General features: G+C 46.5%; 4 protein-coding genes and 1 long non-coding RNA gene across 7 annotated transcripts in view; 3 read left to right on the top strand and 2 right to left on the bottom strand.

The window, feature by feature from the left end:
- The first annotated feature begins 2536 nt into the window (after positions 1-2536).
- On the top strand, positions 2537-4798 carry LOC309794383. Its single transcript, XR_014292038.1, has 2 exons — positions 2537-2893; positions 4059-4798. It is a non-coding gene; the product is annotated as an uncharacterized lncRNA (long non-coding RNA).
- A 321-nt stretch (positions 4799-5119) lies between these two features.
- LOC309794741 (haptoglobin-like) lies at positions 5120-9759 on the top strand. The gene is made up of 5 exons (XM_082606636.1): positions 5120-5656; positions 6371-6538; positions 6843-6941; positions 7810-7884; positions 8841-9759. Exons 1-5 carry the CDS (start codon positions 5593-5595, stop codon positions 9617-9619), a joined length of 1185 nt encoding a protein of 394 aa, XP_082462762.1. The 5' UTR covers positions 5120-5592; the 3' UTR covers positions 9620-9759.
- A 1764-nt stretch (positions 9760-11523) lies between these two features.
- On the bottom strand, positions 11524-20184 carry TXNL4B (thioredoxin like 4B). 3 transcript variants are annotated; one of them, XM_082605803.1, is made up of 4 exons: positions 19970-20184; positions 16728-16896; positions 15177-15328; positions 11524-13139 (listed from the first exon to the last, which is right to left on the bottom strand). In XM_082605803.1, the coding sequence occupies exons 2-4, from the start codon at positions 16857-16859 to the stop codon at positions 12974-12976; spliced, it is 450 nt and encodes a 149-aa protein (XP_082461929.1). In that variant the 5' UTR covers positions 16860-16896; positions 19970-20184; the 3' UTR covers positions 11524-12973. The 3 variants fall into 3 exon arrangements, with proteins under 3 accessions (XP_082461929.1, XP_082461930.1, XP_082461931.1); XM_082605804.1 differs by lacking the exon at positions 19970-20184 and adding an exon at positions 19570-19814; XM_082605805.1 differs by lacking the exon at positions 19970-20184 and adding an exon at positions 17192-18594.
- A 225-nt stretch (positions 20185-20409) lies between these two features.
- DHX38 (DEAH-box helicase 38) lies at positions 20410-38286 on the top strand. The gene is made up of 27 exons (XM_082606779.1): positions 20410-20644; positions 22679-23020; positions 23381-23568; positions 24240-24344; positions 24891-25038; positions 25182-25300; positions 25459-25535; positions 25982-26137; positions 26673-26834; positions 27044-27151; positions 27530-27642; positions 29108-29245; positions 29613-29799; positions 29942-30127; positions 30507-30647; positions 30982-31092; positions 31187-31303; positions 31469-31576; positions 31963-32075; positions 32794-33002; positions 33111-33265; positions 33671-33826; positions 33922-34056; positions 34247-34372; positions 34901-34996; positions 36420-36541; positions 37810-38286. Exons 2-27 carry the CDS (start codon positions 22698-22700, stop codon positions 37892-37894), a joined length of 3684 nt encoding a protein of 1227 aa, XP_082462905.1. The 5' UTR covers positions 20410-20644; positions 22679-22697; the 3' UTR covers positions 37895-38286.
- Positions 38287-41349: 3063 nt separating this feature from the next.
- The window catches only part of PMFBP1 (polyamine modulated factor 1 binding protein 1), a gene marked incomplete at its 3' end in the record, with an annotated part of 30029 nt that continues 2541 nt past the window's right edge, over positions 41350-68837 (bottom strand). The window contains 20 exon segments of the mRNA XM_082606637.1: positions 41350-41467; positions 41469-41500; positions 41504-41553; positions 41556-41585; positions 42003-42241; positions 44424-44498; positions 44997-45100; positions 45921-46088; positions 46390-46557; positions 47116-47280; positions 49337-49474; positions 49739-49906; positions 50615-50768; positions 50933-51122; positions 53512-53749; positions 55373-55530; positions 55627-55964; positions 58680-58732; positions 59246-59464; positions 61851-62093. Of these exon segments, the coding sequence (XP_082462763.1) occupies positions 41350-41467; positions 41469-41500; positions 41504-41553; positions 41556-41585; positions 42003-42241; positions 44424-44498; positions 44997-45100; positions 45921-46088; positions 46390-46557; positions 47116-47280; positions 49337-49474; positions 49739-49906; positions 50615-50768; positions 50933-51122; positions 53512-53749; positions 55373-55530; positions 55627-55964; positions 58680-58732; positions 59246-59464; positions 61851-62093 (3048 nt within the window).

Genomic DNA, 68837 nt, shown 5'->3' on the forward strand with positions numbered 1-68837 from the left:
TGGAATACTTCTCAGCAATGAAAGAAAAAAAAGAAGTAAACTAATATGACAACATGGATGATTCTCACAGACATAATGATGGGCAAAAGAAGCCAGAAACAAAGAATGACTACTATTTGATTTTATTTATATGAAGTTCAAGAACAGGCAAACTTATTCTATCAAGATAGAGAACTCAGAACAATGGTTACTTTTTGGGGGTTGGGTGTTGACTGGAAGAAACCCAAAGTAGGCTTCTTGGGGGCTGGAAATATTCTAAATCTTGATCTGAGTATTGATTACACAGGAGTTATATAAAGATTCATCAAGCTGAACACTTAAGATTTTTAGTAAATGATGCCAGAATCAATTGTATGTCCATATGGAATAAAGTGAGCCTGGCCTCCTACCTCACTTCCCTGTGTTTATATAAGATATTCATAAAAGACAAATTAGAATCACCTTAAATTTGCAACAATGAGGGGATATTTAAGTTGGAAATATAATATGGCATTAAAAATGGTTCAAAGAGATTTGCTGCAAGATGGGAAATGCCTGTTACATTGGGTGAAAGAGGCAGACCACGCAAAAATTCTGTATAAAGAATTATCAAAACTATGTAAAAATGTGTACAGAGAAAAGCCTGGAAGGAAGTGACACTAAAGTGTTAATAGTGGTTAGTTACTGGCTGTCTTGGGTCTTGGGGTGGTGAAATAATGGGAGGACTTTTTCTTATTTTTATTTTTCTGTAGCTTACAAAATTTTAAGACTTCCATATTGGCAGAACAAACTTTTAAAAATATTTTTTTCTTCCAAAGTCAAAACTTTGCCCTTTGAGCTCCTCCACTAACTGCTGTCCTGACTTATTGATCTTTTAAACTTTTCTGCTTTCTGTTCTCCCTATAAAATGTATTCACTACTTCCTGTGGCCGGCTACACGGAGGCTTCTCACTTTCCATCTCCTCATCTTGACCCATCGTGATTCCCAATTAAGAGCGAAGGCCTTTGGGCTGGACACTCTTTATTGTCAAGCTAATAAACAATGCCCAGGGCAGGGAGGCTGTAAATTTCCCTTGTTGCCCAAGAGCAGGGGTTGGTGTAATAGAGTTCAGGTTATGCTGGAAAGAGAAATGCGAATTTTTGTGCACCTGAATTTTTATTCTATAGTGGTGGTCAGAAATGCTTCATTTTATTTTATTAAGTTTTTATTTATTTAGTTGCGCTGGGTCTTAGTTGCGGCTTGCGGGCTCCTTAGTTGTGGCATGCGAACTCTTAGTTGCAGCATGCATGTGGGATCTAGTTCCCTGATCAGGGATTGAACCCTGGCCCCCTGAATTGGGAATGAGGAGTCTTAACCACCGCGCCACCAGAGATGTCCCCAGAAATGTTTCATTTCAGATCCCTTAGGAGGGGTAGCTGCAGCCCAAAAAGAAAGCCTCCCCCTTCATTTCATAGGACCATGGAGCTGCACTGTCGCACAGTACGGGGCTGGGAGAAGTTACGGTCATTTAAAACGCAGATTTGTAGACCCTGACAGACCTATCGAATCAAAATCTCTGGAAGGAGGGGCCTGGGCTTTGCTTCTTAATAAGTCTATCACGTGATTTCCCCCTCCTTCATATTTTTAAATGTTATTTGATACCTATAAATATTATATTTGATATATATATGTATATGTGTGATGTCTTTTTAAAAATAAAGCACAATAAAGTGTACTTTCATGAACCTATTACCCAGCCCAAAAGTTGGATCATTAACAATAATTTATTTATATTTACCTATGTGCTTCTCTCTTATGCCTGCCTTCTGCCTCCCTGAGAGGTAACATTTTACATTTTGTGTTTTCCGTTCTATTAAAATTTTTTTAAATAAAGGTTTTGTCTTCTTGGCATCTATGCCTATACATTATATTGTTCAGTCCTGCTTGTTTTTTTTTTTTTTTTTTTTGCTGTACGCGGGCCTCTCACTGTTGTGGCCTCTCCCGTTGCGGAGCACAGGCTCCGGACGCACAGGCTCAGCGGCCATGGCTCATGGGCCCAGCCGCTCCGCGGCATATGGGATCCTCCCAGACCAGGGCACGAACCCGTATCCCCTGCATTGGCAGGCGGACTCTCAACCACTGCGCCACCAGGGAGGCCCAGTCCTGCTTGTTTTTAAGAAGTTTTCTTTGGCTAAGAAAAAGAAGTTTATTTTTTTGAATTATTTTATTGTGATAAAATATATATAACATGAAATTTCTGATTTTAACAATTTTAAAGTATACAACTCAGTGGCATTAATTATATTTGCAATATTGTGCAACCATCACCACTGTTTGCAAAACTTTTTCATCATTCCAAGCAGAAACTCTGTACCCATTAAGCAATAACTCCCCTTTCCTCCCTTCCCCCGGCCCCAGGGAGCCTCTATTCTACTTTCTGTCTAAACATTTCATACAAGTGGAACCACATAATATTGTCTCTTTGTTTCTGGTTTCTTTCACTTAGCATAATGTTTTCAAAGTTTCATGTTGCAGCATGTATCAGAACTTCTTATAAGTGAATAATATTCCACTGTATGTATTTTTATGCACTCATCTGTTGAAGGACATTTGGGTTGTTTCTACCTTTGGATATTGTGAATAATACTGCAATGAACATTGGTGTACAAGAATCTGTTTGAGGACTTCCCTGGTGGCACAGTGGTTAAGAATCCACCTGCCAATGCAGGGAACACGGGTTTGAGCCCTGGTCCAGGAAGATCCCACATGCTGTGGAGCAACTAAGCCTGTGCACCACAACTACTGAGCCCATGCTCTGCAACAAGAGAAGCCACTGCAATGAGAAGCCCATGCACCACAACGAAGAGTAGCCCCCGCTCGCCACAACTAGAGAACGGCCGCACGCGCAGCAACGAAGACCCAACACAGCCAAAAGTAAATAAATAAATTTATTAAAAAGTAAAAGAATCTGTTTGAGTCCCTTTTCAATTATTATGGGTTAAATACCTAGAAGCGGAATTGCTGGGTCATATGGCAATTCTAGTTTAGCTTTATGAGGAACCATCATACTGTTTTGCAGACACTACTCCATTTTACATTCCCACCAGCAATGTATGGGAGTTCCAATTTCTCCACATCCTTGCCAAGACTTATTATATATATATTTTCTTGTAATTGTAGTCATACTTGTAGGTGTAAGGTGATGTCTTGCGGTTTTGACTTGCATTTCCCTAATGACATTTTCCAGCAATGCTGATCATCTTTTCATGTACTTGTTGACCATTTTTGTATATCTTCTTTGGAAAAATGTTTATTCACGTCATTTGCCCAAGTTTAATTGGTTGTTTGTTTTTTATTTTGTTGCTGTAAGAGTTCTTTATATATTCTGGATATTAAATCCTTATCAGATATATGATTTGTAAATATTTTCTCCTATTCATAGATTATCTTTTCACTTTCTTGATATTATCCTTTGATGCACAGAAGTTTTTAATTTTGATGAAGCTCAATTTATCCATTTTTCCTTTCGTTGCTTGTGATTTTGGTATCATATCTTAGAATCCATTACTGAGTTTGCCTGATTTTGAGCTCTATAGAAGTGGTATCATTCTTAATATAATCTCCTGAAACTTGAAGTTCTCTTTAAAAATTATGTTTACAACGCTATCCATGTTCTTTCATAGTTCATTCATTCTCATGGCTGTATAATGTCCTGTTATACAAATATACCACCATTATTTAGCCATTCCCCTAGTGATAGACATTTGTGCTGTTTCCAGTTATTTTGCTATTACATCAGTGCCACCTTAAGCATCCCAAAGGGATTCTTCTGCACACTCTAATTTAAGAACCACTGACTTTTTATAAATGAGTTGATATTAAATTTCAGTTGAACAGTACTTGGGGTGCACAGCTGCAGGCATCTGACTAAAGCACATCTATTTTTCTCGCCTATTTGGATTGATTACTGGACTATAAAACCACGATAACCATTGCCATTGAGTATAGTTTGCGTCTACACTACGCTTTAACAATTTTGTGTGATTTCTTGGAAAAAGAGATCAGAGAAGACACAATAAATACATTTTACTGATTTCAGGTTGGAGAGCTTTGCAGCAATAAGGAGATGGCAACACAGAGTGCAGAAAATGATTCTGAAAAGGACATGCTTACTTTAGAGCCCTATCTCAGCCAGGTTGCAGGAGTGTCTCTAAGGGATCTGGAATAACCCCAAGAAAGGCTCTGTTCAGTGCTGAAAATCATCCAAAACAAAGAGACACAGATTGACGGTTCCTCCCCCAGTCCTGCACAGTGGCTGATCTTGGGAAACACTTTGGCAGCTACATGGGGTCATGATGTGGCCAGGTTTCTCTGGCTCAAGCATGAAGAACACCTGGGAAACTCAAGCGTGAAGCAAGAGCTCGACTCTTAACAGAGATGTTGTTTGTGGCTTTGTTACTGGAAAATGCGAGTGACCTTAGCAAGGCCAAAGTGTGTAGACACAGGGATTATGAAATCAAGAAGGGGGTGGAGTGAGATACCGGAGGCATAAAAGCATCAGAAGGTGCCCCACAGCACTGTTCTTTCAGAGGCAGACACACCAAAGATGAGGTGAGTCCACAGTTCAGCCTTGTCCCCCCTTTCCTCTGGATTATTTCATCCTTCTTTGTATATATCTTTTATCTACATGACAGCCCAGGTACAGGAGAGGCCTACAGGAGAGATGCAAAAATATAACAAAGGAATAAGGCAAATGGGCTAAATTATAGTGAATAAAGTGTTTTCTGTGTTAAATCCTCTGCTTTTCCGTGTCCATAAAGGGTAATGCTTTCAGATGGTGCTGTCTTTCCCATGAGACGTGACTTTCTCTAAGGAATAGCTTTTTTTTTTTAACAAATTTTTTTATAAGCAGATATTCATTTTTAATTAATTAATTAATTAATTATTTTTGGCTGTGTTGGGTCTTCGTTTCTCTGCGAGGGCTTTCTCCACTTGCGGCAAGCGGGGGCCCCTCTTCATCATGGTGCGCGGGCCTCTCACTATAGTGGCCTCTCTTGTTGCGGAGCACAGGCTCCAGACGCGCAGGCTCAGTAGTTGTGGCTCACGGGCCTAGTTGCTCCGCGGCATGTGGGATCTTCCCAGACCAGGGCTTGAACTCGTGTCCCCTGCATTGACAGGCAGATTCTCAACCACTGCGCCACCAGGGAAGCCCCTAAGGGATAGCTTTTTTCCTCGAGGTTATGAAGTTTTCACGGGGGATGCCAGCAGCTCCTGTGGTAGGCCTCCTGGCATTTTCTCTTTTGGGCCATGCTACACGGCTTGTGGGATCTTAGTTCCCCAACCAGGGATTGAACCTGGGCCCTTGGTAATGAGAGTGCTGAGTCTTAACCACTGGACCGCCAGGGAATTCCCCCTGGCATTTTGAATATGCCTATTAGCAGATTTTTTTTTCTTTTTAAAAATGTATAATAAGAAAGATCAATAGTGACACATTTGAGTGACACAATTCAGGCACTCAGATTTTAAAAAAATAAAAAAAAAATTTTTGAAATGTTGAAATAACGAGACTAGAAACTTAATCAAGCAATATTTGAGTAGCTGACATCTTTCAGGGAGACGGTTAACTGGTGAGTATGGCCTGTGCATTGATGCCCATGTGCACAGTCGACCTTTCAGGGAGCCAGTTATCTTCCAGGTAAGCTGGAATCCTGGGGTTTGCTATACCATTTCCTGAAGTCAAATTATAAAATAATAGAAAAAACTGTATCGGTGTTTTAAATTATATATTTAAAAAAACCTCTTATTGGGCCTCCCTGGTGGCGCAGTGTTTGAGAGTCCGCCTGCCGATGCAGGGGATACGGGTTCGTGCCCCGGTCTGGGAGGATCCCATATGCCGCGGAGCGGCTGGGCCCGTGAGCCATGGCCGCTGAGCCTGTGCGTCCGGAGCCTGTGCTCCGCAACGGGAGAGGCCACAACAGTGAGAGGCCCGCGTACAGCAAAAAAAAAAAAAAAAAAAAAAAAAAAACCAAAAACCTCTTATTATGGAAAATTTCACAAAGTAGAGAGAAGAGCATAATAAATCCCCACTTCTCCATCTTCCAGTTATCCACATTTCATTAGTAGTATCCTTGTAGCCCAGCACCTTAGGGTGCCCAAGTGAGATTTCTCTTTGCTGGAGAGCTCATATATTAACAATTTAATGTTTCCTGAATGCTGCCAGAAACTGAGGCCCAATCCCCATGTGCCTTCCTATCTTGGTTGTTCTTCTCTGAAGCTTCTGTAGAATTCCCAGCAGCACAGAACATACTGGAACCTGGGTGACTGGGAAGCTGCTAAACTATGCATGTGGGTGGGTGAAGGGCTTCTAGGTCCTAGCACTTCCGTATCTATTTTTTCTGGCTGCCTAATGGGGGGTGGGGTGGCGCGCGCGCGTGTGTGTGTGTGTGTGTGTGTGTGTGGTGACGCGGGCAGACGAGCTGCGCACTCCTTTCCATCTTCTCTGCAGTGCCCTGCAAGCTGTTGTCGCCCTCCTGCTCTGCGGGCAGCTTTTCGCGGTGGAAGTCGGCATAACTGCCACAGGTAGGTCTCTGTGTTTGGACGAGAGCTGTACCTCCCAGCACTGCTGCATCCACTTTCGCCCCATCAGACCTGCACCCTCTCCTGGGGAAGATCCAATTGCTCCTTCTCACCCTAATCTCTGGTCTTTCAGTATCATGAAGAAAATTGGGGAGCCAGCCAGAAATAAGGGGAGATTGCCCTCCCCAGGGCTTCCATTTGGGGTGGACGGAGGTTGATGTGCAAAGCGGCTTCGTCTCCTCTGACTTTTTGGGTCTCTAGGGGCAGCTTCTGACTACGAACCTTCTCTCCCTGGTTTTCTTTGCAGATGACAGCTGCTTGAAGCCCCCCGAGATTGCCAATGGCTACCTGGAACACTTGGTTCGCTATCGGTGTAAAACCCACTACAAACTACGCGCTGGAGATGGTAAGGCCGGGACGAATGTCTCCGGGCCCTCCTCTGTCCCACCATTTCCACAAGGGGTGGAGCCAGGGTGACTGTCCAGAAAGTGCACGTGTTCTCTGGAGCCAGGAGATTTAGATTCTAACAAGGGTTTTGTCACCAGTAGCTGTGGCCTTTTGGGCAAATTAACTTTTCTCAGCCTCAAGTTTTCTCCTTTGTTAAGGGGAGGGAGGTGACGCCATGTAGCCTACCTACCCTCTCAAGAGTGACATCTACGTGGACAAAATGACGGTGACGGTGATGACGGCAGGGAGCCCTTACCTAGTGAGCACTGCACTCCTGGAACTGTTTTAAGTACTTCACACGGACTTGCTCACTAGGTCCTCACAACACCCCTCCGCAGAGATACTATTATTTATTTTGGCCACCCTGCACTGCTTGTGGGACCTGAGTTCCCCGACCAGCGATCGAACCCGTGCTCCCTGCGTTGGACGTGCGGAGTCCTAACCACTGGACCACCAGGGGATTCCCAAGAGATACTGTTATTACTCTCACTTTGCTGCTGCTGAAACTGAGGCACAGAAAGGTTGAGTAATTTGCCCAAGTTCAGGTAGCCTGTAAGAGGGAGAGTCAGGATTTGAACCCCGATTCCGACCCCGTACCGCCTTGCCACGATCACTGTGATCGCCACGGTCACCATGACCACCGTTCTGCCCTGCTGGGCTGCACTGTGGCCCCCAGCACTTCGCTTCTAGCACAGCGCTCCTCCCTTCCTCCTCTCCCCCGCCCTCCCCCTTCCTGCTTCTCTGATTCTGCTCTTTAAATACCTTCTCTCCCCACGCTAGGTCCAGATACAATTTCCCTTTTGGCTCATGTTTTTTCTTTGTTTCAGGAGTGTACACCTTAAACGGGGAGAAGCAGTGGATAAATAAGGACCTTGGAGAGAACCTCCCTGAGTGCGAAGCAGGTAGGAAATCACGGGCCCTGGGAAGCAGACGGAAAAGTGGGTATTGAGGGGTTGGTGCACCAGCAGGGATTGAAATGTCCTAGAGGCATATCCTCCCTGTGTGGTTTCCTCTGGGCACACAAGAGCCGAGGGGAGGGACCAGGGAGAACCACAGGTGGCTGGGCAGAGAAGTGCACAGGCAGGTAATACTCCCCCATGAAGTTCACCAAGGATTTGTTCGTTTGGCCTGTGGGGCATTGACTGAATCCACTGTCTGCACTGCCCACAGAGGATCAGGAAACTCTGTGTGTACATATAGCCCAGCTAGAGAGCCCTGGGCCAAGGGTAAAGCAAGCTCCAGGAAGAACGGGTCAAGGGAGGGCACAACAAAACCTTAATCCGCAGGAACATGATACAAGAGGCTGGAGATGGGTTAGGGCTCTGCTGTTACTAGGAAGAGCTGACGCTCTCTCCTTTTCCCTCTTGGAACAAGAGACTCTTGCCTACCGTCTTCTGCTACTAGGGATGCGGAACTGCTAACCTGCCTGTTATTAAATGCAATATCACATCCTTCTTTATTCAGAGAGAATGAATCATGGTAGCTCCTTGTCCTTACAATGAATTCAAGGGAACGGTGGACATCTTGCTGTGATAGACTGTTTAAATATACATAGAGTTCAGCAGCCAGAGTTTGAAAACTTCAGGGCTACTTGTTTCTTTGTGAGTTAGAAAAGCAGGAAATAGAACTCTGCTTTAGTGACGTAAACATTAAAAAGAAAAAAAAGAATCATTTTAAACTGTAAACACTGGGAACAAGAGGAGCAGAAGTTAAGGGCAAAGCATGCAAACACTTCCAGCTCTGAAGAAATGAACAGTGACCGTTCAGACAGCAGTAAGGGTCGATCCTTTTATCCTTCCCTGGGAAAGACTGGCAGATGGTCACATTCTGCTCATAATTTTCTTACTCTCCTCAACAGCATGCGGAAAGCCCAAGCATCCAGTGGTTCAGGTGCAAAGGATCATTGGTGGCTCACTGGATGCCAAAGGCAGCTTTCCCTGGCAGGCTAAGATGGTCTCCCACAATAATCTCACCTCGGGGGCCACGCTGATCAATGAACAATGGCTGCTGACCACAGCTAAAAATCTCTTCTTGGGTCATGACAATCAAACAAAAGCAAAAGACATTGCTCCTACTTTAAGACTCTATGTGGGGAGAACGCAGCTTGTGGAGATTGAGAAGGTGCTTCTCCACCCTGACTACTCCGAGGTAGACATTGCGCTCATCAAACTCAGAGAGAAGGTGCCCACTGATGAGACAGTAATGCCCATCTGCCTACCTTCAAAAGATTATGTGGAAGTGGGGCGTGTGGGTTATGTGTCTGGCTGGGGGCGAAATGCCAACTTCATTTTTACTGAGCATCTGAAGTACGTCATGCTGCCAGTGGCGGACCAAGACAAGTGTGTACAGCACTACGAAGGCAGCACAGTACCCGAAAAGAAGACACCAAAGAGCCCTGTAGGGGTGCAGCCGATACTGAATGAGCACACGTTCTGTGCTGGCTTGTCCAAGTATCAGGAAGACACCTGCTATGGCGATGCCGGCAGCGCCTTTGCCATTCACGATGAGGCTGATGACACCTGGTATGCAGCTGGGATCCTGAGCTTTGACAAGAGCTGTGCTACTGCCGAGTATGGTGTGTATGTGAAGATGTCCTCCATTCTGGACTGGGTTCAGAAAACCATAGCTGACAACTAATGCAAGGCTGGCTGGAAGCCTTTGCCTGAAAGGCCGAGGGAAAACTGGACAGTAGCAGAGGGGACAAAAACATGGTATGAAGCTGATGGGTTCCAGCCTTGCATTGCTGAATTGACCAATAAAGAGCTTCCTTTGACTCATTTCTGTGTTTTTAGCCTTGGGCCTTTTAAAATTCTCTCATTTATAGTAGGCAGCAGCCAAGTGCTCTAGAGTTTACTGGGAGTGTGGCAGAAAAACCCCCAGGGCAACTGGAAATCCCTAAAGTGATACAAACTGCCCCACTGCGGGGCTCATGATCACTGAATGAGCGCCTATCCAACGGCAGGCCTCAGAGAGGTCACTGTTATCCTTGTTTTACAGACAAGGAAATAGAGACTCAGAGAAGTTAAGTGATTTGCTTAAGGTTACATAGCTACAAATAGTGAAGCTGAACCTTTAACCTAGGTCTGTCTAAATACAAAGCCCGAGCTCTTTTCACCGCATCCTTTTGCTTCTTCAGAGCAAAGGAGGAGAAAGAGTGGAGGCCGGTGAGGAAGACACTAGCTCAAAGTGGCATGAAAACAAGTGCTTTAACACAGACAGTACTTCGTTGTTTGTGCTCCAACACACCAGTGCTTCAGGTGGCCAAGTAAGATGGTATAAAGGCAGCATTTCTGGACTTGCTGGGTCCAAATCACAGCTCGACGACAAATTTGCCAAGTTCCTTAAGCTCCCTGCCCATGAGTCCCCAGGTCTCTCCTATGAGGGGCTTAACCCAGACGATCTCGGAAGTGTCCATCAGTAATAACATTCTGGGGCCGGGCAAAGTTACAAGTCTCTTCCTTAGGAGGGGCTGCTTTTCCCACTTGGAAGAAACCTACCCTTTACCAGGAGTCAAACGCAAGCCATCTGAGTCTTTCATTTCACAAAGATAAGGGTCTCGTTATTAAGGGTTTCCCAGAAAAAGGGTTCTAGAACCCAGCACGTGAAGCTCTTCTAACTGAAGAAGAAAAGTTCTAAGTGAGCGATAAGCCTTTATGCAATATGCTGGCCCTTCACCAATATACCGTCCTGTCATCCCCAAATAGGGCCTCTCCTGCTCATGGCTTAAAATGTCACTGTTCCTCACTAGGGTTCTGCCCTTCCCTGTGACGTCCTCCTCACATGCACTCTCCAGATCCGTCAATAATTTTCGACAGGTTACAGCTCATAGGCCAATGAAGGACTTAGACCTGTATTCTAGAGCGTGTGGAAGAGATGATCGCTAGAAACTGAAAAGTAATACAAACACATGAAATGATGCCTTTCAGGAGGCACCTATTTCTTCTAATCGTACCTTCAGCACTAAGTTTTCTTGAAGAGCAATCTGATTGATTAAGTGGCTCCTGCTCACCCCTCAGGAGGAACATAAAATGCCTTTGGCATTTTCCCAATTCCCTTACCTCCTCTGCCTTCTTCCCAGCGGCACCTCTCACCTGCCTGGCCTCCCCCTCGGGTTCCAGTGACAATGGACTCCACGGAGCCTTCTCAACACGCGTGCTGTCTGCAGCCCCCGGGCCTTCCTCCCCTGGTGCCCTCTCCTGAAAAGCCCTCCCCTTTCTCCATGAGTACCTCCTACTCTCCTTTAAGGCTCAGGCACTGTCTCTTCCAAGCAGCCTTTCTTCCATCCAGGAGTCATTCGTTTTTATGTAGCATCTGGCACAGTACGTACTTAATAAATACTTGCGGAATGGACAGCAACCAAGATGGGAACAAAAATAAAAACCAGGACTTCAGAGAAGCATTCCCTAAAGCCCTCAGGAGGAAAGATATGAGAATCTTATGCATGAAAGTTCCGAGGTTTTGCTGTTATCTGAGCACCTCCCACACCTCAAATGCTGTGTGACTTAGGCTATGAGGGACAGAAAATCCAACTAACACTGACAGGCAGTGAAGACATTTTATTCTTTCATAGAAGTAGTCTTAAGGGAGGCACGTCTAGAGTCCACTCAGTAGCTCAGTATCGTTATCAGGGACCCAGGCTCTCTTCACCGGTCTTCTCAGCATGTTCATTTTTCATCCCAGTGCTGGTTGCCTCGTGGTCCTAAGACAGCTGTTGTAGTTCCATGCATCACGATCACCATGAAAGCAGGAAGTGGGGGCCAGGAGAAGACGGAGGTGGTGTTGAAAGGGTTTTGTTGCCTCCTTCCTGGAGTGGCTCTCTCATTTATCAATGAAGGTCACAAAGGTGCCCAGCAGCCTTCCTTCTATGCCACATTTGTCAGAAAAGGCTTGGACAGGAAGCACCTGGCAAAGGGGGACAGACTTGCAGTCACAGTGCTGCCCTGCACAGAACTGGGTTTCTGTCATCAAGGTGGCAAAAAGCTGCCAAGCAGGTCACGTGCTGCCTGGCACACTGCCCTCTGGCTCTGCATCTATTCTCTTATTCTAGAAAGTCAGTACCCTTAGCCCCACGAGGTTCTGAGAGGACCACAGGAACTTGCCCAAGTGGTGGCAGGCTGTGCCAGAGGACCCTGGGGGAATTCTTCATAAAGTTGTTAACACAGGCAAGTCCTATAAACATGATACTTCTTTCTAGCAATTCTGAGATCTCTTTCCAGTCTTGAGTCCTTGAAGTACAGTTTTCTCCTCAGAAAGAGATGGAGCTCTGGGAGAGATCAGCTCCTACTTACTAAGGGTAGTTAATTCTTTGTTTAGCTCAAACTGGGTGCTGGATGGTAAAGGTTCAAGTTCTCACTTCTTGGGCAATTTAATAATAGAAAAGCTGATAAAATGAGCAAGCCAGGATACCTTTAAAAGTCTGAGCCAGAAAGGCTCGAAGATAAAACAAACTTGCCTGCTCTCAGTAAAGAATGATTTATTCCAAAAGAACTGGGATAATAGCTGAGCATGAGATAAATACACGAGTGGAGGAGTGGAGAGGCTGAGGAAGATGGAAGGGGTGGGTGTGTACACATAGGGTAGAAAAGAAGTATTTTTGCTCTTATGGGAATTGACTTTCTATTTTACTTGTGTATCAAATAAACATAGTTAAATCAAATTGTACTAGCCAAGGTTTAGAAGGATTCTGTATTATCTTAAAGAATAAAGAAAACTATAATATAAAGAGAAATTAAAATAACCACACTGGGGAAATTGACCACGGCTGACTTGACTGCTCTGAGGTCTGCAGGGAGTAGACACTTGGGCATTCCCAATTGTCACAGCACCAGTGTGGTCTTCTACTTGGGGGCCGGTATTTTCTATACACGTCAAACCTCTTCTCCGCCGGGATGCTGACCACATTTCCAAAAGACCCCAGGAAAACAGCCCAGCTGGAGTCAGGCACTGTTTCACGACGGGCCTGTCTCTTCAACTTTGACAGTAGTGAAAGTGCTAAATGTCTTGATAGAGGAGGTCATATTTGGGAATATTCTTGGGATCAATAGGACTTTGAACAATAAGTTTTCCCCTCATTGCGCCTCGATAAATTACTTCAATCAAATCTATGAAGTCTTGTTTGGTTTTGAAACTTCCCACGAACTTAGTGTGATCTGGAGACCTAAATAGCATAGGAGAGAAACAACCTCGCTCAAAACTTTTCATAATTACTTGTCAGGTCTTCAGGATAAACAAAATAGATAGCAGCTCTGTTATTTTCTTCTGATCAGGGAGCCTTTAGACACAAAGCCTGACACTGATTTTCCCTTTGCGATTACAGGCCCCATTTGATATACGACTAAAACCAGTGCTGTGGGCCACTGGGAGAGCATGTAAGCCCTACCAGGTGCAAAGCTTCTGCTTCAAAACCTATTTAATCACTTCTCAACTCATCATCAAGTAGTATTCCCTGGGTGTTAGCATGGGCTTAGTTTGTTGTTGCTGTTGTTGACTAGACACTGTGCAAAGTCCATTAACTTGTCGTTGTCTCTGAGTTTTACTCACTTATACTTCTGAGTGGTAGGTGCAATATTACCTTTTTTTTTTTTTTTTTTTTTTTTTTTACTTTTCAAGTATCAAGTATGTTTACTGTAGAAACAGTTTAGGAAAAAAAAAAAAGAGGTCAGACGGCACATTTTGGTATATACCCTTTCAAGCTTGTGTGTGTGTGTGTGTATGCATTTCTTTTTTTCACAGTCACGGGAATCATGTCATGTAAACTATCTTGTAAGGTACTTTTTTCAACGAACATATAACATAGTTCTTTCAAAGTCATTAAACATGCATCTCCCATACCATATTAAATTAATTTCTAGTATCCTTCTGTGGACATCTAGCTTCTTTCTAAGTATTTTGTCTTCTAAATAATGGTGGGATGAATGAACATCTATGTAGCCAGTTCTGGCCACTTTCATGACTATTTTCCTTCAGATAAATTCCTCGAAATGCAATTGCTGGGTTAAAAATTGTATACATTTTAAGGTGGTAAGTAGTATCATAAATCACCCTCTGAAAATATTCACCAAACTAATACATATATCAACTGTATTCTAGAAGAATAAATAGCTATAAAACACTTAAAACAGATTATATTTAATACACTTTCAAATAAATGATGACAAAGCAGGCACACAGATCTAGACAAGTGGACTCCTTGACCACAGTAAGAAATGATAGGAATATTACGGATACATTCAAAATTAATAAGTATTGGGATGCCAACTGGATGGAGGGGAAGGCATTAAAGATTTCATGTTAGTTATTCTTTTTTTTTTAAGTTTTTTTTTTTTGATATGGACCATTTTTAAAGTCTTTACTGAATTTGTTACAATATCGCTTCTGTTTTATGTTTTGGTTTTTTGGCCTTGAGGCATGTGGGATCTTAGCTCCCTGACCAGGGATCGAACCTGCACCCCCTGCGCTGGACCACCAGGGAAGTCCCTCATGTTACTTATTCTTGACAGACTTTGTTGAAGAATGACTTCAAAATTCTCTGAGTGCAAGAAGACAGGAAACTTGGCAAGAGAAAAGCATGTCTTAATTTGCTGAAGGATTACTTCTTTTATAGATGCAGCCTATGAGTTTCAAAAGGTTAAGAACAAATGACCTACTTTGTTCTAAATAAAATTCCTGGGAATCTTTTAAAAAACCTGTTCTGGGGGCTTCCCTGGTGGCGCAGTGGTTGAGAGTCCGCCTGCCGATGCAGGGGACATGGGTTCGTGTCCCGGTCCGGGAAGATCCCACATGCTGCGGAGCGGCTGGGCCCGTGAGCCATGGCCGCTGAGCCTGCGCGTCTGGAGCCTGTGCTCTGCAACGGGAGAGGCCACAGCAGTGAGAGGCCTGCGTACCGCAAAAAAAAGAAAAAAAAAAAAAAAAAAAAAAAACCTGTTCTGTATTTCTACACTGAAAGATGGCGAGCGCTTCACAAACTGTACTATTCTCTCACACTTAGTAAGTTAAAATTCACCACTCATACTGGAAACACTCTCATTTTGCACCAAAGTTCCACATAAAAAAATTAGAGAGTGCATCAACTCAGGAAACAGTACCAGCATAAGACTCACAAAGCCCCCATCACATGCAAATAGGTGAGCTACTGAAACTGCCTAGATAAAAGAAACTTTTAAGACTATAATAACTTCATGTCAATATAACTTACCCATAATCCACTTTCATATGCTGCCCATTGAAGAAAAACACAGTAGATGGAATATAACTGATGTCAAAATAGTGTGTATAAACTGGGGTTTGGTCCACGTCTACCAGATATATAGCAGCCATTTTACTTAAGTCAGAAGAGGTCTTAGAAAGCTGCAAATGAAGAGAGAGATGTGGGTTACAACTTGAGGGCAGCAATGTTTCTCCTGTGAACCTTTTTACTGGAAGAGAATTTTCTGTTTGAAAAAAATTCCTGGGCCAAGAATCTAGCCTGTTTGAGTTCCACATTAGACACAGTGTAACCTTATCATTCAGCGTCTGAATCACTGTTGGCAGGGTAATGAAAGGGCCCTAGGCAAACTGTGTGAATATATTTCTGTTTCTTTTTTTTTTTCTTCTATTTTTGATTGTAAAAAGTTTTTATAAACTTTTTATGGATTTATAAAATCCATACTCACTTAAATAAAAAACAAAACAACTCAGAAATATGTACTACAGACAATGGAATTCCCCCACATCTCTTCCTTCCAATTTCCCCATAGATGATAATTATGATAAAAATAGCAAACACTTACATGGCACTTGTTATGTGCTACGTGTTCTAAGTGCTTTACACTTGTTGGCTCCTTTAATCTTTACAACATTCCTATGAGGTATGCACTGCTACAGTCACCGTTTCACAGACGAGGAAACCGAGGTACGGGCAGGTAATGTGCCCCTGGTCACATGGCTGTACGCAGTAAGGTTAGGATTTGAACTCGGACAGCTCGGCTTCAGAGTCTATACTCTTGACCTCTGTGACATTCCACACCCTCTGTAGTTGAGGGTAAAATGCTGTGGCCCCTTCCCCCCAGATTAACACATCACACCCTCATTTTTAACCACAGAAGTGACGTTTCCTACACTGTATCCACACTGAGGGTGGCAGCAGGAGAAATGGTGGGTGAGGTCTCAGGCCTGGGTAAGTCTCTCTCCACAATAGACAGAGACAAGGATAAACTTACTGTGTCCCATACTCCCCCCACTTCCTATTCATCAGGCTGTGAAGATTTGTTGTGAAACCAGAGATTATCAACAGGCACACACTGGAGGCAGCACACTCGAAAAGCATATTTGCAGGCAGAGAAAACAAAGTTCAAATCCCAGCTCTGCAATTTAGTGGTGCTGTGCCTGTGGGAAGCCACCTGACCTTCCTGGCATTCATCTCCCCCCTTGGGAACAGTAATAGCAATTATCCCCATGTTGTGAGCACTGAGTAAGACAATGTTCACACACTCTTGTTAATAATGTTCCTGGTCTTCCACTGAATTGTTGGTGAAACTGAGCTTCGGCAGCTGCTACTGGGGAAGGGCATCCAGGGCAGATTCAGCACAATCACAGATTTGGGGGTTCAGCTCAGGGCAGGCACACGATGGCTCTTAGTGAAAGTGTGCTAACAAATGAACAGCTATATCCCCGGGCCCTGCCTGCTCCCTTTCATTCATTTTGCAGATGTGGAAGTGAGAATGTATAGCTTTTTAATAAAAACCATTGACTTAAAAAATTCACTTACAATATCATCTAGTTGCAGACAGACAGGATCCTCGTCTCTCCCGAACCTGAGAACCAGCACCTTCTCTGCAGTACTTTTTATCGCCTGGTCCACTTCTTTTTTGCTACTCAGCTTGGGTAACAGGAAGCTCATGTTGAAATAATCCAAATATCAATCCTCACTGTCAGTCCTGAAAGTTGAAATGTTTAAAGACATTAAGTGCATGAGTCCTAATTTTAAAACATTTTAAATTTTTGTAGTAGGTAATGTGTATATGTATTTTTTTCCCAGAGGAAAAAAGGTTTCACACAACACAGTAACAACAAAGTAAAAGGAACACACTAAATGCACAAACTGGCGGCAAGTAAGTCCACCAGTTAAAAAGGAACAACATAGAAAGGTATATTGTCTCCCCTCAACTGGCTTAGTTCCCAGTGTCCTGTAAGTAGTTACAAGGTAACAACTTTCATTAGTTTCTCACATACCTTCCAGAGTTTTGTTATGCATTCACAAGAAAATACGTGTTCCAAAGTTTTCTCCCTTTTTTACTCAAAAGAGAGTGTATTCTTTCAGTCAGTGTTCCAGCAGGAAAGAGATGACATCCTCAGATTTGGTAATCTGAAGACTTTCATTAAGGAAACGTATAGGAAAACAGCAGGGTGTAGTGCAGGACCCTGGGCTAGTAGCAGCGGGACAGGGCGCTGTTCTCACCCGCAGGCCTGAAGGAGCCATGGGAGGGAGTAGCTACCAGAACTGTGTGGCTGAGATTGCTGGAGTAAATGCCAGACGTCCAGCACACATACTTTACCCACTCTTCTGCACTTTGCACTTTACCTCACATGTGAAGACCATCACGTATCTTTGTGTAGAAAACTCACCCATTTTTTGCCACAATGCCATACTATTTCATGCCCGTTCCATCCTTTTTTAAACAGTCTTTTATTGACGGACATTTTTATTATCATGAGTCCTGGTTTAAAGATCCTTGGTGTATGTCTTACTGAGTATATCTCATCACATGGCAAACAGATCAATTAAGAGTGTGTAACCCCCCCCACACACACAAAACAAATAGTAAAATACTGAGATAGAAGGGGCCTCTCATTTTCAGACTAGTTTGCTCATAGTTACACTTCTAGCTACAAAAAAAAAGGACTAGAATCCACGCCATCAAATTTCTAGTCCAGTGTTCCTTCTACTACAACAAGTCCTATTTTTATGATTGAGAAACTCTATGATCAAGGAGCTTTACTTTTGATCCATCCATGAGAGACTCCATTGAGATACTTAATATTTTGAATTCAGTCCCAAATGTGTCTTATGCTACGAAAAGGGAGGATTTCCTTCTCTCTCTCTCTTTTTTTGGTGATAAGTCACATTTTAAGATATGAATTACTAAAAATTCACATAGGAGATGAAACTGTTCCAGTAATAGGTCACACTTAATTTATTTTTTAAATTAATTAATTAATTTTTGGCTGTGTTGGGTCACTTGCTGCACGCGGGCTTTCTCTAGTTGAGGCGAGCAGGGGCTACTCTTCGTTGTGGTGTGCGGGCTTCTCATTGCAGTGGCTTCTCTTGTTGCGGAGCATGTGTTCTAGGTGTGCAGGCTTCAGCAGTTGTGGCTTGCGGGCTCTACAGCACAGGCTCAGTAGTTGTGGCGCACAGGCTTAGTTGCTCTGTGGCACGTGGAATCCTCCCAGACCAGGGCTCAAACCCGTGTCCCCTGCACTGGCAGGTGGATTCGTTACCACTGCACCACCAGGGAAGTCCCAAGAGGTCATACTTTAGAGAAGATGATTGCCAGAAGGGACTTCTTCAAGTCAGAGTGGCAGAACAAATTACTGATGAAAAGTAAAGTCAGCGAGAAGATGGATCTGTCCCACCACTAGAATTCAAACAAACAGCAACTTCTGTAAGTTATTGATAAAGAGGAGGAAGTGGTGGGAGAGCAAAGCTGTCAACGGGGAGTGGGGAGATAAGCCTGTAAGAGGGTGGGCCTGGAAAAATGTTGGAAAGAGGAGAGGGAAGTTGAGACCACACCTAAGAAAATGTCCACAGCAAAGGATACCAACAGAAAATTCACAAAAGAAGAGGTAAAAATGGACAAATATACTGGGAAAGTTAAGCTTTACCAGTAAGCAAAGGAAAGCAAGTTAAACGATGTATTTTCAAATCCATTAATTTGGCAAAGATTAAATGATAACGGCATAAGTGTGAGTGGAAGGGGCAGGCACTCAGAGTCCCTGCTGGAATGCAGAGAAGCAAAACTTTTCTGGAAAGAAACCTGAATACTCTTTGACCAACAATTCCACTTCTGAGAATTTATTCCTAGTAAATAAATAGACATATGCACAAAGATCAACGTACATTTATAACAGTGAAAAACTGCAAACAACCTAAATAACCATCAGTAGGGGACTGAGGAAATAAATGATAGTATAGCCACTGCAACGTACTAGCACACTGTCATTATATACCGTGTTAGAGATGAATAACTGAAAAATCCTAATGATAAGGAAAAAAAAGTTATAAAAAAAGCTATAAAACAACAGTATATAAAGTGTGATTCCGGGCTTCCCTGGTGGCGCAGTGGTTGAGAGTCCGCCTGCCGATGCAGGGGACACGGGTTCGTGCCCTGGTCCCGGAGGATCATGCCACGGAGCGGCTGGGCCCGTGAGCCATGGCCGCTGAGCCTGAGCGTACCGCAAAAAAAAAAAAAAAAAAGTGTGGTCCTACTTTTGTACAAAACCTAACTATAATACACATGTACATATTCACATAGAAAAATAACTAGAAATGAATATCCCCAAAGACCATCAGAGGTTATCTCCGCGTGTGAACAGACGAGTGACTTACTTACACTGGGGTGCGCGTCTTTATTTTCCCCAAATATCCGACATACATACTTTTAAAAAAAATTTATTCTTGGCTGCGTTGGGTTTTCGTTGCTGCCAGCGGGCTTTCTCTAACTGTGGCGCGCAGGGGCTATTCTTCGTTGCGGTGTGTGGGCTTCTCTTTGGGGTGGTGGCTTCTTTTGTTGTGGAGCACGGGCTCTAGAGCGCAGGCTCAGTAGCTGTGGCGCACGGGCTTAGTTGCTCCGCGCATGTGGGATGTTCCCGGACCAGGGCTTGAACCCTTGTCCCCTGCATTGGCTGGCGGATTCTTAACCACTGCGCCACCAGGGAAGTCCAACATATTTTTAATGATGCCAGTGGTTGGGCTACTCCTGGCCCACAACTGCTAGAGAAAACGATACTTACTTATTTGTACACGTCAGCTCCCTCTCTTCCACTTCAGGGTTGTCGGCAACCCCCACCCTTTCTCCAAAAAGCCGACTGGGGAGGCTCTTTCCTCCTTCCCCAACCGCGGCTGCGACCCCAAACCAAAGTAACCCACGAGCTAGAGTTGCCCAGCAACTGTGGCGGACCACTGTAAGGGGACGGAAACGGAAAAACACGCACAGGCGCAGTGATGAACTCGCATTAGGCCCCGCTCAAATAAGCGGAAGAGGCTATTCTAGTCACCGCCCACCTTCCCGGGCTCTGACCGGAAGCCCTAGGGTCACTTCCGCCCTTATTAAATATGGCCGATCTCCTTAACTTCTCCTTCCCACATCCCAACTAGAGGCGGGGCGTCGTCTCTTAGGCTAAGCGTGATTGGTCGTCAGGAGACTCGGAAGTGTCTCTGATCAGAGCCGCAGATAAAGACAGTCTAGCCTTGTAAGCATTCTATCCCGCACTAGGAACGGGCGTTTTTCGGGCTGCTCTCGATGGTATCTTTGGATGGATAGAGGGGGGCCGCGCAAAGTCTTATGGGACAATAATGGCCGCTTTCAAGGTGCGGGTTTTGGCTCTCTGAGGCGGTCTGAGCGAGGAGTGGCGGCGCCAGCGCCCCAGAATCCGGGACAGAAGGTCCCGAGAGTCGGGCTTGGTGAGGTGAGTGTCCCTTCTTCCTTTCCGACCTTTTCTTCGCCAATCGTGGCGGCTCCAAGCGGCAGATCTCGGCCCCTCGCTCAGGTTCGGGCCCAGGTTTGGAAAGTCTTGTCCCTGTCACCCAACTTGCGTTACTCACCTTAGGGATGCTGCCAAGTCCTGCAAGACCGGCCTTTCTCCTTGCTCAGGTCAGATCCAGCTTCCTGGCGTGGCCTCGCAGAAGTCCAGGGATGCTGCCCGGGGGATCACCCTGCTCACTTCCTTAGATCTTCCTATTAGCCCACTCCCAGACGGACACCGACCCCAGCAGGGCTCCTTTTGTCTTCCTCTTCTCTCTCACAGTGGTATCTCTACCAGGTGATATCTTTTACTAGAATATCAACTCCAAAAAGTTCGGGATTTTTGTCTGATTTGTTCTCTTCTTTATCTCTAATGCCCAGAACAGCGATTGGCTCACAGAAAGCACTCAGTAATTGTTGAATGAATGTATCAAGTTTTTTCTTCATTATTTTTCTTGTACCTCTTGTGGCTTCTTTGCCACTAATTATTCTTCACAAGCCAACACTTAGCTTCTTATTTACTTTTCTCAGCTGTTAGTTGTCCTGTTTGTCAGACTCCTTTTCCTGTGCTGCTGGCATCTTTCTTTGTTGTCCCTAGAAATTTCTGGCTCCCTGTTTCCTTTAATCAGTTTAAACTCATTCATTCATTTATTCCTCAAACGTTTATTTTGCTAGGCACTGGGCAAAGCAGTCAACAAGACAGACAAGGTTCTCTCTTCTGCATAAAATGACATTCTAGAAGTATATTTTCTAGTTCAGACTACTGAGCAGAGCATGTAAATCCTACCTTCCTGTTTAGATTTCCTCACATGAATATAGATGTCACCAATAGGTAGCTTTCCCTTTTCTCTTCTGCCTGATGAAATTTTTAAAAATGCAACTGTTGTTCATACTATATGTTCAGTCTGTTTAGCAATATTCTTCTATAGAGCTGTATATGTTAATTAGAGCTGGGTGAAACATTCTGGATTCTGGTGGTACCCTATCCCTTGACAGTTCTTTGCTTTACTGGCTTGTTGGAATGAGGGAAATTATTCAAGCACTCAGAATGGGATATGTTTATAAGTAGATTGTGTATAGTGGGAGGTAAAGAGGTATTTGTTATAAGTTGAGTGCCAGAAAATCCTACAGTTAACTACTTTTCAGAAATATCATTTCCTATCCTGGTGATTCTCATTAATTGTTTTTTTTTTTTTTTTGGTGAACTTGAATTGTTACTAAATAGATTTCGACTGCTGTGAGAGAAGTGTTTTCTACAAAACACAATCCATTAAAGTATGGATCACATGGATGGTAGTCTTATACATCAACAACTCTGCCATATCTGTAGTTTAAAGGTAGGGAGAGGAGGAAGAACTTGTGTAAAAAAATGGTGAGGGACCCAAATCAGTACCTTGGAGCACAGCAAGTGAAATAATGTAACGATGACATTTATGTAACTCTTCATGGTTACAGAGTGCTTTCACATACACTTTCTTGTTTGATGCTCACAGTAACTCCATGGATTAGATAGAGCAAAAAGTACTTCCATTTTGCAGGTGTAGAAATTATGCCTAACCAAAGATTAAGTTATTTGCTTACAATCATACAAGTAGAAAATGTCAACAGCCTGGGTTCTAACAGGTTTCTGATTTAAAATCTAGTGGTGTTTTCCCTAAACTCCCTTTATAGATGCCATAATGCTCTAGTAAGTGTCCCTTAGTGAGGTCTGTTCTTGCCTGGATGATACCCTCTTGGATCCTGGTGTGTGTGTGTGTATCTGTTTCTGACGTGTGTTGGGGTGGAAGTAGGAAGATCTTTTGAGATTGTCGATGACTTGATGGACAGGTCTTGGTAAGAGGTAACTAAAGGAATTCTGATCTTGAGGGGGAGGTCAACCCCCACCGAGATCCATATACCTACAGTTATTCTGGGATGTAGCAGAGCCAAGCCTTTTCCCTTCTTATGTCTGATATCAAATGGTTTGTTTTCCTTCCAGAGAAATCCCAGAGCCTGTCATGGAGGACACCAGCGAGGATGCCTCGATCCATCGATTGGAAGGCACTGATGTGGACTCCCAGGTTGGCGGTCTTATTTTCAGGACCAAAAGTGCATCTAGTGAGCAGCATGTCTTCAAGGCCCCTGCTCCCCGCCCTTCATTGCTGGGACTAGACTTGTTGGCTTCCCTGAAAAGGAGGGAGAAAGAGGAGAAGGATGATGGGGAGGACAAGAAGAAGTCCAGAATCTCTTCCTATAAGGACTGGGAAGAGAGTAAGGATGACCAGAGGGATGCTGAGGAGGAGGGCAGTGACCAGGCTGGCCACAGTAGCCGAAAAGACAGGTAAGAGCCTTTGGGTGGACTGCCCCAGAGGGAATGAAAACGGAGGCCAGAAAATAGCGTCTCATGTTCATCTCTCAGTTTTCTTGTTGAACATTTAGGACTTTATGATTTTACTATGATTCTATAACATTGAGGCTAGATAGGAATTGGTATTTTCTTCAGATCTGGGGGAAGACTCAAAGGCACCTAAAGAGTAGATGATGGAGATTAGAAGCGCTTATGGTTGTTGCCATATGCAAACCTGCCGTACCAGGGAGATAAAGTGGAAAAGGCCAGGTCGCATGTTTGACCTGGCCAAAGGTTTGGGGCAGGTTTTTCTTCCATGGATAAGCCCTTTACCAGCCGCCCTCCCTGTTTCAGACATTATCGATCTGCTCGGGTAGAGACTCCATCCCATCCTGGTGGTGTGAGTGAAGAGTTTTGGGAACGCAGTCGGCAGAGAGAGCGGGAGTGGCGGGAACATGGTGTCTACGCCTCGTCCAAAGAAGAAAAGGATCGGAAGAAGGAGAGGTCGAGGGATCGAGACTGTGACCGCAGGAGAGACAGAGGTGAACTGCCCAGCAGAGTTCCTGGTGCCTGCTAAGCACCTGAATTAACACGTCGGCCTTTTTCCTGTTGTGGGAGTTTTTATAACACCCGTTAATAAGGGAACTCCATTTTCATGTCAGCCTGGTTGGTTTTGACCCTGTTGGTATTGGGATTAGCAGGCAGTTTAAGAAAAGAGCTGTTACTTGCAACATAGCTGCTTTGCTTGAGTGTGTGGTCCCCATTTTATCCTGAAAATTGGTGATAAAGGTGAAAATGGGTAATATGTTTGAGAAATCAGTTGACACTAGTGTTGGCGAGAGAAAAAGGACGGTGCTGTGGAGCAAAGCTAGACATAAAATCCAGTACTGGCTTTCCTCAGCGTTGTTTGAGTTCTGTAGCTGGTAGGCTTGTAACTATTAAATAACTATTCATTATAGACTTGTAACTATTCTTTTTTGAATTCTTGCAGGAAAATAACTGTTACTGTGAGTTTGAAACTTTCTAGCCAGTAACTAATTTTTGTCCTTGAAAGAATGGGGATTTGTGAGTTTCAGGAGCCCATGGATCGCATTAGAGCAGTGAGGTTGCACCTGTGAGTGAGTGGGGAGGCCTGTCCTTTCTCTAGGGTGAAGATGGGTGGAAGTCAGGATGGGACACCTGTTTTCTAAACTCTGCCGGTGACTCCTCACAGATGAGCGGGATAGAAACAGGCACGGCAGCAGGTCGGAGCGAGATGGAGGGTCAGAGCGCGGCGGCAGAAGAAACGAACCCGAGAGCCCCCGACACCGGCCTAAAGGTAGTCTGAGCTGTTGCTTGTGGTCGTTTGTGAGAGCCCAGTGTATGAGAGGCAGGGTGAGTGACTCTCATCCTCAGTGGAACTGTGTTGGAATTCCTGATTCCACCATGAATTTCTGGAAATACTTGGTTCTGAGTCAGTTGATTCAGTTGGGAAGGCCGTGGACTTCTCTGGGGAGACAGATATGCTCCCTTAACATGATTTGCCCGTTTGCTGAGTGGCCAGTTTTCCAAATGGTAGGAAAGACTAGGGAGCTGGGGGTCGGTGGGGTAGGGGCAGAAGAAGGTTTTAATACAAAGAAATATGTACATTCAAGAGGGATGTGCTGCAGAGATAAACGGGACATTCCTTAAACTGTTACGAGCACAGATGAAAACTGGACCGTTAAAATTCAGATATCTTTAAAAGCTGTCAAAACCATCTTATCCATTGCAAATAGGTGCAAAGTTTATAAATAGTAAAAGAAATTTGGTGAATTGACTTTCACCTAATGGCTCTATAGCCATGTCTTAGACGTTTCCTGTGGATATGTCTTTTGTGGCCCAGACGCAGCCACCCCTTCAAGGTCTACCTGGGATGAAGAGGACAGTGGCTATGGCTCCTCCAAGCGCTCACAGTGGGAATCGCCCTCCCCAACGCCTTCCTATCGGGATTCTGAGCGGAGTCATCGGCTGTCCAGTCGAGATAGGGACAGGTGATGTTCTGGGTGGAGCAGTCCAGGTTCTCTGGGTGGGCGGCACAGGGTGGGCGTGATTGGGGCTGGAAGGGCAGATGGTGGCTGGAGAACACATCTCAGCTTAGTGACTATTTAGTGAGGCTGGTTATACTGTTTCCCAGGTCTGTAAGGAGCAGGTACTCAGACGACACACCTCTGCCAACCCCATCCTACAAATACAATGAGTGGGCCGATGACAGAAGACACCTGGGGTCCACCCCACGTCTGTCCAGGGGCCGAGGTAAGGCAGGGTGGAAGTGGGAAGCAGGAAGCAGGGTCGCTCTTCCTGGTGGGGCTGGACAAAGCCGGGCTGGGGCTGTGCTGCTTGGCAGGTCTGTGTGAGGCCACTGGGGATGGGCTGGGACCGTGCAGACTGACCTGCTACGTGTTCTCCCGCAGGGAGACGTGAGGATGGCGAAGAAGGAATTGCATTTGACACAGAAGAGGAGCGGCAGCAATGGGAGGATGACCAGAGGGTAAAAACTACATCTTCGAGGGACTGAATGAGGGGTGGTGGCCATCTGTCGGTGAGTGGGTGACCGGGGGTGTCTGAGCACAAGCGTCATGGGTTACACTGTAGTGGAACCGGACGTTGAGCCACGTTCAGTCTCGAAACCCTGGAATATCTTTCCAGGCAAAGGCTCTGTGGTGAAACTTCTCACCAAATGCAGGTCAGACTTAACTTTTTCGGCTGTGTGCTGGTGCCACCGTGTGGTAAATGTAAGAAGTGCTGTCATGGTGGGCTGCGCTGTAAACTGTGCTTCTCTAGGTGGCTCGTCTTACAGCCTCTCTTGCGCCTCTCCCAAGGATTGCTATGCTGCACCAGTGACTTCTTACCAAACACCTCCTCCCCTTCTGGCCACGTCTTCCGCAGAAACTCGATCTGTGCCTTGTTCTTATTGCTTTGTCTCTTGTGCCGCAGCAAGCTGACCGGGACTGGTACATGATGGATGAGGGATATGATGAGTTCCACAACCCCTTGGCCTACTCCTCCGAGGACTACGTGAGGAGGCGGGAGCAGCATCTGCACAAACAGAAGCAGAAGCGCATTTCAGCTCAGCGGAGGCAGATCAATGAGGTGAGGCTGCCCACAGCACATGGAGCAGATTCAGCTGGAGAAGCGGCAGGTCACATGCACCTGCTGACGGCACGGCTTGTCTCCCCGCTGCTGAAGTCACAGACTTAGCGATTCCTCTGGAGGCAGAGGGGCGGGCAGGGAACTTATCAGTAACTTAAGAAAAACCCAACCCAAATCACGACTTCCGTCTTCTGCAGTGGTTCCTGGAGGGGTGCTGTTGATGGGAACTGGGAGGTCAGGACCCGGCTCTGCGGTGCGTCCTTTGTGTCTCTGAGCGGGGCCAGAGACAGTTGCCATTTGTGTATCCATATAGAGTTTCTGCCTTAGATATAACGGGTTGCTTCTGGGAAGAGTACTGCAGGTGATTTGGGATCAGCGATTCTTCTGTCTAAGGAGCTGCAGGGTAGAGAGGCCCGTGACATCTCCGCAGCCCCTGTGGCCCTTCCGTCAGGACCCTCTGCGTGGCCTCGCCTGGGACCTTTCAGGATGGCCTTGCAGTTGCAGTCTTAACGTGGCCTCCCCTGTGTCCTCACAGGATAACGAACGCTGGGAGACCAACCGCATGCTCACCAGCGGGGTGGTGCATCGGCTGGAGGTGGACGACGACTTTGAAGAGGACAGTGCAGCCAAGGTCCATCTGATGGTGCATAACCTGGTGCCTCCCTTTCTGGATGGGCGCATCGTCTTCACCAAGCAGGTGAGGGTCCTCTGTTGTCAGAGAGAAGAACGCTCAGAGAAGCCTGAAATGGGAAAAGAAAGAAAGGGAAAGGAAAGGAGAGGAAAAAAGCCCCATCATGATAGGAGTAGGGTAGCAACCCTTCATTTACTAGGGCCAGTACGAAGTGGACCTTTGTGTTGAGTTTAATGGTCAGCACAGAATTTCTCTTTTTCCTCAACCTCCTGCAGCCAGAGCCTGTGATTCCAGTCAAGGACGCCACTTCTGACCTGGCCATTATCGCTAGAAAAGGCAGTCAAACAGTGCGGAAGCACAGGGAGCAAAAGGAACGCAAAAAGGTTGGTTTCTCGTCTTCTAGGACCAGAGAGTATCTGCCTATTTTTCTGTTTTTTTGTTTTTGTTTTTCTTCTTTTTAAAGATCACGTTCCACCTCACAGGTAGGGTTCCTATTGGCAGTTAGAGGAAACTCATAGAGCAAGAAACAGCCCTTGTGGGAGGGTATTGCATTCCTCCTCCAGGGCCTCAGTTAAGATAATCCGGGGCCTGGTGTCTCAGGAGCTTCAGGCATAAGATTGGGAGGCACGGCTTGGTGCCTCTGCTGCCTTGTGGGAATTTACTGCCTGCTAGATGAAGCCTGTTGTCAGATGGGATTGATTTTCTGTGGACCACAGTTGTGCCACGGGATGGAGCAGGTTGACTTTTTGTGTCTTTTTCAGGCTCAACACAAACACTGGGAACTGGCTGGAACCAAACTGGGAGATATAATGGGTGTCAAAAAAGAGGAAGAGCCGGATAAAGCTCTGACAGAGGACGGTAAAGTGGACTACAGGTAGGAGTCTCGCCAGCAGCGGGTGTCTCTGAAGATGGGGCCTCAAGGGGTCCGATAGGATTCGTCACTCACGAATAGGAAAATGATGTCATTTTGAGTCTCTGGTCCCTTCCTCCTGGTCTTTTCAACTTTTCTGAGATAACATTCCTACTGTCGCCCCTGATACTGCAGGAGCTTCTTCTGTGCCAGGCAGCACCACAGAATTCAACAGATATTGTCATTGGATTCTCATGACAGTCCCATGGGACAGGTGTAATCTTTCCCATTTTTCATGTGCGTAGGATGAGGTCCAGGGAGGTTAAGTAACTTGTTTGAGGTCACCCAGCTAGTAACTGGTGGAGTGAGGATCGCACCCAGACAGTCTCGTTTCAGAGCCCACACTCTTAGCCACTCTGCTAGAGTGCCTTTCAGATGCTCAGTGTGGGAGAGTGTGCCTTGCACCCTTAGATTTTAGTTCAATCTAAGGAAGAACTATTTTTAACAGAGATTTGAAAGTAGAAAGGGTTGTCTTCTCAGGTAGTGACTTCCCCACTCATAGAGGTATTTAAGCAGATGTTGGATAACTGCTTATTGGGCTTTCCTCATTGTGTAGGTGGCTGAACTCAAATGTCCCTTCTGAATCTCAGTGAACACTCTGAAATCCTACAAAACTGTCATCTGAGTTAATAATTCTCTATAACCCTGTGAGAAGTGAGAAGTTGGTGCTATTGATCAGCACTTGTTAGTTTCTAGTTAATTTAATCCCATAGGTGTTCATTGTTAGCTGACCGGGAGTGACTGGGATGTTAGAAACAGGAAGCTTGACAGAGCGTGGGCTCAATCTGTTGGAGGAAAAGTCTCTTGGGGAAGGGATGAGTGGAGACTGTAGACTAATGTAGGTAAGGTAGGACTGGTTCCTTTTGCGCTCTGCAGCCTGGGGATGTACGTGTGTTGGATACTTGAGCGCTTTCAGTGGAAGCTGTAGGTAAACATCAAGTGGGATTGTTCTCACAGTTCTTTAAAAATAAAGCCTTATGGACTCTGCTGTCCCACCAAGAGGTGGGAGGGAGTCTGACCTTGGTCATGACTGTAACCACAACTCCTCCTTTCAGCCTGTTAAGTGTGGTGCTGACATTGCCCAGGGTTGTTCCATATAAGGTAATGACCTGTGGATTTCAGCTCCTCTTCTGGCTGAAGTCTTTCAGGGCAGAGGATTTGCCACTGGCTAATCTGTAGCTCCTCTGAGCCCTCTGCAGCTGTCTGTCCTGGGGGCGTTGAGCAGGTTTTGGATGATGGATTCTCAGACAGCAGTCTGGTCTCTTAGGCCAGAGGAGATGAGCAGCACCTGGCAGCTCTAGCGTCTCACAGATACACTGCATATTTGAAGCAGTGCTCACTTCTGGGTGTAGGAAGCAGGGCAGTCACCCAGTCAGGAGAGAAGATGTGGGAAACGGTGCAGGGCGCTTAGGCTGCTGTGTGTCCTCAGGACAGAGCAGAAGTTTGCAGACCACATGAAGAAAAAGAGCGAAGCCAGCAGTGAATTCGCAAAGAAGAAGTCTATTCTGGAGCAGAGGCAGTACCTGCCCATCTTTGCTGTGCAGCAGGAACTGCTCACGATTATCAGGTAACTGCGTCCACCCCGGGTCGGGATTCCACTGTTGAATCAGGTGTCCCATTTTCTCCTGTGTGTACTCTGTAGCTCTTTTTCTCTTGGGTATGACATCTGATGGAGAAGGGAAAGGATTTTTTCCCTTCACCTGGGTGCCCTGGGCTACCCTGCTTGAAGTAAGCAAGATGGCATCGTTTTGTTTCAGTTCATTTGTTTAAACCATACTGTCTTCCAGACTTTTTAGAGGGTGTTTCAGTATGAGACCGTTTTCCCAGGGAAATCCTCCTCCCTGCGCAGGCACACTCCTTGGATAGCCGCAGGTGGGGGTAGGAGGTGGCCTTCCACTCGGGCTGATTCACCCTTTATCTTCTCTTCCTTGCAGAGATAATAGTATCGTGATCGTGGTTGGGGAGACAGGCAGTGGTAAGACCACTCAGCTGACCCAGTACCTGCACGAAGATGGTTACACGGACTATGGGATGATCGGGTGCACCCAGCCCCGCCGTGTGGCTGCCATGTCGGTGGCCAAGAGAGTCAGTGAAGAGATGGGGGGCAACCTTGGTGAGGAGGTGAGTGGGCGCAAGGGCTGAACTGAGTTCTTGCCCAGTAGCTTCTGTCATTTGGGCTGATCTGCTGAGGCCTGGACCCAGCTCGGGGTGTGCAGTGGCGACTGGGCGCCCAGAGCTTCTGAGCGGTCTCTCTGGCCTCCAGGTGGGTTATGCCATCCGTTTCGAAGACTGCACTTCAGAAAGCACCTTGATCAAGTACATGACTGATGGGATCCTGCTGCGAGAGTCCCTCCGGGAAGCAGACCTGGATCACTACAGCGCGATCATCATGGATGAGGCCCACGAGCGCTCCCTCAACACCGACGTGCTCTTTGGGCTGCTCCGGGAGGTGAGGGCTGCGGGTCCAGCCTCTGTGCCTGTGGGGCTTGGACCACCGCCCTGCCAGGAGTTAGTGGCGAGGCACTCCAGGCGGGCTGGGGTCTAGCCTGGGGAAGCTGAGGGGGTCTTTGACAGGCTGAGTTGCCCCTGAGGCCCTTGGCTGCGGGTTCAGACCTGGTGGTGGTTTACTCTGTTCTTGCTCAGCTGAGTGACTCATGGTTCTCCTGGCTGTGGCTCCACGGCTTCAGTTCAGGATTGTTATGAATCTAATGAGCCATCCGTCAGCTTTGACTTATGTTTCATTTGGTAGTGATGCCGATGAGACTAGAGGGCAGAAGCCAAGGGTCCCAAAACTGTGGGGAAAGCCTCTGACTGACTTCTTCTATTAGGTGGTGGCTCGGCGCTCAGACCTGAAGCTCATTGTCACATCGGCCACCATGGATGCAGAGAAATTTGCTTCCTTTTTTGGGAATGTCCCCATCTTCCACATCCCTGGTCGTACCTTCCCTGTTGACATCCTCTTCAGCAAGGTACTGAGGCCCTGTTTTGGAACTGACCTGAACTTTGTTGAGGAGCTGGTTGGGGGATGTGGAGTGGCACACTGAGTCGGAAGAGGTTTTGTGGGGACCCTGGGAGCCTGCAGCTATAGGGCTTGAAGGCGAAGGACTGTGCTCTGGGGAGGTTTCGCTTGATTGTTTCTTTGGAGTGGACGCGCAGGGCTCAGGGAGGGCCGTCAGGCCCGTCTGCAGGTGCGGCAGCCCTGAGAGTTCATCGGCTCTAGCCCCTGACCAGGAACTGGGTCGCCAGTTCCCAGTGGGGGCTTGGCCTGCATTCCCTCTGACGGTGTCCCTCACTGGTTTGCAGACCCCCCAGGAGGATTATGTGGAGGCAGCAGTGAAGCAGTCTCTGCAGGTGCATCTGTCGGGGGCCCCTGGGGACATCCTTATCTTCATGCCTGGCCAAGAGGACATTGAGGTGCGTGCCTCAGTCATGACTGGGATGAACGGGTGTGTCCTTCGTGTGAGAACTGGGGGATCTGGTATCTCACAGCTCCTCTCTGTGCCCTCAGGTGACCTCAGACCAGATTGTGGAGCATCTGGAAGAACTGGAGAACGCGCCCGCCTTGGCTGTGCTGCCCATCTATTCCCAGCTGCCTTCTGACCTCCAGGCCAAAATCTTCCAGAAGGTGAGATTGGTCCCCACCTTGGGATTCCCCCAGACTCCCCCAAAGGAGGGCAAGAGGGAGGGTGTTACTTTTCTGGCACGGGTGGGGTGTACTTTTCTCCTTGTGGGGTTTTTCCTACCTGAAGGCCTACAGCCTTCCCACCATGAGTGTCCTGTCCGGCTCCAGGCTCCGGATGGCGTTCGGAAGTGTATCGTCGCCACCAACATTGCTGAGACCTCTCTGACTGTCGATGGCATCATGTTTGTTATCGATTCTGGTTATTGTAAATTAAAGGTAAGAGGAGACACAGGCACCGGGGTCCTGGGCCCTCACCCAAAGCTAACTCAGCCAAGGGGGTGGGAAGGCAGGCCCTGGGTCCTTGGCCCTCAAACGACGATTGCTCATGGAAGTGGTGGTGGTGTTTATTGAGTGCTGGTTTTGCCATGTGCTTGATTCATTCCATCCTTGTGATAACTCAAGGTAGACAGTTTACATAGCTCGATAGAGATTGCGGAGCTGGTGTTTAGGGAAAATTTCTTGAGGTTCCTGGTTCTGAAAGATGGCTGCTTACATCGCTTCATTCTGTGATGTGTAGCAACCAGGGTTTGTGTTTGTCTCAAGCCTGCCTTCCTTTCCCCCCTCACTCTGTCCTTAGTCAGGTCTTTGCTGTCCCCTCCTAGGTCTTCAACCCCAGGATTGGCATGGATGCTCTGCAGATCTACCCCATCAGCCAGGCCAATGCCAACCAGAGGTCGGGGCGAGCCGGCAGGACGGGCCCAGGTCAGTGTTTCAGGTAGGAGCCCTGTGCTAGCCTGCTTTCTGGGGTGGAGCCCCAGCTGGGGTGGGAAGGCTTGGACTGTGATCCTGCAGAGAGGTGATCCCTGAGGCCGGGAACCAGTGGTGGGGCTGCCACTTGTTGGTTCTCTCATCACATGCTGCTGAGTGGAAGAAGCTGCCTTCCCAGGCAGCCCTGAAGTCTGAGCAGCCTTGGGTTTTAGGAAGACCTGTGTTGAAGGTATCTGCAGCGGATGACCAGTGATTACAGTGGGCCTCCTCCCAGAAGATAAATGTGAACAAATTACAGCACCGGTTCTTTTTTTCCTCCTCCAATTACTCTCTCTCTCTTTTTTGTTCCAATTTGTAAAAATAATGTATTAACTATAGAAATTCAGAAAATCTAGAAAAATATAAAGAAAAAAAATCCCAGCCATAATTCTAGTCCCAGGCTCATTGGTTCCAGAAATGAAACAAGTACATAGGAGACTCCACCAGAATGGTGAATTGGCAGGACTGAGTTTTGAGTAGGTGGAGATTTGTGATTGTAAGGGAAAGGGGGAGGTGGGGGGAAGAAATGAGGACTTCTCCTCCTTACCTGTGGCTTTCATCTGCACTGGCTCTTCTGGGTGCACAAGCCCAGTGTTGGTCCCTGTGTAGACAGCCCGGCATATTTGAGGGGCTCAGCCGGGCAGCATGGTGGGAAGTGCGGCAGGACTGCGTCTTCTCCCCCGCAGGCTCTACACCCAGAGCGCCTACAAGAATGAGCTCTTGACCACCACGGTGCCTGAGATCCAGCGGACCAACCTGGCCAACGTGGTGCTGCTGCTCAAGTCCCTGGGGGTGCAGGACCTGCTGCAGTTCCACTTCATGGACCCGCCCCCGGAGGACAACATGCTCAACTCCATGTATCAGCTCTGGATCCTCGGGGCCCTGGATAACACAGGTGCTGTGGCCCCGGGAGCCGGGCAGGGCCCCATGGGCTCTGGCGCCTGGGTTCTCCCTCTTATGGCACTGTGTCCACTGACAGTGCGGATTTACTCCTCTCTCCCAGGTGGTCTGACCTCGACCGGGCGGCTGATGGTGGAGTTCCCGCTGGACCCGGCCCTGTCCAAGATGCTCATCGTGTCCTGTGACATGGGCTGCAGCTCCGAGATCCTGCTCATCGTGTCCATGCTCTCGGTCCCAGCCATCTTCTACAGGCCCAAGGTGGGTGATGCTGTCCGGCTCCTCCCCTCCCAGGGGTCTCGGGAGGTTATGGGCTCAAGGAAGGTTGAGGGAGGGGGGGTAGTTTCTCTCTGTGTTGTTAAGACAGAGTGGAGGGAGGGGCAGGAATCAGTTTCCAAAGAGTGGTTTTGCTGTTTTATGTTAAGCCGGTTGGGGTAGGGGAAGGGATGGGCTAGATCCATGGTTCTCAGGGAGTGTTTTGCAGTTTTTTCTAGGATGGCTGTGCCTGAGCCCTCACATTTTAGAATAAATATTTTGTTGTAAACTAATTTATTTTTCCTATATTGGCAGGGCACTATGTTGATGTGTTTTTAGGTGTGGTGAGGGTAGATGATAGTGTGAGATAGCTCCTCTCATTGGACCTGGACTTCCCTTTTTCCTTCCTAGGGCCGAGAGGAGGAGAGCGATCAAATCCGGGAGAAGTTCGCAGTCCCTGAGAGTGACCATCTGACCTACCTGAACGTCTACCTGCAGTGGAAGAACAACAATTACTCTACCATCTGGTGTAACGATCATTTCATCCATGCCAAGGCCATGCGGAAGGTGGGGGCAGTGGCCGAGACAAGCAGCATGTTGGGAGGAGGGTTGGGATGCAGGGAAGGAGGGCTCCGTCCTTGTTCACCTGTGTCCTGCTCTAGGTCCGGGAGGTGCGGGCTCAGCTCAAGGACATCATGGTGCAGCAGCGGATGAGCCTGGCCTCGTGTGGCACCGACTGGGACATTGTCAGGAAGTGTATCTGTGCTGCCTATTTCCACCAGGCAGCCAAGCTCAAGGTGAGCCCAGTGGAGCTATGGCCCCTCTGGGCCTGATACTTCTTTCGAGGGCAGAGGTCTCCTGTCTCATTGTACAGTCCTGCAGATCTGGGCTTCCCCCAGAAGCCTGTGTCAAGACAGTATTGGACTGGGTAGCTGCCCAGATGTGCAGTGTTTTGCTGTGTAGCCACCTGTTGCATCTCTTCCCTAGGGAATCGGGGAGTATGTGAATATCCGGACAGGCATGCCCTGCCACCTGCACCCCACCAGCTCCCTCTTTGGAATGGGCTACACCCCAGACTACATTGTGTATCACGAGTTGGTCATGACCACCAAGGTGAGTCTTTTCCAAGGCAGCTTGCGTGACTGTAGGCCCACTTGGCTGGGCCAGGCCTTTGTAATAACCCTTTGCCGCCTTCTGGGATGGGTTTTGAGCTTGGGAGGCTTAAGGCTACATGCGTTGCTTGGAGGGAAATTAAGGTTGGTTTTCAGTTGGGGGTTTGGGGAAGTTTATATAGATACACAGTTAACCTCTAGATTCCAGTGGCCTCGGCTGTGCCAGCAGGATTGTTTCCTCCTTGCTGCCTGGGACAAGCAAGCCCTTTTGGTGTTGTTAGAAGGGTTTTCTGAGGGGCTGGGCCTTTTCTGTTGGACAATAGGGGCCTTTTTCTCAAGCATGGAGGAATTTGGATGGGAGAAGGGATTAGAATCCCAGTGTCTGTGGCTTTCCCTTGCCTTTTTCAGCCTCACAGGGCTAGGGGTAGCCCCTTTCCACATAGCTCCTAATTGTGGGACTGCCCTGGGAGGGACAGCTCAAAGCATTGGTCCTTCTGTGACCACCGCTTTGTGGCCCTTCTGCCTGCAGGAGTACATGCAGTGTGTGACTGCTGTGGATGGAGAGTGGCTGGCAGAGCTGGGCCCCATGTTCTACAGCGTGAAACAGGCAGGAAAGTCTCGGCAGGTAAGGATCCTGTGCTTTTCTATGGAGGATGTTTGTCTCTGGGATCCGTTTTCCCCTCAGCCTGGTATTAAAGACACATCATCATCTGGCTTCCCTTCACTTCTCTGTCAAACATAAAAGTTGTGATCCAGGCAGGTTAGTCTGTCTGATCTCCCCCCACCCACTCCATTTGCTTGGTCTGCTGAGCCTTAAAAAAAAGACAACTTATTATTGAAAGTCCAAATACTCATAAAAGTGGACAAAAACAGTATAATGAGCCACGAGTTCTTCACTTAGCTTCCATAATTATCAACATTCTGCCCAACCTTGTTTCTCTTATTCCCACCCCGCTCCATACATACTGAGTTTTTTCCTGGAATATTTTAAAGCATACCTCAGACATTGTATTTTTTCACCCATAAATACTTGAATATACGTGTGTCTCTAAAAGGACTTTCAAAAATTAAAACATAACCTCCGTGCAAATCTTACTCGACAGAATTAATCCTTAACGTTGCTGAAGTCTCCAGTTCTTATTTATGTTTCCTTTTTTATTCCAAAGATAAGTTTTTTATAATTGATTTGCTTGAATTCAGATCCAGGCGTTGAAATTTGTCATTATATATATTAAGTCTTTTATTCTGGAACAAGCTCTGCCCCCACTTGTTTTTTATGGCATTGACTTATTGGAGAAAACAGGTTGGTCATCTTGTAGAATGTTCCACGTTCTGTTTTGAGCTGATTGCTTCCTCAAGGTATTTAACTTTTGCCTCTATCCCGTGTGCTTTCTGTAAGCTAGTCATTAATCTAAAGCCTTGGTTAGATTCAGATTCAGCTGTTTTGGGTAAGGATGCATAAATGCATGTGGTGCTGTGAACCTCCTTCTAGATCCAGTCAGGAGGCACATAAGGTCTGGTGGTGCCACTTTCGAAGACACTAAGATTGCTCAGTGGTCCCACCTGACCCTCCGTTAAAAATTCTCTACCTACTTCTTGGTCTCCTAACACTCTTGGTGTCCACTGGTGGCCACCAGCTGGATGTAGGGCTGCAGAATGCTGTGGACTTTAGCTTTCCCCCTTCTCAGCATAGTCGTCCCCACGCCGGGCCCGCACACATCTTCCTATATCTGTCCCCTCCAGCCAGATGTCATGTCTTCTCTATTTCCTGTACTTCCTGGCATGGTTATGAACTTGGTTAGAGCATGTAAGCACTTAGCAAATTGAGTGGAGGCTGAGGCATGACAGGGTGAGGACTCAGTCATCCAATGTCTGTCTTGGATCAGTGAGAAAAGCAGGCCTCAGTGCTGGGGCAGGGAGCTGTGTGTCCCTGCCTTTGGGAGCTGGCAAGGTCTACCCAGCACCTGGCTTGCAGCAGGGAGATGGGTGCAGGCCGGCCCTCCTCACCCGCCAATCCCCAGTGACCCCAGTACCTCTCCCTTCTCTAGGAGAACCGCCGACGGGCCAAAGAGGAAGCCTCTGCCATGGAGGAGGAGATGGCACTGGCCGAGGAGCAGCTGCGGGCCCGCCGGCAGGAGCAGGAAAAGCGCAGCCCCCTGGGTAGTGTCAGGTGAGCTGTGGTCTCGGGACTCTTGTCCTGATGGAGCCCACCAGCTGGACTGACCAGGCCCTGAGGCAGGGTTGCAATTTAAGAGAGGTTAAATGTGCAGAGGTGAATTGGTGACAAGTTGACTGTGGTCACGTGGAGACGGGAGGGGTTTCGGACATACTTTCAAGGGGTGGTAATACAGCTGCAACTCCTGGTTGTTGTTTGTTATGTTGTGATGGGGCCCAAGGTGGGCTGGAGCGGCAGAGTAGGTCTCACAGCTCTACCAGCAGGCTAGGGCTTGGACACCACAGTGGAGAGGCAAGGCGGAGAGAGCCTTGGGCACCTGCGTCTGCCCTGGTGCCTAGAGTTAGACCGCACAGGTGAAGGGCACAGTCTCTGCAAGACTGCCCTCACCTCAGTCACCACCTGAAAGTTGGGGGGTACCCAGGGTCACCCTCATTTCTCACCAACTTGTTACAAATTTGGGGATCCCCATGGACTCCCTCAGGTTTGATAATTTGCTAGAACACATCGCAGAACTCAGGAAAGTACTATACATATTACAGTTTTATTATAGCAAAAGGACACAGAACCAGCCAAAGGGAGAGATGTATAAAGTGAGGTCTGAGAGGGTCTTAGATGTGAAGTCTTCCATTGTCCTTGGGGTCATGTTACCCTCCTGGCACATTACACAGAGTATTGTCACCAGGGAAGCTCACCCGAGCTTTGGTGCCCAGAGTTTTATTGGGCAGGACCCATGTGTTGACTTAGTCTCCAACCCCTTTTCCCTCCCCAGAGGCTCGGCTAATAGCACGAGGCTCAAAGCACAGCCCTCTAATCACAGGGCAGCCACCATCCTGAGTCATCTCATTTGCATAAACTATCAGATGTGGTCCACCGTGAATAACAGAGACACTCCAGTCCCTTGGGAAATTCCAAGGGTCTAGAGATACTTCCAGGAACGGGGGACAAAGCCCAGCCACAGCTGGAGTGGCGGCCTGGTGAGGTGGAAGGAAGACTACCTCCATAGCTCACCTAGGGGATATGAATGGAATTGTTAAAAAATCTCATAACCTGCCTCAGTGGATATCAGAAAGAGGTGCTATCTCATCCTGCTCCCGATCACAAATAGGGAAGGCAGGGGGAGTGGAAGTGTGCTAGGGGAGGAGACACTGCAGCCCCAAAGCCTGCTCACACACAGAAGCAGCAAGACCTCAGGCTCATCCTCCTGTGTGTCCTGGCCGGAGTGAGCAGCAGTGCGATTCCTAACCCCTCTTCTGTGTCTCCAGGTCTACAAAGATCTACACCCCAGGTCGGAAAGAGCAAGGGGAACCCATGACCCCTCGCCGCACACCAGCCCGCTTTGGCCTCTGAGCTGAGGCTGTCCCTGGAGAGGAGGGGGGCCAGGTGTTGAGTCCTGAGCCCCATGGCTGGAGCGCCCAGGCCTGCCGACAAAACCGTTTCATCTGTGTGCTTTCATTTGTGTACATCATGGCCCTGGGGGCACCTGTTGAGGCCAGGCTCTGCCATGGAGGAGGTGGGAGTTTCTCGGTGCAGGCGCGGGGCCGCAGAGCAGCTGTCAGGACCACGAGAGGTGGCCGGACCCACCATATTCAAATAAACTGTCCCCGGGACACTTGATATATAAATGACATGGCTGTGACTATGTTTTTTAAAATTCTTGTGTAAAACAGCACAACAGACCTAGGGGGAATTATAATTTGGTTATAATTCAGGATTTGGAAATAAATTTATTGTTTGTAAAATGTTATTGTATTTCTGACTCTTCTTTTCCCCTGACTGCCCTAAATCACACATTAGACAACAGGCAGAACGCTGACTTTCCTTGGATGGATCCTTCTAGAACCTTACCTCGCCCTTATTTCTGTTCTCCAGGCAGTGCCTCTTAGAGGAGGGGTTGATGGGGTGGGACTCAGCTGACAGGGAAGGAGAATGGCCTGGGGCACCAGCACCTGGCAGGGCTGGGGCAAGGCTGGCCACGATGGCCGGGAAGTGGGAGGAAGGTGAGCAGCCGCGCACCCGCTGTCCTTTCCCGTGGGCAGGTTGGCTGCTCTATTGCTCAGAATGGCCAGTTTCTACCATTATGTGTTGTCTATTCATGGAAAATAGTGTAAAATGTTGCTTATCGGTTTTCACGTAAAAGATGATGCTTACACTAGAATCACTAGTCTTTTCTGTTGTTAAGCAGCCTCAACAGTCTGCTGAGGCGACGTCTAGTGAGGCACATGTGGCATACACAGATGCCACAAAATAAGTGGGGAGGCTCCCCGCCCCCAGCAGCTGTACCCGAATCTGTTTTGGCTTCTGGACTTCTGCCCAAGAATCTGTTTGCACTTCTGTCTCCAATGCTTTCTTTTTAGCTATGGACCCTTTCCATTCAGATCTACCTTCAAGTTCCTTCCAGCTTCAATATTCTGATTTAATACTCTGCTTTTCACCATCTCTTCCTCAGATGATAATTGATTCTTTTTCTAGAGGTACAAAAGCGTTTCTTGGCAACGACCCGGAGGTGGATTCCTGAGACTGGTTTTCAGATTTGGTGTGAGAGAACAGTAAGGTTGTTGAACTGGACAGGGGTCCACTGCCTTGCTCTCAGCCATGTGCATCTACCCTTTAATGCCTACTTGAGAGGAGCAGGATACTTTAGACATCTTAGAAATATCAGCAGTTGAGGGTCTCAGGCTGAGATAGGGGGCTCATTCTGGGGATCCCAGGGCTAGCTTGCTGGCCCCTGCCTATGGCAGGAAGCTTCCTCATATGGGCTGTGCAGAGGAGGCTCAAAGGCAGGTGTACGTGGCCACATGGTGGTTCTAGGGAGCTCCCCCTTCCCTTTAGTAAGGCAGTGGCTGGGGTTTGTTATGGGTTCCTTTAGCTCAGGGGGAGAAGAATTATGCTCTAGGTGGGTAGAAGAGGATCTGTCACAAAGGATTCTGTGACCCCCAAGGTATCAGAATCTGAGTGACACCCTCCGACTCGGTGGCTGAAGCACTTTATAAACCCCTCGGCTAAGTCCTAGCTTTATAATCGTTTCTTTTTTCTTTTTTGTTATTTTTTTTTAGCGTGGCTTTAGGTGCGCAGCAAAATTGAGCAGGAGGTACAGAGATTTCTCCTATACCTGCTTCCCCTGCCCCCAAACCTGCATAGCCTCACTGCATCGCCCACCGCAGTGGTTCGATTGTTACAACTGATGAGCCTGCGCTGACACATCATTACCCCCTAAAGTCCATAGTTTACATTAGGGGTCACCCTTGGTGTCTGTACATTCTATGGGTTAGGACAAATGCATCCACCATTATAGTTTCATACAGAGACCATGTCTTTTTAATGTCAACTTTTAAAGAACTCACTTCTTTGGTTATTTCTTAAAGCATTAGAGGCAGGCAACATTCGGGCTCCCTGCCCTTTCTCCTACCTTTCTGCATTTCTCCAAGCCCAGCCCCTCCACTCAGCTGAGTCTCCTACCTGGCTGGGCTTGCAAGGCCACACGGCTGGGTGATGTATTGACATGGTTCTGGCTCTGCTGTCCCTTTGCTCCCCATAGTGTGCTCCCTGCTTTCCTCTGGTGTAATCACCCCGTAGGAAGTGAAAGACAACTTTGGAAAAAGTACAACCTTCAAAGTACCCAGATATTGTCCCTTTGGCCAACATATATGAAAACTTTTTGTAAATTAGACAAAATGCCTTTTTAGTAGACTGTACTGGGGATTTTAATGACATTGAACTTTTGCTTGAATAAATGGGCCCCAGGCTAGAACTAGAAGCCATTTCATTAGTACCAGACCCTTCAGTCTTTGTTTTCTCTAGAAGACATATCCTTATTCTAAACCAAATAAAGGAACACAGTCAAAAGAGCATAAAAACCCAGACAATGACCATCACAACAGAAACCACCAGACATGCCCGTCACTCCTGCCTCACACTGCATTTCCAGAATTTGCCCTTCCCAAGTCCTAGCAGGGGCATCCTATATAACACGTTGCTGCTATTAGCAGAAAATTTCCTTGGCTTTTGTTTGGCTGGGGAGGGAGGCAAGATATTTAAGAATTGCTATCAACTAGTGGGTTTCTTCCTTCACTTCTCCTTTCCCCTCTTCCAGAAATGCAAGCTCTTTCATTTCTTTCTCTTACTTTACCTTTAGCTATTTCTCTCAATTTTCTATAGACTAGAAATAGAAATTCTAGACATGTACTTAGTTTAACAAAATCCAGCCACAATAAAATAGTTTAGCTGTCCTTGGAGTTTGTTATAATGGAATTTTTCTTGTACTGAGCTGGCTGGGGAGAAAAATAAAATTGTTAAAAGAAGGAATATGGCAGCCAGGGAGAAAGCAGATGGCTATCTCTCCCTCCTGCCTTTGGAAAATGCATCATTTATTTCTCTTCCTCTCTTTTGGGTCTCAGGATTACTTTCCTTTTGGAGGTTTTTAGATATTTCTTTTTCTTCTTAAATTCCAGACAGAGATGGAAGGAATAAAAAAGGAACTAATTATCTCGTTGGTTTAAAAACTAATCCAGATAATCCAGAAGCTGGCTTTGGGAATTACAGCTCCCCTATATACGTCAAAGAGAACTATATGTTTTAGAATTTAGGGAAAATAGGGATGAACACATTGCTGGGGACCTGAGGGGGCAGAATTGTCTGCAAGACGCCACGAGCTCACTGAGGCTGCTGTGCTCATGTCTTTATTTTAGAGTTTGGGCCTAGAGATGGTAGTATGGTTCCAAGGCTCACTCTGCCGCAGGAAGTAGACAAAACTCAATAAAACGTTAGCATCTTGCAGAATAGGCTGGGACCTTGACATATTCCGGTTAGAGCTGATCCAAGTCAAGAGAGAGGAATAGGAACTCACTGCCCTCTGAAAAACATGCGTGGAAATGATGCTCAGGGCAAGGCGCTGATTCTAGCAAAATGAGGAACCTGAGGGAACGGGGGAAATGACAATCTTGATTTGAGGAGAAATTAATGAAGTGATTCCTCAAGGACTAGTCTCGTGGCCAGGCAGCTCTGGTGCAGGTGACTTCTTCCCTTGGGGGTACCATGGAGTCTACAGGTGGCAGAAAAGGTAGCCTTGGACCCAGGTTGTAGAGGAGACCAGGGCATTCTTGTGAGGTTTCCAAAACACGTTAGAGGAGAAAAATGCCTATTCTGCCTGTTCCCTTCTTATCCTCACACCTCCCAAAAGGGACTGGGTCAGGGGAAGGGATAGGTCTGAGATCGGAGGCACTTGGGTATCATCAAAGATTCTTAAATCAGGATGAGCCTTAATTCATTTGCCTCCCCCTTTACAGAGAAGAAAACAATGATCTCTGGTCCAGAATAGCTAAGCAAAAGATTTGTTTTTTTCACCTATTTGAATTTCCAATCCAGTGATCTCTTCAAAATATGCTTTTTTTTTTTTTGACCCAATGGACTAAGAAAGACAGCACCATAGTAAGTAGCAAAAGTCACATGGTGGACATACCTGAGCAGTGGGGCATCCCGACAGACTTGGTGATGTCCATTCTTTGGCTCACATCTTGGGTTATCCCCCTCCAGCCCAAGGTGCCATACACTTTCCCCCTTGATGTGGGGTCTGTTTTGCTTGGGCATAGGGCTTTGGTATATACGCTTGAGGGCCCAGCTTTCAGCTTCTTCTCCTCTATTTCATTCTTTAGTTTCTTGTTTTCCTTTTGCAGATGGACCATTACATTGTGGAGGTGGCTGGGGAAGGAGAGGGAAGGACAGGTGGGTGTTTGGTCTGCTTCAGTTCCATGGACACCCAGTTCCTCCCAGAGCTGGTGCTCTCACACATGTTCTGTGGAAATGGAGGCCTATGTGCATCCCCGGGAAGAAGCCTAGGCCTGGGGTTGGGGTGGACCCAGAATCAGCACTCCTGACCCACTGTGTCATGTCAGCTCTGGGCTAGTTTTCTTATATGTTAGATGGGGACCATTGAGTCTGATCTGCCTTCTGGGGTTCATATAAAAATCCAGTTTGACAAACGATAGAAATTTGATTCAAAGAGCCAGAACAACTCTGATCACGTGTCCTCGGTTTCTCACAGCCATGCCTAGGAAACACTCACATCCAGTTCTGATGCCAAAGCCCAAGATCTTTTGCCTCCCTTTGCTGAAAGGTTGAGAACACAGGGGATCCCGGCTCTGTTGAGAGCTTGGGCAAGTTACTTGTCCCTGTTTTATGGAAGAAATGGCAGCTCCAATGTAGGTGAGGGGAAAGGTAACTGAGCATACCTCCTGTGGCTCAATAAATGGCAACTGTTAATACTAACAGCCTTATTTCTCCAAACCAGTGTTGAGAGAAGTGAGTGACAGTGGGCTCTGGAACCAGGCTTCCCAAGTTGGTATTCTGACTCTGCCACTTACTGGTCACGAGACCATGGGCAAATTATGTAGCCTGAGTTTCTCCCTTTCTTCATCCTTAAATGGGGATTATACGTGCACTGAACGTGTGAGGCCTCATGAAGATTAAATAAGTTAACACATGTAAAGCACTGGGAACAGTGCTCCTCATGCGTAAGCAATAAATATTAGTTGAGCTCTATTACGATTAAAAGATGGTGTTCCTTCAAATAGGATCAAGCAAACTCAAGAATGAGTTCTTTGTGAAACAAACAAACAAACAAACCAAAAACCTTGCCAGAACTTGGCACAATATAAGAAAAAGCCTGGTGCCCGGCTACCTTCAGATTCTGACAATTTCTCCTTTAGTTAAATCCTTTCAGAAAATGTTTCTGTCCTAGTGAAATATTTTATGATCTTTTCTAGAGGAAATCAAATAGAGAATTCATCCTCAACTGCTTCTCTGGGCGTATTCTTTGCCCTCTTGCTCTGTGTAAATCTGGCTGGCAGTGAAGACACCCCTTCCCTTGTAGCTCTTCACGTTGTTGCCACGCTGCTTGTGCCACTGGGCCTGGAGGTGGGGTCCTCGAATGCCCTCATTCCCTGGCTCTCTGCCACTCTCTCTGGCCCACTCCTGTCAGCATCCCTGATGTTTTCAGCATCCTGTACTTTTCATCCAAGCCCTGGCCCCTCAGTTCCTTGACCTCCTTATTCCAGTGATCGTTTCCTCTCCTTCAACCCAGACACTTTCCTATGGTCCAAGCTCAGGACACAGCTTTCTAACTGGGGCTGCATGAATAGGTCCCAGGTGTGCTGCGACACCTCAGCCCTTGGAGCAGGGTTTGGCACAGCTGCTGGGTGGTCACCTTTACCATAAGCAACCCCATCCAAGACCCTCCCAGTGTGCCAAAAAAAGGTGGTCATTTTCTAAGTGTTCCCTGACAAAAGGTTGGGAAACACTGCCCTGGAGCATGTCGTTACCTGCTACTATGCCACCTCTGAAATCTCAGTTTTAGACGTCCATACTTTTGCCTCTGTTCCCAAACTCCCAACACTCCTCCCGTACCACACTCTATGCTGACCCAGGTTTGACCATGAGGGTGAACCAAGGCTGCAAGTAGATGGACCCAAATGACCACATGGGACAGAAGGGCCCCACCAACCTTGACTGCTCACCTCATAGAGATGTTCCTTCTATGTTCTATGTCCCTTTGTTTGGAGAGCTCTCCGTTACCACAGCTTAGCCACTACCCTAACTAATACAGTCTGCTTTTCAGTTCCTGTTTCCTTCTCAGCATTCTGACTTCTGAGAACTGTGGCAGGTGACAGTGGAGAGGGACATAGAGACTATTAATCCCCTTTTTTATTGTTGGTGAGGGGACTAAGGCCCAAAGAGGTCAAGTGGTATGCCCAAGGTCACATAGATGCAGATTCGGGACTCGGGGTCTTTCTCCACATATCCAGTGAAAAAGCCAGCCCTGGTTCCTGGCTGACTCCTCTCCCCGGGGCCCAAGCTCCAGCCAGGGGGCCATGGGATGACTTACTCCTTTTCACCAGTCAGCTTGGCGATATATATGACCTGTTCATGGAGCTTGTTTCTTAGTTTCTCATTGGCGATCCTGTAATAAAATTCACAGAAGAAAAGAGTTCCCCAGACCCCTGTGAGCAAGAGCATGAGTTCGCTGAAAAGGACGTTGGGTGTTCTCGGCAAGGCCTCTTCTGGGCCCAGACCCCCCGCTCATCCCCCAGTCCCCAGAGCTAGAGCCCTCCTAGCAGCTGGCAATTAAGAGGACTCTCTACACTCCCATGCAAACTCACTGTGATCCCAAGTGAGTTCAGGGGATCCAGGCAGTGAAGCCCGACACCAGGCTGGGAAGAGGAAATCTGACCCACAGGAGCATCCCTTCTGTCTGGAAGCTGCTCCATTTCCAAGTGGGCGGGGCTTTCTGAACCTGCCTGAAGGGTTGCGGCCCCTTCATCTTATTCCCAACATCTGGGTGTGGGCTGCGACTGGATCAGTTTCCCTGGCGGGCTGTGTGTGTGTGTGTATGACACTATTCTCTGGCACATGTGTGATTCCAGCCCTTGGAACCCCGCCTGTTTTCTTCCACACTTACTTCTGCTCTTTTGCCCATTGCTCCAAGTTGGACATAATCTGATCATTCTCTCGGTGCAGCCTCCAGGTATCTTTGGGCACAGACCGCTGGTGCAGGCAACAGGACTTTGGTACAAGAAGTAAATGAGATAGTAAGGGGGTGGGAGCACAGGCCTTTCACCTCCCTTCTCCCAAATCAGGTCTCCTCTCTTCCTGGGAGAAGAAACATTGACTCTGCTGTCCAGCCCCGAGGCCAGAGTTGGAATTGCCATTGCAGGCCTCCACCTCCAGCAGTGCATTATCACAAAAGTGACATCTGTGAGCAGACACCACTTATAGTAGAGACAAAGTAGGTTTGTACATTTATAATAATGATTTTCAGGCCAAAGGTAGCAAGGTGACCTATTCTAAAACAGCAATATGTTAAGCCTTTTTAAAAACAGCTGAAAGAAAAAATATCTGGTGGAAAGGGGGGACTTTTTTTCTAAATTGGGCAAAGGCCCTGTGGCCACCCCAAGGATATCCGGAGCCTCCTGCTACAAACTTCACTGCTCAGAGAGCTGGGCATACCCTAAGAGCTCTTAGCTGATTCTACTGCAGGGTAATTGAAAGTGTCAGGAGGGGCTCTGGAGGGTGACTGAGCAGTGGATTATCTAAGTCAGGGCTGCTGGTGTACCTGACATGGAGATGGCATTCTCTCTCCTCTGGATTGGGACCTTTGCTCTGTTCAATATCTCTATCAACTAAGTCACGGGAAGATGGCTGGGTCGAGACAGCCATTGTGGGCCTGGAACACCCAGACCCCGCTTTGTACTGAATAGAGGGGGATGCCCTTTCCTTGCTCCCAGACACCCCTACCCCCACCAAAGGGTGTCTGTCATCCAGACGGTCGTGGGATATTCTGGGGGGAGTGGGATGAAGCGACTGGGAGTTGAGGAGTGCCCACCTCCCTCTCGTCCACGAGGAGGTTCTCTTTCAGGGCACGCATTTCCTCCTGGAACACCCTGAGCTGCTCCTCTTTAGCGGCCAGCATCTTGAGGTCACTCTGGTGCTGCTTCTGCCACTGCAGCACCTCGTTGCTCATGATCTCCAGCTTTTCGTTGAAGGTCTGCACCTGCTCGGTAGCGCACAGTGAGGAGGGAGACCCCGGCTTGCCACCCTAACCCTGGAGGACCCATGACAAGGCGGGAGGGCGCTTTCTCTGGGAGGTTCATGAGGGCGTGTTTTATTTCCAGCGACCAGCAGAGGGCGCCCCTGCTCTGATAGTTGCCGCCTTCCTGAAGCTCCCAGAGCCCAGCAAAAGGGAGGGCACCTGTTAGCCGAAGGGACTGGCTCAGTGCGAAGTACACAGCTGTGGGGCAAGAAGAGGCCTTGGGGCCCTGGGCAGGGCGGCAGCTGGGGCCCCTGGCGCTCACCTCTAGCTCACTCTCCTGCTGGAGGCCCTGCAGTTTTTTGAACGCCACATTCAGCTTCTTCATCCTCTCCTCGTAAGCAATGACTTCCTCTTCCAGCTGAATCTTCCTGTCTTGGGCCTGTGTCAGACTTCGGTGAAGACTCTTTGTCTCTGAGGTCGAATGACTGAGCTTTGGTAAAGACAAAGGGTTGGGGGGAGAACGGCTGTCATTGCGCTTGGGCCTCTCTGCTGAGTCCTGAATGGAGAAGGGTTCCACCAGTCCCACAGCCCCTACTCTCTTCTGCCCAGGGTGGCACAGACACACCTGGTCCTGGTCACCTCGCCTAGAGTCCCAGGGAGGGGTGAGAAGTGACAACGGTCAGTCTTCTGCATCTCCCCTGCCCCTTTCCCGTTTCCTCTCTTTCCAATACTATGAACTCATCAGCCAGGCATGATTAGCACAGGGATGGGGCATGAATTTCCCTGAAAAATCCAGGCCTTGGGCAAACCTTGCCCCTGGGTCACCCATGGGCAAAAAGACTTGTTAGATTTAGCCTCTATCCCCCTCTTCCCCAAAGCCTCACTAAGGAGAACCAGGCCTTCTCTGGACAGACATCCCAGCCAATGCAAGGGTTTGCAGATGGCCTTAGTGACAGCCAGTTATGCAGGAAATCGACTCCTTCATCCTTCATGCTGCTGGGGTAACTTGGATATTAAACAGCCCTGGAGATGAGAGAGTGTAGCCCACCTTATCCAGGGCCTGTGTTAGGTCGTCTTGGCAGGAGGCTGACTTCCGGCATACCTCCTCATAGACTTCTTTACTGACCGTGGTCTGGAGGTATTGCTTCTCTTTTGCCGCAGCCTTGTCCAGCTGAATCTGCAGACTCGCCATGGTCTCCTTCTGAAGGGTTATCTTTAGGGAGGGGCAACATCACTGTCAAGGTTCATGGCCATAGAGGCATTCTCTGTGTCCACAGAAGATGGACAAGCATTGGGCTCTCTCCTCTGCACTAACTACCTGCCCAGTAGCCTGTGATAATGCCCACCTCCCCTCACTGTTGGAAGAGGAAGAGCTGTCTTTCCAGGTTCTTCTGCACCCCTCTACTTCCTTTCTAGATAGCATGTCCTCCCAATACAAGGAGTACTGGAACTACTGGGCCATGATGTGTCAAATACACGAAAAGTCCCTTTCACAGACTCCGCAGCCTTTGATGTGTGCCAGCCAAGCATGGGTCCTACATTTGTAACTGGATGGTTTCTGTTAATAGTTAACTGTCTCATGGTTAGGGTTAGGGTTAGGATTAGTGTTAACCTGGAATCCAGTTCTAGGTTAGGAAATATGGTGCAGCATTTCAGTGGTATGCATTATGCCTCAACTCCTGACATAATCCACTAGACTCGATGCACCATGAAAGCAGGACTGTATGTGCTTTCTTCATTGCTGTATCCCCACTACCTGTAGCTCAGAGCATGGCATATAATAGGTGCTCACTAAATATACTAAATGATTTACTTGGACTGAATGAAATGGTGCATTGGGCAATACTAGGGATGAATTGGACATATAGTTCTGACAGAGTGTGTTTAAAATTGAAATATGGACTACTGATGAAAGGAAATGCAGTATAGAATGCAGAACTAAGCCTCTTTCTAATGGCTGTTTCCACTGATTCAAAAAGTCTGTTATATGTGGGGCATGCTTTTTAAAAATTGAACATGCTTACACACACATAAACTCCTCCAGCCTCTGGATTCCCATCAAAGGAATTCTGAAATTAGTGCTTCTAGTTGCACATTTACGTAACTACCTTTCTTTTGGCAAATGTGATAACAGGCCTATATTAAATACTTAGGCAGTATTCCTTATAGTGAAAGCAATTCCTTGGGGATTTGAGTGATTCAGACCTCAACTCTGGATCACACTAGAGGAGAGATTTCTGGAGTGACAAAACTCCAGAAACATCAGTGCCTCAGATCTCTGCTGTTTAATATGGCAGCCACTAGCCACATGAGACTATTTACATTTCAATAAAACTAAAATTAAACTTATAAATTCAGTTCCTTAGTCATACTAAGCCATATTTTGAGCACTCAATAGCCATATGTGGCTAGTGCATATAGTATCAGGTAACTCTAATTTAGAACTTTTCCATCATCACAGAGAGTTCTATTGTGTAGTGCTATTCTTACACTTAGAATGGTCATAGTATTTTAAGATGAACTCTTTATTATGAAGGAATCAGAGCTGCTTGGTCTCTCATTTATAATTCAAGAGACTACCTAATCAAGATGCTGTATTTTTTTCTTGTCCAGAAATATGGAATGGATTCATTTGGGGCAAGTATTGCCATTCATGATGAAGGGAAAAGAGGTTAGGTGTAAGAGCCCGATGATCCAGGTTTAAATACTGCTCCATCCCATCACTTACCAATTAGTCAGTCTGAGCCTCAGCCTTTCTCTCCTCTGTAAACCAGCAGATGGAAGGCATGCCAAGGACTTAAGTAGACAGTCAATAAATGATGATTGAATGTGAGCACAGTGCCTCACATACATTAGATGCCATTTACTCCTTTTGTCTTTATTCGTGTAATGAAATATAACCATGTCCCCTTTCATCCCATTTTTGTGCTTTGGGACTATTTTTGGAAGTGCTCCCTAGCAAATTGCCCCAAACAATGGGCTCACTCAACTCTGGTCTAAAATGCAACTCTGGAAGACTTGATGCCAAAGCCCAGATGGTTTGGGGCTCCACCAGATATTAAATAAGACCTTCTACATGTGGAAGAAATACTTCTCGGCCAGCAAGTGGGTGACACTTCAGGAGGGAAGTGGGGGCTCCGGTGCCCCAGAATGCACATGGGCTGGGCAGTTAGTGGCATTTCTGTGATGGAGGAGAGCTAGATGCCAACTTCAGGTCCAGGATCATAGGGTTCAAATTTCTCACCCCCTTGGGGTTTCTGTCTACGCACCTTACGAGTCAGCTCCTGGTTGATCTGCTGGGTGCTGTTTTGTTTGCAGAGAGAGGAATCCAGTTGTGCAGAACATTGCTTTAACTGTGATTTGAGATGATCATTTTCCTCCTCCAACTTTCTCAAACTCTCCTTTGACTGCTCCCCGATTAAGGAAACAAAGCCCAGATGGAGGTGTTATCTCAGACTCCTGCAGAAGCCCCTCCTTCTGCCCTCACGCACAGCTCCACTTTGCACCCCATGTATCTCAGGCCTTCTCTCCCCTCCTCACTTGTCTTTCTCACCCTCCCTCCCTTCTCTCCTGAAGTCTGAGCACCCTCAGCCTCTGTGTCCCACCAGGCCCAGCTGGGCTCAGGTCTGGCCCTGGATTCTTACTCCCGAGGCTTCCCAGATTCTCCTCACCATCTTTTCTTTCTTTTTTTCTTCCTGTTGGAACATCTCAAGCTCTTGCTCCAGTAGCTTCTCCTTCTCTTTACTCTTTTTCAACTGCTCCCGTTTCTCCTCCAGCAACCTGGTTTCCTCCTGAAGCTGTTCTTCTAGACTGCATTTGGAGGAGGCTTGCTTCCTGTTCTGAGAAAACAAACACGGGGCTGAAAGTCAGGCACCATATTTTGGGGGATAAAAACCCCAGCCCAGACAACTGTGCACAGGGATGGCTGAAATAAATATGAGGACAACTCCTTGGTTATTTAGCGTGTTTAATAAAAAAGTTTCCTCTTAGGTTCAGCAACAGTTTTTCTTTGTTCAATTAGAAATACCAACTTATTTTATTTATAGATCTAGGTCCCACTTACTTACCAACTCTTTCCACATAAAATACTCTTTGAATAAATTTTTAAAAATCTTAGAAAAGCACAAAAGGAATAATTCAAAGTTAAAAAACTTTAAATCAACTGAGAAGGATAGCTTTTGAGTCCTAGAAAAAGAAATAATATTGTCCTTTGACTGTTTTTAAGCTTAGCCCCTGAAAATGCCTATTATGGGTTGTGGGAACTGGAGCTGACTGGCTGGCTTAGCATTCTAAATCAAATTCTGGACAAGTAGTTTGCAATGGATTGGTGGTGGCATCTTCCCAAATAAAGAACAATGCAATTTTTTTTTTTTGGCCACACCGCTCAGCTTGTGGGATTTTAGTTTCCCGACCAGGGATTGACCCAGACCCTTTGCAGTGAGAGCTTGGAGTCCTAACCACTGGACCGCCAGGGAATTCCCAAGAGCAATGCATTTAATCTGAAACAGAGCAAATGCTTGAGCTGGCTGCCTACATGCCCTCCATACCTGGTGTTGAATGTGATTTATACGATCTAGCAGGTCATTCAGTTTTACATCTTGCTCAGTCACTGTCTTCTGAAGCTGCCTCTTTTCCTTCTCTGAAATTTCAAGTTTTCTCGAGAACTCAGATAATTCTGATGTCAGCTCCTCTATCCGTTTCCTAAAGCAAAATGGCAAAAACAGGTGGATGGACTTCAGGGTCCATGTCGGTGGACTGTGGGCTGGCTGCCCGGGGCTTGCTACCCAACTCCTGGGCAGCAGCCCACAGGGTCCCAACTGGCTTACGACGGACAGAGCCTCTGTCTGGAGGGGAATCTGTGGTACCTGCTGGGTGTGAGTTCCTCCTCAGCCATTAGGGAATCCTTCTGCAGCTTCTGAAGTTCTCTCTGGAGCTCCTGGATGATCTCTGCCTTCTGCTTCTCCAGGCAAATGCAGCTTTGCAGTTTCCTATGGCAATCCTCCAGGTTACCCTTTGCCAGAATGGCCTCTTCTTTGTATTGGGCTGCTTGCTGAGCTGCAGAAGACAGGAGATAACCCAGGGCATGTCCAAGTGTGAAGGGAGTTATGTGTGAAGATCGGACTCTCAAATGAGACCAGTTAAAAAGTCTGTTCCTTGGGGCTTCCCTGGTGGTGCAGTGGTTAAGAATCTGCTTGCCAATGTAGGGGACACGGGTTTGAGCCCCGGTCCGGGAAGATCCCACATGCCGTGGAGCAACTAAGCCCGTGTGCCACAACTACTGAGCCCGAGCTCTAGAGCCTGGGAGCCACAACTACTGAGCCTGCGTGCCACAACTACTGAGCCTGCGTGCCACAACTACTGAAGCCTGTGCACCTAGAGCCCGTGCTCCACAACAAGAGAAGCCACTGCAATGAGAAGCCTGCGCACCACAACGAAGAGGAGCCCCCGCTCGCTGCAACTAGAGAAAGCCTGTGTGAAGCAACAAAGACCCAATGTAGCCAAAAAAAAAAAAAGTCTGTTCCTTCATTCTGTGGCTTACTTCAATTTCCAGTCTGTCCTCATCTCTCTCTATTTCATTATCACTCCTAAGGAGCTCTGATAAATTATGTCTTCAACTACCCACCAGCTGTGAACTCCTTCTTGACTAAAATTAAACAAATTGGTCGAAATTGCTTGGTATCTCTTCTGCGACTCATCCTGTCATTGCAGACAAATCCTGACCCTCATGGAGTTTAGAGTCTAGTGAGAGAGCTGTAATTGGTTCACCTGACATGGAGAATACAGTAATGTTAAACTCACACTGACTGTGAACTCAGGAAGCAAGGCCAAAGCGGGTAAGTACAGTTGGAGATGGACTTATGGAGGAACAGAGGCTGAGCTGGGCCTCAGAAGGAGAAGAAAGGGAATTCTCAGGGTGGGGGGCACAGTGAAGGGAATGGGGAGGGCATGTGGGAAGATGATGGGAAGATATCAGCTTAACTGGAAAGGGAAGTGGGAAGGAATGGTGAGAGACAGAATTGAGGAAGTGCATGGGCTAGAGGGGGTTTTGGAGGACGTTGAAAGCCTGAGAGAAATGTTTAGACATGATTTAGTGGGTTCTTGAGCAGGGACCTGCCATAAAGGAAACAGTGCTTTAGGAAAATTGGAGAAAGACTTCTGACAATATCCTTTTAGCCCACACCCTTGCCTCCACTGGGTATGAAGGAGTAAGTTGCTTACTGGGGTTTCTCTACACCAAATATCTCCCCACTTCCTGTAGTTTCTCCTATCATTTCTACTTAAATATCACTTTTCTCTCCATTTTTTTAAGCTTGGGATACTGGAAGAAAGATGGTCTCACTACGGAAATAATTATACACCCAGAAGAAGGGAGGAGGATTTTTTTTAATAGGGAAGAGAGTAGGTTCAGCTTTGGGAATATTGGGTTAGTGGGGTTGGTCAGGTGGAGCTAGTCTCTAAAGACAAGACTGACCAGGTGCCAAGTCAGGGTGGGGCTCTAGGCATTGGAGTCACCTGCAGAGAAATGAGCTACAAGAAGCAGAGGTGCTCATCAAGGAATGAGTGTAGAGGAAGAGGAGAGGGCAGAATCTTAGAGACGGGTGACCACTGTCAGGGCAGGAGGGAAAAGAGGAAACAATGGTGAGATTTATGGAAGAACAAGGGACCTGTTGTGTCTCCAAAGCTAATAAATAACTGTTGAGGTGCGGGGTACCAACAGTGTGGACACCCAGAGAGTTAGAGGAGGGTGAGGAAGGAAGACGTGCTTTGGACCTTCTTTTTTTTTCCAAATTGATACATCACTCACATAACATAAAATTTATCCTTTTAAAGTGTACAGTACAGTGGTTTCTGGTAGACTCACAAAGTTGTGCAACCATCAACATCTAATTCCAGGACATTTTTATCACTCAAAGGCAATCCCATTTCCAGGGCAAGAAGTTACTGGTGACCTCTGAGAAAGCACTTTCGGCAGAGGAGCAAGGACACAACCCACACTGCAAGAGAATGTGTGTGGAGACTAAAAAAGGAGAGTGTTAAAAACCAGGGAAGGAAGAAGTGAATGGTGTGACAAAGGTCCCAGAGAAGGTGGAGAGGAATGTGGTGCAAAGAAGCAAGGTACAGAGCCCTGTGCTCTCCGTGGTGAGGAAAGGAGAGGACCTTCAGCTGAGGCTGCAGAGAAAATGGGGGGCGTGTGAGAGCAGCGGTCTGCCTTCCCAACCCGAGCACCTGCTGTGTGATGGGGGCTTCAGAGAAAAGGTAAGGTTGGGGTGAAGGAAGGAGCTTAGAGGGCGGTCCTAACTGCTGTGAGATGAGATGAGATCATGAGGAGATCGGAGTGAGAAAGTGGTGAGGGAGAGGGACACGGCCATTTGAGGAAAGGAAGGGGCTGCTCTGGCCCCATGGGTTGGAGTGTGTGGGGACAGTGCTTGCCCAGGGGCCTCACCAGCCATCCTGTGCTGCTGTTTGGCATCTTTGAGACAGTCCTTCAGCTTCTTGATCTCAGCTCCCAGGTGCCTATACTTGGCCTTGCACTTATCCTGTCTCTCCTGGATGGCAATTTCGAGTTCACTTGTCATGCGTTGCTGCTTCTCCAACTCCAACTCCTTTTTTACGAGGGAGTCCTTAACCTGCGCCAGGTCCTTCTCTAGCTTGTGCAGCATCTCATCTTTCTCCTGGAGGAGCTGAGGAAAGCAAAGTGTTAATGCTGATAGAGGCCTGAGCAGCGGCAGGGCGAAGTCAGTTAGAGATTGTCTTGAGCCCTCTTCCAGCCACCATCTTCTCTCGCCTGGATGTTGCAATAGCCTCCACCTGGGCTCCCTGCCTCCCTGTCAGAGATGGGATTTTACAAATGCAAGTGAGATCTTGTTATGTCTCTGTTCAAAACCTCTACTGGGTCCATCTCACTTAGAAAAAGGCCAAAGTCCTTACAATGACGTCCCAGGATGCTCATGATCTGGTACTTGGCTACCAGTCTGACCTCACCTCTTGCCGCCCCACCCTCTCTGCTTCCGAGCTGACTCCCACCTGAGGGCCCTTGCCCTTGATGTTGCCTCTGCCTGGAATATTCTTCAAGACTTTGGCCTAGGGCTTCCCTGGTGGCGCAGTGGTTGAGAGTCCGCCTGCCGATGCAGGGGACACGGGTTCGTGCCCCGGTCTGGGAGGATCCCACATGCCGCGGAGCGGCTGGGCCCGTGAGCCATGGTCGCTGGGCCTGTGCGTCCGAAGCCTGTGCTCCGCAGGGGGAGAGGCCACAGCAGTGAGAGGCCCGCCTACCGCAAAAAAAAAAAAAAAAAAAAGACTTTGGCCTGGGTGGCACCCTTACTTCATTCAAATGTCTGCCCAAATGTCACCTTATCAAAGAGGCCTTCCCCGACCACTCTGGGGAAAACAGCCACCAAGCTGTTTTAGGAATTCATTAGTACCTAACATTTTATTGTATATTAGTTTTATTTGTTTGTCTCTAAAGACTGGAAATGTAAGCTCCATGAAAATAGGGACAGCACATGTTTTATTATATTCTCATGCCTAGAAGAGTGCTTGGCATATAGTAGGAGCTCAAAAATATCCGTTGGATGAATATATGAGTGACTCGAAGCTGCTTATCCAGACTCCTTGCTTCTTCTTCAACATCTCTCCAAATACCTCCATTTGGACTGGTGAATCACCTCCAGACCTTGAAATAGGAAGTTTGAATGACCAGCCACTCAAATCAATTGGATTATTTCTACTAGCTCTGATAAAAGTTTAGAGTTGAAACAGTACTGACTACAAAAACTTGCGCTGGTTTCAGAGTCTTTCTGCCCTTGGTTCCATTCTTAGGCTTTTCTAGGAGCTTGATTTACGTTGGTAACTACAGATCTTCTAGGGCATAGTTCCACTAATATTTTCAACTGCCTGGTTTGCATATTTGTAAGTTATTTGTAATTAAAAAATTGAAATCCACATGAAATTGTGAATAAGGCTACATATTATTTTACAGCATTTCTTTCTACTCTTAGGCATAAACAAAAGCATAAGGGAATAATACGAGTGTGTCCCAAACTCACTATTGCAGGGCTGGGGAAGAACCCCTTTCTTACAGCGTCCACATCTCTATTAAGGCCCCTGATGTTTTGTTTATTTATTACGTGCCAAGAGAAATTCCAAGGAAGAGCTCAGAATTGCCCCTGGGCCTGAAGCACTGCGCATGTGTGGGTGCTCCCCAAGCAATCACAGCGAGTGCAGGGCCACAGAACCCGCTCCTGCCGAGGCCTGGCCTCACAGGGCCCTGCTGGCAGTTCCAACCACGGAGCTCCTCGCCTTACCTTGTCTTTCTTCAAATCGAGCTTCTGGGTCTCAGTGAACTGCACCTGCAGCTCCTGCAGTCGCTGTTGCAGGATGCCGACCTCCCTGTCCTTCCTCTCCACGTGGGCAGATGTCTCTTCCCGCAGCCCGTGCAGGTCCAACTCCAGCTTCAACATGTCTGCAGCGGGACAAGACAGAGTGCTTCTTGTCAGAGCGGGGCTCCGGCTTCCTTGGCTCCCTACCCTCTGCCGCAGCCCGCTGGCCCGCGGTTTACCCTTCATGATGTTTTTCTTCTGTTCCGACACAGCTTCCAGCTCCGTGCGCAAATCCTTCACGAGGTTCTGGTACTCCTCCACGTGCGAGCACTGGCTGTCTTTCTGCTCCTGCAGGTGCTTCAGTATCTGGGCAGATGGAAGAGCAGGGCAGGGTGAGGACATGAGGGAAGAAAGCGTTACAGAATTCTGAGTGTCCAGGACAGGCAAATTTGTAGGGACGGAACATAGAACAGTGGTTGCCAGGGTTTGGGGAGGGAGGAGGGGGTGACTGCTCGTGGATGTGGGTTTCCTTTTGGAGCGACGAAAATGGTCTGCAAGTAGTGGTGCTGCTGCCTGACTTTGCGGAGACACGAAAACCCAATGAGTGTACACGGTAGTTTTATTCTAGTTTAGTTTTTAAACATCTTTATTGGAGCATAATTGCTTTACAATTGCTTTTCGTTAGTTTCTGCTGTATCACAAAGTGAATCAGCTATACGTATACACGTGTCCCCGTATCTCCTCCCTCTTGCATCGTCCTCCCTCCCGCCCTCCCTATCCCTCCCCTCTAGGTGGTCACAGAGCACCGAGCTGATCGCCCTGTGCTATGCGGCTGCTTCCCACTAGCTATCGATTTTCCGTTTGGTAGTGTGTATGTGTCCACGCCACTCTCTCACTTCGTGCCAGCTTACCCTTCCCCCTCCCCGTGTCCTCAAGTCCATTCTGGTTGTACACTTTAAATGGTGAGTTTTCTGGTATGTCAATTATATCTCAATTTAAAAAAGTAAAGAGAGAGTTAAAAAGGAAAGGACATGGCAGACTTCTTCTCATGCTCACACGGAATGGAATGTGCACGAAAGGAGCCACCTCCCCCTCGCCGCAACACTCAGTGTCATTGATGAGGCACCTACAGTGTGCCAGGCACTGTGTACAGCACCGTACGTGCTGCAAACAACACAGACACCAACTCTCACCCCAGGGGGCTGACCTTCTGGTGGGATGAGACAGACAAAGAGCATAAAGTAGTGACTTACAGAAAACAAAAGTTGATAAGTGCTATGGAAGAAACAGAATGGCAAAGGGGAGTGGAGGTGTATGGGGCGGGCAGGGGTGAGGCTGTGGGTTACAGTTTTAAATAGGATAGATGGGTTGGCCTCACTGAGAAGGTGGCCTCTGAGCAGGCACTTGCTGGAGGTGAGGGCGTGAGCCAAGTTGAGGTATCTGAGGGACGAGCTCGGCAGATGGGGGAGGGGGCAGTGCTAGCTGATGACAAGGCCCTGGGGGGAGAACCTGGAGGAGGCCATGTGGTTAGAGTGGAGTGAGTGATGGGGAGAGGAGGAGGAGGAGAGGAGGTGAGGAAGTTAGGGGGCAGTCACATCACATAGGGCTCTTAGTCCCTCAGCAAGAACTTTGGCTTCTACCCTGAAGGAGAGGGGAAGGGGCTGTAACCGGAGAAGGCAGGAAGGAACATGTACATGTGGCCAAGGAGGAACAACTAGTTGTCTGGGCAGCAGGGGATGCTGGGGAGATAGTTATGTGATTTCACAGTTGACAATGAAGGAGGGTTGCAGCATGAAGACAGAGGGACGGCTGGAGAAATGCAGGGCAGTCACCGTCTGACCTGGGTGTGGGCCCTACAGCGATTCAAAGGCCCAGTGTGTGCCAGGCCAGCTGAGGGAGGAGAGGATGACTGGCACTAACTGTGATGTGGGTAGTTCTAGTCCGAATAGAATGTTCACATAATGTGAAGGCTTTGGGCAGGATATACAAAATGGTGGGTGAAAGTGGATTCTGTTTCTTGAGGAAGTCTGTATCATTTTAAAAAATGGAGTGTTAAAGAAGAATTTGTGTTTAGTAGATACAGTTTCAGTTCTTTTTTTTTTTTTTTGTGGTACGTGGGCCTCTCACTGTTGTGGTCTCTCCCGTTGCGGAGGACAGGCTCTGGACGCGCAGGCTCAGAGGCCATGGCTCACGGGCCCAGCCGCTCCGCGGCATGTGGGATCCTCCCGGACCGCGGCACGAACCCGCGTTCCCTGCATCGGCAGGCGGACTCTCAACCACCGCGCCACCAGGGAAGCCCCAAGAACTTCCTATAAGTCAACACAAAAAAGACTAACAACCCAATAAAAAATTGGTTAAGGATTTAAAAGCAATTCGTAAAACAGAAATCCACAGGACCGATACACTTATGACAGGCTCACTACTTCATTCACAAGGTGGGTGCTATGATGGGCCTCCCAGATCCCCTTCAGCAGTGAAGGACTTACTCCTCCAGCTGCTGGGGGTGATGCCCTAAGATAGCCTCAGCTGTAAGCCCTCTTGGGGATTGCCTGGGCTGAAGAAAACTTTTGTCCAAGGTCATGTCTCTCCCTAGGAAGACAGCTCACATCCAATCACTGATCAACATGGAGCTATAAAGGCCAGCTCCCTTCTTCCCAATTTAGAATCGCTCTAAAGGTCCTTCCAGCCCCAGAGCTCCTCATGAGGTTGGCTGAGGCCTTTGCTGGGACCATCAGAGACCAGCTTCTCCATCTGCCCAACCCTGCTTCCTTCCCCTTCACAGGTGTTGATGCCAAGAACTTTCTCTAAAAACGTCCTGCATACCAGTCTGTCTCAGAGTCTGCTTCCTGGGGAACCCAACCCACAGCTATTAGAACTAAAGGAAATAAAAATTGAGAAAATGAGAAAATCTATTTTTTCCCCATCCATCAGTTTAGCACAACTTAAAAAGACTGAAAACATACCCTGTGAGTGTAGGGAAATTATTGTTGGTAAAGGTGTAAACTGGTAGAACCTTTTTGGTGTTCAACTTAGAAGTATCTTTAAACATTAAAAATAAGCATTTCCTTTGACCCAGCAAAATCCCACTTCAGGAATTAACCCCGTAGAGATAAGGATGTTCATTTACAGCTTGTTTGTAGTAGACAAACAGGTCAGTAGATGGTACAGGGTACAGTTATACTACAGAATACAAGGCAGTAACTAGAAGAAATCATCAAGCTATACATTTAAAAAGCAAAGTGTAGAACCATATTTATAAAATGACTCATTTATGTAAAGAGAAAACTCTAACTTTTTACATAGCAATAGGATGGGGAAGATTGTCAGAACATTTCGAGCAATTGCCTAGGGGGAGAAGAGTGGGGTGGAGAAGGCTGAAGGTGGACTTTTACATTTAGTCTCCATAATTCTGTCTAGAGAGCCTATATTGTTGTATTACTTGTGTAATTTTAAAAAGCAATTGAAAGAAAAAAGAAACAAGTTCAGTCACTTCTTTGCAATGTTTTGTGGCTTTCTCCTCCTATTTGATCCTGAAGCTATGGTTTCCATGAGTCCTGTGACCTGGAATAGCCCCCTGCCGGACCCCCATGGCAACATGGAAGATTTGAGAGCTCATTTGGTAATTCACTTTCTGCCTTATTTGAAGTGGTGGCTCCTTAAATTAATTAAGGAGCCTTAAAATTCCTAAGGAGCAATCTTACAGGAGATGTGAAGGCTGAAAGTTCAAAGCTGAGGGCTACAAAATTCAAGGGAAGGAATGACAACTGGTTGAAGGTTTGGGTTTCTGGCAGAGAGGCTGGGACTGTTACAGGGACCACCTGGGAGCTCCTGGTCTGAGTGGTCTGGTTTAAGTCCTACCTGACTGACGATCCTGCTGAGCTCCCCCTCCAACATCTTCACCTGGCACTCCAGTAACTCGATGTTGCTCAGGGAAGTCTGGTATTTATCCCCGTAGAGGTTTAAGCTCCTTTCTAGGGAGAGGATTTTGTCCCCGGCCAAGGCGAGTTGCTCCTGGGCCAAACGGAGCTTCTCCCCTGTGTTCTCATGATTTCCCATTTCCTCCTCATAGAGAATCACCTGTTGGTGTAGGAAAAAACAACAACACTGAACCCGTGGAAGCATCTAACGAGGAAAGGATATTGCTATAAGACCACTTGCAGAGGAGTCTCATATCTTTTTTTTTTTTTTTAGCGGTACGTGGGCCTCTCACCGTTGTGGCCTCTCCCGTCGCGGAGCACAGGCTCCGGACGCGCAGGCTTAGCGGCCATGGCTCACGGGCCCAGCCACTCTGTGGCATGTGGGATCCTCCCAGACGGGGGCACGAACTCGTGTCCCCTGCATCGGCAGGCGGACTCTCAACCACTGTGCCACCAGGGAAGCCCCTCATATCTTAACTAGAAACCCAGATGCAAAGAATAGGCCCAGCTCAGATCTAAAAACTACAATACATAAAATCAGAATGTTAATTATTAGAAATTTTTTTTTAAAGTTTGTCCTGTTTAGATGGTAAGCTTCTTAAAGCCAGGGACCATATCTATTTCCCATTCTGTCTGGTATGTAGTTAATTCAATAAAGACTTGTTAGTTCATTAATAAGAATGAATGTATAGCTCCATTTTTTAAGGGCTTAAAATGCCAGTATTCTTTCTTTCCTATGTATTCTCTAGAGGTCTAATTTAGAAAATGTGGAGCCCCTCGTGCACACAGGCCCATGTCAGCAAAGTTCCCTAGAAATAGTGGGGAAACATGACCCGAAGTTCCTCTGGGATTTGCAGCATCCTTATTTAGGTTCTTTTTCTTCCTGATGAATTAATTAGTCAACCAACTGACAGATATTTATTGAATGCTCATGAGCACTGTTTTGGGTGCTTAGGGGTATGTATACCTATATAATATAGGCTCCTCCCTCAAAGAATTTACAAACTCTTACAAATCGGGGAGAGATACGATTTAAAATTAGCAAACAACTGTTGAGTGAGCTAAATTATATAGCTTGAATTATATGTGCTGAAAAAGTTAAGAGCAGGAGGGTCATCAGGAAGGCTTCATTTGGGTTCAAATAGTTCAGTAGAATTCAGACAGAACACATTTTATTGGTCTAAGCTAATATATTTGCTGCCTGTCATTTGAGATTCATCTTGGGAAAAGATCATTTAGTTTGAGGTGTTTATTTTGTAAGGAAAAGAGGAAAGGAATATTTTATATTCAAACGTTTATAACGGAAGCTCATATCCCCTTGACACTCACCATCCCTTTGCATGCTAACCCCATTCCAACCACAAGCATCTTCAACTCTTTGCCTGTGTGTTGCTCTGGCCCCAGGAGTCCACTCAAGCAGAGGAGCAAGACAAGGCAAGTGACAAGTACTGGGGAGTTTAATACCCTCAGGTGCAACCCTCAACCAATGACGGGGTGGTTGGCTGGGATCAATCTGAGGTGTGTTCTACATTATCTCCCAGAATTCTCCAGAGGGATTGAACCCCAGTTTCCCATAGCAGTGATCTTCTTTTTTTATTGATTTTTAAATTTTTATTTATTTTTTTGCGGTACGGGGGCCTCTCACTGTTGTGGCCTCTCCCGTTGCGGAGCACAGGCTCCGGACGCGCAGGCTCAGCGGCCACGGCTCACGGGCCCAGCCGCTCCGCGGCATGTGGGATCCTCCCGGACCGGGGCACGAACCCGCGTCCCCTGCATCGGCAGGCGGACCCTCAACCACTGCGCCACCAGGGAGGCCCCTGTCCCATTCCTTTGAACCCATGGTTTTACTACTGCCAGTGCTATCACTTCCCAACTGACTTTATTTCAATGGCTTTGTTCTTTGGAATTTACTTGGGATTCTACAAGGACGATACTCTCTGGTTTAAAAAAAAATACTATCCTAGGACATGAATAGAAATGAATGTCCAGAATGTACTTAAGCTAAGTCTACGTGATCTAAAACTCCAGTCTGAAAAACATGACTGATCTGGTACTGTCAGCGATTGACTCAGACTAAGTGTCTGGTTATCTTATCAACTGTGCAAGTGCCAGGAATTTATATATGACCAAAACCTGATTTTTCTAAAAATGACTGACTTAATGGACCTTATACCTCCTTCATAACCCTCAGAGAACCAGAGTCTTTTGCATTTAAACTGCCATGGTAATAGAATGGAGATGATAAACTTACATGCACACCATACACATATATGTGCATGCACACACACACCTCCCACTCATGTACACACATACCACATGCCCCATGTGCATTAATACTGGAGCTTTCACCCAATTACGCCATTCTGTTTAGTTCCCTCTGTGCAGCTTCAAAAAAAATCAAGAATTAAAGAGGGAAAGTTGATAAAACCTGCTCAAGATGTTGTGAAGCTCTTCTCTAAGTCCAATGCCTGCTTTCTAGTAGCTTTGGCCTGATTTCTGTAGGTACATGGGCATATGGGACATTTCCATAGTTACTTTATCTATACCTCATCTTCTTTCATCTTGCAGTGATGGTGGAGAATAACCAGGTCGGAAGTCTCCTTCTCCAGGATGGACTGACACTGCAGGAGGGAACAGTAAGAAGTCTGCAGCTCCTTGGTGTGAAACTCCAGTTCTTGCTGAATGGCCAGCAACTTTTTCTTGGGTTGTTCGAGTTGTCTCAGATGACACTGTTTATTCAGCTCAAACTCCATGTGTGACTCCTCAAATGCTGACACTTGCTTCTTATTCTGTAATTGAGATCGAATATACAGAAAGGCTTTAGATTGTCACCAAGCAGGCATTCATTCTTTGATTTTTTTCATTTGTTCAACCATTCACATCCATCTATCCATCCATTTATCTTTTCATCTCCAGAGCACTTATTAAACATTTCACTCTATTCACAATTAAACATCACTTTGTACTTTCACTCTATGGGAAGGATTTAAAAGAAGGAAAAAACCATAGTTCCTTCCTACTATTTAGATCTACCATTCCTATTATGTAGGTCAGAAGAAAAAACATTCACATAAAGAACCTAGAGAGTAGTATAAAGATACACTCGATAATACGCTTATGTTTTGTCTTCACGTATAAAGATAACACAATTGACCTGGAAGGGAATGAATTTCTGGTTATGGTTCTTGGACTAAACTTGATTATTAAAAATGCCCAGATAAAAGGACAAACTCTTGGGGAAATAGCTTTCTGGAATGCTGGGAAACGGGAGGCAGAGATATTGTTCAGGCACATCTGGGCACTGACTCTGTCTCCTTCTGAAGGCAGATGTGACCTTGTAGATGCTGAGTGTGCGTGTGTGTGTGTGCGTGTGTATGTGTGTGTGAGGTCTCTCCCTGCCAGTCTACAATCAACCTGAAATGCTGCCACACCCCACCTACATTTTCATTCATTCATTCAATAAGCATATGTTGAACACCTACACTGTATCAGGTATTCTGCTAATAGGACACATCCCTGAGTTGTTTATTCTAGTACAATTGAGATCTTTGCACTGATGCTTCTATATTTTCTTGCCCAATATTCCTGGTTGAAATGGAGCAGGACCCTATGGTCCTCCCCTCCACGTGCTCTGTCTGCCTTTTGTCTGTAGAAAAACTTTAGCCAAAGAATAAGTTTAATCAGAGAAGTGAGAAAATGCAGAAGCAAAGTAAAGCAGTCAAACAAGACCAACTAATAATAGTTTAGTCATTAAACAAAGTCAAGGACCTTTAGTTCCTCCTCAAGGGCTATAGATAATCTTCTGAGCCATATCCCTTGAGCTGTCTTGTAGATACTGAAACCCCCATGTGAAAGAAGTTAATTACATGATAACCAGACTGTAGCCATGACATAAGCTGCCACAATTCTGGGAAATGAGCTCAAAGAAATGGGAACAAACCCACCCTGGAACTGAAGATTAACTGTACTTAAAACAATCAAGATGATGCTGATCAGACCCACGGATGACCAATTTCAAGATGACTGTCAGGGCTGACTGTGCTGTTTCTGCATGCAACCCCCTCCCTCCACATATACACCCCTGAAACTCCGCTTTAAAAGCTCTTGCCCACTGATTGTCAGTGGGGGGAGTCAGCCTTTGGATGTGAGTCTGCCCTCCTCCCCAGTTGCCAGCCTCTGAAATAAAGCAAACTTTCCTTTTACCAACCTTGCCTCTCGAGTATTGGCTTTAGAGTAGCGAGCAGTCAGATCCCACTTTCAGTAACATGGTGACATGTGGAAGAGGGGGGGTGAAGAGGGTGGCCCGTAGGCATTCCTTAGCGCCCTTCTTTGCTTATTGTCTTCCTACTTAACACTTTCCTGGCATGTCCTTAATGTGGCATTTCATATTCTGCCTTGCATTGTAACGATCTCTGTGCATCTATCTTTTAATTAGATTATAAATTCCCAAAGGGCAGGGGTTATGTCTACTCCTATAGGGCCTAGATTATAGATTCATACACAGCTAGGTATTGAAGGAAAGAAAGAAACTAAATAGAGAATAAGCAATCTCATTGGCTCCCAAGAATCTGAGCTTGTGGCCTTGGCCTCATTAACAGAGTAATTTCAAACTTTTTTAAAATAAACTTTTTTTAATCGTTTTATTGAAGTATTCTCTATATATCATAAAATTCAACTACTGTAAGTGTACAATTCGATGATTTGTAGCAAATTTATAGAGTTGGGCAACCATTATTGCAATCCAGTTTTGGAATGTTTCCATCACCTTGAAAATTCCCTCATGCCCATTTGTCACTCCCATTTCTACCCCAGCTCCAGGCAACCACTAATCTGCTTTCTGCCTCTACGAATTTGCCCTTTCCAGACATTTCATATAAGTGGAATTGTACAATATGTCATATTTTGTGTCTGGCTTCTTTCACTTAGCATAATGTTTTTGAGGTTCATCCAGGCTGTAGCAAGAATCAGAATTCTGTTCTGAATACTGATTTTTACTGCTGAATAGTATGAATATACCATATTTTGTTTATCTGTTCACCAGTTAATAGATAGCTGGATTGTTTTGGTTTCTATTATGAGTAATGCTGCTATGAACATTAACATGGTAGCTACTGTGTGAATATATTTTCATTTAGTTAATTTGTTTAGCAAATATTAAGGGAATACCAGCTATGTGCCAAGCACTCTACTAGGCAATGGGGATACAGAAGTATATAAAACAGAATCTCTGCCTTCAAGAATTTTGCATCTACTGGGGGGAACGTGTGGAGGGAGAGAGAGACAGAGAGAGGGAATGAGAGGGAGAGAGAGAGGTAGCAAATTACAGAAGTAAATTACATAGTTTATTATGAGGAAAAAGTGCTGTGGAGGAGAGTAAAGCAGGGGAGGGAGATGAGGAATGCCAGGATGGAGGAAGTTGTAATTTTGAATTAATTTTGTTCTCATGGAAGATCACTTTGCGAAGGTGACATCTGAGTCCAGACTCGGAGGAGGCAGGGAAGGAGCCTGGTGGGAATCTACAACAGGAACACTCCAGTGAGAGGTAACAGCAGGCGCTAAGGCCTGGAGGTGGGAGGTGCCTGGCGGTGTTTGAGGACCCACTTTGTTCTGGCTGGAGCAGAGACAGTAAGGGGGAGAATGGTACCAGATGAGGTGAGAAAGGAAAGGGAGGTGAGGTCCTCTAGGACCATGTAGGCCTTTCTGAAAAATTTAACTTTTCCTTTTAGGGAGGTGAAAGGCCATTGGAGTGTACTGAGCAGAGAAGTGATGTGATCTCCTGTAGATGCCACAAAGGACACACTGGCTGTTAGATTGAAAATGAACTGTAGGGAGCCAAAGATAGAAGCAGGGAGACCAGCGTGGAGGCTACTGAAAGAATCCAGGTGAGAAGTGACGGCAGCATGGACCAAGGGAGGAGTTGGGAGAAATGGCTGGATTTTAGATGTATATTTGAAAGTAGACTCCACAGGATTTGCTTCTGCATTAGATGTGGGATGGTGGGAGATAATGGTCATACAAGGCAGGATAACTCCATGGTTTTGCTCTGAGTAACTGGAGAGATAGAGTGTTAAAGAGATTAATTCAGTAAGAACTGGGACCCAAAAGAGAGAAAATCTTCTGTAGTGAGAGTGGGTGGAGACAGCACAGATAAGATCAGGGAGGCTCAGTCCAGTTCAGAGCCAGAAAGACAACAGCTGACTGTGTCAGTTCAATCTGAAAGAGAAGACAGAAAATGCACCACAATGGTCACCAGGCAAAAAAAATCCCAGGCAAAGACAAACTGAACCCTTGGCCTGAGAGAATTATTTCCTAGGCCCAACAAAGCTGAATTTTGTATTTACTCTGTGTAGCTACAAGTGCCAACATTTATAATAAATGTTTTTAGTTAAGTGCTTTCATTCTTTTCAAGATAAGAATTGTGCTATTCTTACAACTCATCTGTGAATGAGGTTCAGAGAGAAGGGACTTGGGAGTGGTGTGTGTGTGTGTGTGTGTGTGTGTGTGTGCACTCAGGTGTGCATGCACACAAACATATATGGGGGAGGTTCTCAAGAGCCCAAGTCCTCTGTCTATACAGGTAAACTGTGGGGTGGGGAGCTAATTGGAAAAAGACATGGTCACGAATAAATACTTAATGTGGGTAGAACTCAAGCAAAAGAGTGAACATCTGGTGTATGGTTACTGCAGAAGGGCTTATTTTAGTAAAGCTAATACCCAATAAAATCCTTACGAAATTTTGCTCCAATCCTGTTTCTCTTGGCTTTATTGACAGTGACTTGATCTCTGAAAATTAAGAAACAGGATTCCTGGTCCTTCTAGTTCTTGTGTGCAAGTATTGATTTTGACCTGCCTCTCCACTGCTGGATGAGTATGACCCAGTTGAAAACTGACTAGTCTCCTCATTATATTCTTTCTCTGCTTCCCCTTATTTCCATGTCCCCACTGTGTCTTCATTATCCAAAAGAATAAGAGAAATGCTCTTCTTTTAAAGAAGCCAAACTCTTTCCTTAGGGCTTCCCCTCCAAGTACATCATCTGTACTTTGGTGTGTTCATAATTGTTCTTTGACTTTAAAGCCTCCTGTGGGTAAAGAGTGTCTTTTCCTAGTATAAAGCTTAGTAACCTGGCAGTGATACTGGCAAACTGTTAATCATCTCTTCCTCAGAGGACATGTTAAAACTTCTGGCTTTAATTTTGGTTTGAGGTAATATAAGAGACCAACCAGATGATGAGAGTTCACTAAAATCTTTCAGTACAGGGCAAAGGTAGCACCTGATCTAATTTGCCTGGTTATAAAGATCCAAGAACTGCTCATACCTGCAGAGAAACTAGAGTTTTCTTGGATGAGAATTAAACATTTGCACACTGTAGGTACCTATGGGCTTAGGAATCAAATTTCAAAGACTTGGAGAAATGCCTAGACTTATCTGAGACCTATTAAATTTCTACTTATTTATCCTTAAGTATTCAAAAGATTATTTTTCTTAATTCTACATGAATAGAAAATGACATACTATGGATTAAGCCTGAATTTCACTTACATTTGTACCAAAAAGAAGTGTCACAAAGGCATCAATGCATTTTCTACTGCTTCTTTGTCTTCTTTTTTTAAAAAAATTTTTCTTTAGAGTGAAGACATAGATATTTTACTAGATTCTGCTTTGACTTTTAAACTGAGATCTGGAGAAAATCAGCAAGTTGGAAACAATCTCATGGAAGTAAGATTAGTTCCTAAAATGACCATCCAGAGTTGGACATGATTCCGGAGGCCATCTGGTCTACCAGTGTTTCTCACATAGATTTCTGTCCAGGCCTCAGATGTCTTAAAAGATAGAGGACTTGGCCACCTGTAGGAACCTGTTGCCATATTTAGACTACTTTTCAGTCCTACTTATGGTCAAAGAGATTATAGCTGCTGCTCCCTCCTTGCCTATGTGGCCACTTGATCATAGAAGGAAATTAATTGGCCTGGCATGATTCGCTGTTTGAAAAGTCATGTTGGTTTCCACCCAATACTTTGTGCTTTTCAAGTTGATGCTAATTGATTGATGTTAGGTTCTATATTTTCCCTGATATTGAAGTTAAGCTGACAGGTCTATAATTACTGGGATTGTCCTTTTTCCCTTTTTAAAAAGATGAGCACTGCATTTACCCTTTTTCAGTCTACAGGGACTTTCTTTATCCCCTTGAGTTCTCAAAAATAATTGCTAGCAGCTATGTAATAACACCTGCCAATTCCTTAAGTACTCTTTATTTATTTATTTATTTGGGCTGCGTTGGGTCTTTTTTTTTTTTTTTTTTTTTTTTTTTTTTTTGCGGTATGCGGGCCTCTCACTGTTGTGGCCTCCCCCGTTGCGGAGCACAGGCTCCGGATGCACAGGCCCAGCGGCCATGGCTCACGGGCCCAGCCGCTCCGCGGCATATGGGATCCTCCCAGACCGGGGCACGAACCCGTGTCCCCTGCATCGGCAGGCGGACTCTCAACCACTGCGCCACCAGGGAGGCCCGGGTCTTTTTTTTTTTAACATCTTTATTGGAGTATAATTGCTTTACAATGGTGTGTTAGTTTCTGCTGTATAACAAAGTGAATCAGTTATACATATACATATGTTCCCATATCTCTTCCCTCTTGTGTCTCCCTCCCTCGCACCCTCCCTATCCCACCCCTCTAGGTGGTCACAAACCACCTAGCTGATCTCCCTGTGCTATGCGGCTGCTTCTCTTCGAAGTATGTCATCAGGCCCTGATGCTTTACCTAAAGCCGGCTTTTCAAAATACTTTTAAACCATTTTATTCTCTCTCTTAGCTTGTGCTGACTCTTCTGCTCAGGTTAGCATTGCTCTGAAAACTGAATCCCTGATAATTTTTATTTTTCTTCATTTAAGAGGAAAAGCCCCATCTTTTCCCAGTCATTGTCAGAACTTCTTTCTCTATTTTTGAGGTAGGAAGTGAGATATTTCCCATGTAAGCCTGGTTTAGCCTTATATCACTAGATAGGTTCACCTATTACTTTTTATATCTTCTACAAATTGCATTTCTTGTACTTTCTTATATTGGTAGAGTGTAGAACTATGTGTTTCAGTGACATCCATTTCCTTTGGACACATCTTCATGGTTTAGACATTTTTCTTATCAGTGATCTCTATTTACCAGATATTCACTTAAAAAAAAAACCTCTTTATTTTGGAATAATTTTAGATTTACAGAAAAATTCCAAAAGTAGTACAGAATGTTCCCATATATTCTTCATTCACCTTCCCCTAATGTTAACATTTTACATAACCATGGTACATTTGTCCAACTAGGAAGTTAACATTGGTAAATTGCTATTACCTATACTACATACTTTATTTGGATTTTATCAGTTCTTCTACTATTTTTTTTTTTTCTGTTCCAGGAGCCAATCCTAGATCCCACATTGCATTTAGCAATTTCTCTTAAATTTTTTTTATTCCCAATGATTCAAAATGATATCTTTGTGTGATAATTTCCATCGAGTGTATTAATCTTTATATATTCAATGAATTGCTTTTA

The sequence above is a fragment of the Mesoplodon mirus genome (genome assembly GCF_964341445.2).
Source record: "Mesoplodon mirus genome assembly, chromosome: 19".
Lineage (NCBI taxonomy): Eukaryota > Metazoa > Chordata > Mammalia > Artiodactyla > Ziphiidae > Mesoplodon > Mesoplodon mirus.

Bases quoted from the DNA above. Each gene is read 5' to 3' on its own strand.
- DHX38 (XM_082606779.1), top strand. From the start codon at position 22,698: ATGGAGGACACCAGCGAGGATGCCTCGATCCATCGATTGGAAGGCACT. The intron at 27,643-29,107 runs GTAGGAGTCTCG...GTGTGTCCTCAG, and splicing joins GACGGTAAAGTGGACTACAG to GACAGAGCAGAAGTTTGCAG. The intron at 31,577-31,962 runs GTAAGAGGAGAC...GTCCCCTCCTAG, and splicing joins CTGGTTATTGTAAATTAAAG to GTCTTCAACCCCAGGATTGG.
- TXNL4B (XM_082605803.1), bottom strand. From the start codon at position 16,859: ATGAGCTTCCTGTTACCCAAGCTGAGTAGCAAAAAAGAAGTGGACCAG. The intron at 15,329-16,727 runs GTAAGTGAATTT...CTTCATTTGCAG, and splicing joins GTCTGCAACTAGATGATATT to CTTTCTAAGACCTCTTCTGA. The intron at 13,140-15,176 runs GTAAGTTATATT...TATGCTATTTAG, and splicing joins CATATGAAAGTGGATTATGG to GTCTCCAGATCACACTAAGT.
- LOC309794741 (XM_082606636.1), top strand. From the start codon at position 5,593: ATGGCCTGTGCATTGATGCCCATGTGCACAGTCGACCTTTCAGGGAGC. The intron at 6,539-6,842 runs GTAGGTCTCTGT...TTTTCTTTGCAG, and splicing joins AGTCGGCATAACTGCCACAG to ATGACAGCTGCTTGAAGCCC. The intron at 6,942-7,809 runs GTAAGGCCGGGA...TCTTTGTTTCAG, and splicing joins CAAACTACGCGCTGGAGATG to GAGTGTACACCTTAAACGGG.